General features: G+C 34.8%; 2 protein-coding genes and 2 long non-coding RNA genes across 15 annotated transcripts in view; 2 read left to right on the top strand and 2 right to left on the bottom strand.

The window, feature by feature from the left end:
• Positions 1-7,973: 7,973 nt before the first annotated feature.
• Positions 7,974-11,998, top strand: LOC123884860 (peptidyl-prolyl cis-trans isomerase FKBP62-like). 10 transcript variants are annotated; one of them, XR_006800969.1, is made up of 9 exons: positions 7,974-8,255; positions 8,875-9,042; positions 9,212-9,321; positions 9,428-9,497; positions 9,608-9,796; positions 10,235-10,356; positions 10,549-10,615; positions 11,399-11,455; positions 11,546-11,997. XR_006800969.1 is itself a non-coding variant. In XM_045934094.1 (2 exons), the coding sequence occupies exons 1-2, from the start codon at positions 11,440-11,442 to the stop codon at positions 11,827-11,829; spliced, it is 300 nt and encodes a 99-aa protein (XP_045790050.1). In that variant the 5' UTR covers positions 11,042-11,439; the 3' UTR covers positions 11,830-11,998. The 10 variants fall into 10 exon arrangements, 1 of the variants encoding a protein (XP_045790050.1); XR_006800967.1 differs by having other exon boundaries at positions 8,875-9,321; positions 9,608-9,630; positions 9,728-9,796; XR_006800971.1 differs by lacking the exon at positions 8,875-9,042 and having other exon boundaries at positions 11,546-11,998.
• Positions 11,999-16,980: 4,982 nt separating this feature from the next.
• LOC123885359 lies at positions 16,981-49,101 on the bottom strand. Its single transcript, XM_045934636.1, has 9 exons — positions 48,915-49,101; positions 47,412-47,475; positions 24,290-27,295; positions 23,294-23,842; positions 19,688-20,318; positions 19,495-19,559; positions 18,004-18,046; positions 17,820-17,912; positions 16,981-17,741 (listed from the first exon to the last, which is right to left on the bottom strand). Exons 3-9 carry the CDS (start codon positions 27,293-27,295, stop codon positions 17,191-17,193), a joined length of 4,938 nt encoding a protein of 1,645 aa, XP_045790592.1. The 5' UTR covers positions 47,412-47,475; positions 48,915-49,101; the 3' UTR covers positions 16,981-17,190.
• LOC123885360 lies at positions 33,341-35,560 on the top strand. 2 transcript variants are annotated; one of them, XR_006801140.1, is made up of 4 exons: positions 33,341-34,095; positions 34,179-34,233; positions 34,543-34,606; positions 35,510-35,560. It is a non-coding gene; the product is annotated as an uncharacterized LOC123885360 (long non-coding RNA). The 2 variants fall into 2 exon arrangements; XR_006801141.1 differs by having other exon boundaries at positions 34,179-34,291; positions 35,510-35,535.
• Positions 49,102-66,162: 17,061 nt separating the features above from the next.
• LOC123885065 overlaps positions 66,163-72,089 on the bottom strand; it is a 9,586-nt gene continuing 3,659 nt past the window's right edge. The window contains exons 2-4 of one of the 2 annotated variants that reach the window (XR_006801063.1): positions 70,720-70,811; positions 69,277-69,361; positions 66,163-66,285 (exon numbers count right to left, since the gene is read on the bottom strand). This is a non-coding gene — a long non-coding RNA (uncharacterized LOC123885065). The remainder of the gene's footprint in view (positions 66,286-69,276; positions 69,362-70,719; positions 70,812-72,089) is intronic. The other variant, XR_006801062.1, reaches the window with a different exon arrangement.

Raw genomic sequence — 72,089 nt, 5'->3', positions numbered from 1 at the left:
TTTCAAACACATCTAACTCTATCCCAGAGTTAGGTAGACCAAGAAGAGCATTGAAATGAATAGGCGAGATTGCCATGTTCATCCCACAGATATTTGACCTAATCTGTACACCTGTATAATCCAGCAAACCCATTTCCTTCCTAGTTTTACCCTTCAGACTAGGATTCCTCTCAATAGCAGCAAGCTCTTCCTTCTTAGCTTCATGCTTATCAAAAACCTTTGCTTTCATCCAAAATTTCTTCAACAAATCTGGATAAATGGGACCATTAAGCATGTCGAAGTACTTATCCCATCCCTGAGCGATAAAGTACTTTTTAACATCAAACCCATTAGCTTGTAGACCATCGAAATCAACCATCTTCTCTGAGAGAAAAGTAAGTTCAGATTCTGGGAATTCCATCTCGTTCCCAACGATCTGAAGATTCTTGAATATGAACGGTGGAATCCTTTTTGAAGAAGAAGACGAAGCACCAGCCATTGTTGGAGATTAGGGTAAGGTTTGGAAGACTAACGAGAGAGAAAGAAATTGTGTTGGAGGTTTAGAGAGAATATGAAAGTGTAGGTTGTGAAAGTGAATAGTGTGCAAGTGTATTGTGTAAGTTTATTTAAATGAGTACAGTTAACACGAAAATAGCAAATTTGGGAAGTTACGCTAATTGACAAAAAGTTGAATACCAAAAATCATCATTAACCACCCACTACCTGACACACGTAGACCACGTGCAGAAATTTACTCGGTAACTGCTATTTTAATGGACAACTGTTCAGCAGTGAATACTAAACGTTTCCCACTTAAATAGTTCAGAGCCTCTGAGTTATTTAAAATTCTCTATCAGAGTTAAGCACTTCAGAGCTTGTGTTTCAGATGTTCTGAATCATAAGTTCTGATATACATAACCTCTTACACTTTAATTGCCAAAAACAATTTTCATTCAGAGATTGAAAACATGTTCAGATGTTTCTTTATAAAATCAAATCTTTCAACAGATAAGGCTTTAGTAAATATGTCAGCCCATTGATTTTCAGTATCAACAAACTTAATATCTATAATGCCTCTCTGAACATAATCTCTGATAAAATGGTGTTTGATTTCAATATGTTTGGCTCTAGAGTGTAGGATAGGATTTTTAGATAAATGAATGGCTGCAGTATTATCACAATATAAAGGAATATTGTTACTGCTTACCTGATAATCTTCTAACTGATATTTTAGCCAGAGTAGTTGTGTGCAACACTTAGCTGCTGAAATGTATTCTGCTTCTGCTGTAGACAAAGCTATAGTAGTTTGTCTTTTACTAGCCCAGGAGATAAGGTTTTCACCAACAAATTGACAATTGCCACTTGTGGATTTTCTTTCAATTTTATCTCCAGCATAGTCAGCATCACAGAATCCATTTAGCACATAATCATTGGATTTCTTATAGAGAAGTCCAAGATTAGTTGTTCCTTTCAGATACCTAAAGATTCTCTTTACAGCAGTAAGATGAGATTCTCTGGGATCTGACTGGAATCTTGCACATAAGCAAACACTGAATAAAATATCTGGTCTAGAGGCTGTCAGATAGAGTAAGGAACCAATCATACCTCTGTAGATCTTCTGATCTACCTTTCCTTCATCATCTGACTTGCCCATGTTGGTAGTTGGATGCATAGGAGTATTCATAATCTTGCAGTCGTCTAGATTGAATTTCTTCAGAAGTTCTTTAGTGTATTTTGATTGATGAACATAAGTTCCTTCCTTCTTCTGATTGATTTGAATTCCAAGAAAGAACTTCAACTCTCCCATCATGCTCATTTCAAATTCATCCTGCATTATCTTAGAAAAACTCTTGCAGAAAGCAGCATTAGTTGAACCAAAAATAATATCATCAACATAAATTTGAATGATTAAGATGTCTTCTTTGGTTGTTTTTCTAAAGAGTGTGCAGTCAACCTTTCCTTTTTCAAAACCTTTTCCAAGAAGGAAATTACTGAGTCTATCATACCAAGCTCTTGGAGCTTGTTTCAGACCATACAGTGATTTCTTCAGTTTAAAAACATGTTCAGGGTTTGAGACATCTTCAAAACCAGGAGGTTGCTTAACATACACTTCTTCAGAAATGAAACCATTTAAGAAGGCACTTTTAACATCCATCTGATATAAGGTTATTCCATGATTAACAGCATAAGATAGAAGTAACCTGATTGCTTCAAGTCTAGCAACTGGTGCAAAGGTTTCAGTATAGTCAATCCCCTCTTGTTGACTATAACCTTGTGCAACCAATCTAGCCTTGTTCCTTACCACTTCACCTTGTTCATTCAGCTTGTTTCTGAATACCCATTTTGTTCCAATAATGTTCTTGTGTGAAGGTTTAGGCACTAGAGTCCATACATCATTCCTTTGGAATTGATTCAGCTCTTCTTGCATTGCTACAATCCAAGCATCATCCTTCAGAGCTTCATCAATCTTTGAAGGTTCCATCATTGAGATAAGACCAACTAATGATTCCTTATTTCTCAGTTGAGATCTTGTCTTTCTTGGACTATCCTTGTTGCCTAAGATCAGTTCCTCTGGATGTGATGACTTGTATTTGAAAGTATTTCTTGGGGGCTCATCATCTTCAGACTCATCAACATCAGGTTCAGCAGATGCCTCTGTTCTTGGTTGTTCAGAGTCTGTAGGAACTATTGTGTTCAGAGGTACTTCAGAGAATGGATGTTCTGAGTAGTTTGGAATATCTGAATATTGATCCTCTGATACCTGAAATCTAGACAAACCTTCCACAAGCTCTGACACTTGGTCAGGCTCTTTGTCATCAAATTTGACATGCATACTTTCTTCCACAGTGTGTGTTTCAGAAATATACAGTCTGTATGCTTTTGAGCGTTCAGAATATCCTATAAAGATACCCTTATAACCTCTAGCATCAAATTTCTTTAGATGGACTTTGTTGTTTAAGATGTAACACGTACATCCAAACTGATGAAAATAAGAAATATCAGGTTTTCTTCCTTTGAACAATTCATTAGCAGTTTTGTTCAACTTAGATCTGATATAGATTCTATTTTGAACATAACATGCTGTGTTTACAGCTTCTGCCCATAAAAACTTTGCTACATTTGTTTCATGCATCATGGTTCTGGCCATTTCTTGCAGAGTTCTATTCTTCCTTTCTACTACCCCATTTTGTTGAGGAGTTCTAGGAGAAGAGAATTCATGCAAAATGCCATATTTTTCACAAAAGTTTTCAAAAGGTTCATTTTCAAATTCTCCACCATGATCACTTCTAACTTTTAAAATAGTGTAGCCTTTTTCATTTTGAATTTGTTTGCAGAAGATGCTAAACTCATCATAAGCTTCATCTTTTGTTCTAAGGAATTTTACCCAAGTCCATCTACTGTAATCATCAACAATTACTAATCCATACTTCTTTCCATTGATTGAAGCAGTGTTAACTGGTCCAAAAAGATCAATGTGAAGGAGTTCCAATGGTCTTGAGGTAGAGACAATGTTCTTAGGTTTAAAAGATGATTTTGTAATCTTTCCTTTTTGACATGAGCCACAAAGTGTGTTTGAGTGATATTTAATTTTAGGTAAACCTCTGACAAGGTCAAGCTTACTAAGCTTAGAGATTAACCTCCAGTTAGCATGGCCTAACCTCTTATGCCAGATCCATTTTTCTTCACTCAAGGTCAAAAGACACATCACTTTTTGTTCATTCAAATCAGAAAGATTAACTTTATAAACATTGTTCTTTCTCAGACCTTTGAATATAATGGAGTTATCAGATTGTTTAGACACAGTACATGATTCCTTATTAAAGATGACTACATAACCATTGTCGCAAAATTGACTTATGCTCAATAGATTATGTTTAAGTCCATCAACTAACCAAACATCATTAATAGATAGGGAGGAATTACCTACTGTACCTGTACCTATTATCTTTCCTTTCTGATTACCTCCAAAGCCAACAGAACCTCCTTCTTTCATGGTTAGCTTGGAGAACAGTTGCTTGTCACCAGTCATGTGCCTTGAACACCCACTATCCAGATACCATGAATGATTCATGATACTTCTTTGAGTGATAGGCTGTATGAGAAACAACTTTAATCACTACGGTGGAACTCTTTATCACAGTTAATGATAAAGTCATCCCAATATTCTTCCTCTTCATTTATCAAGTTCTGATTGTTAACTTGAGAACTTGTCAGCCATTGGTCAAGGACATAAGCCCTTCTTCCTTTGCATAGAACTTGTTTCCAAACTCTAGGTAGGACATATCCTTTCCTAGTTGGTAAATCTGAATGATACATAATTTCAGCTTTTGGTACCCATCTTCTGGGTCCACGCTTGTTAGTCCACAAATGCTTACTGTGTTGTTGAGTGTGAGAGAAAGATTTTGGTTTGGAATAATAACTCTTTTGAAAATGTTTCTTAGTTTGAGTTCTGTTATTATTCCAGGACTTGGATTGTTTATGCTCCCAGAGTTTGTATTTATCACCAGTCCATTGATTTGACTGGTTATATTTACTGACTCTAGAATCATAAATAACCTTAGTCCTATGTTGCCTCTGAGGTTTGAGGTTTGACTTTCTTTTAAAAACCTCTGAGCTTTTAGGTTGACTTTTCTCATGAACTAGAATTCCTCTGGTTCCAGAAGTTGAAGCATCAGATTTTGAAACTTTCAGAACATCTGAACTAATACTGTCAAGTTCTGAACAGCTTTTATCTTCTGAGCTTTTCTTCCCAGATCCTGAGGAACTTGATTCCTCTGAGTTGTCATTTCCCAAATCTCTCAGATTATTATCCTCATCTTCCAGAGTACCAAATTTCTTTCCTTCTTCACTCTGAGGTACAACATAGTAAACCCAAGATTTTCCAACCTTTTTGGGATAGGTCTTTAGCTTTGAATATGTTCTACCATATTCATAGCCAAGTCCCTCTCCTCTATGTCTCATGACATTATAAACAAGATTAGCAGCTTTGCTCTTACCAAGGTTGAGATGCACAAACTGTTGAAGAGCCATTTCTTGCTCATCAGTAGGTTTGTGACACACAGCACAACCCTTTTCAAGATCATTTACTCTATTCAGAGTTTCTTGATATAGACCTTGAAAATGTTCTGCTTGTTCAGTCAGAGTGTTAAGGTTTTCTTGTAAAACTTTTTGTTTACTTAACACTCTGAGATGTTTCTCAATGACCTTGTTAAGTGCAGTTATGAGTTGAGATTTAGAGCAGTCAGAAAATACCTCATCAGTTACTTCTGAATCTGATTCTGATTCATCGTCTGAGTCTACATCTGAGTCAGTTGAAGCCATCAGGGCTAGATTTGCTTCTTCTTCTTCCTCAACTTCTTCCTCAGATGATAGCTCTTCAAAAGTAGCCATCAAACTCTTTCTCAGTTTACTCTTGAATTGTTGCTTCTTTGAGGTGTATCTTTTGCTTTTGTCTTTAGCAGACATTTCTGGACAATCAGCAATAAAGTGTCCTGGCTTCTTACAGTTGAAGCAATTCTTCTGATCATCCTTTTTGCTGACAAAATTTCTGGAGCTGTTACCTCCTCTGAAATTTCTTTTGTTAAATCTGTTCCATTGCTGAAACTTGGTGAATAAAGCAAACTCATCCTCATTCATCTCATCCTCTTGACCATCAGCAGAAGATTCTTCTTCAATATCAAGAAGCTGAGTCTTAAGAGCCTTAGAAGTAGTCTTAGTTGACTGTAAAGCCACTGACTTAGACTTCTTCTTAGTTTCTGAGTCAGCATCCAGAACCATCTCATGGCTTCTGAGATTGCTTATCAGAGCTTCAAGACTCAGAGTCTTGAGATTTTGAGCTTCCTCTATTGCAGTGACCTTAGGTCTCCAAGCAATAGGAAGACTTCTCAGAATCTTCTGAACATGGTCATAGGTTGAATAACTTCTCTTAAGAGCTTTAAGACCAGATACAAGGATTTGAAACCTTGTAAACATAGTCTCAATGTTTTCATCTTGTTGCATAGTGAAAAGTTCATATTGCCTTATCAAAAGACTAGCTTTAGCCTCTTGAACCTTTTCATTACCATCATAGGTAGCACACATAGAATCAAAGATAGATTTAGCAGTAGACTTGTTCTCTATTCTGACATAATCCTCATGTCTAATAGCACCAACAACAATGTCCTTTACTCTATGATGTTTTGTGTAGATTTTTAGGTTAGCTGGTGTGAGTAACTTTCTATTCTCCATGGACAACCTACCATGTTCATTCAAGTTTTCAAAAGTTACTCCCAACTCAACCAAATCCCACAACTCATGATCAATAGCAGTAATATTGCTGTACAGTCTCTCTTTCCACCACTCAAATAATGAAGCATCACCATTGAATATAGGGGCTTTTCTATTGCCACTATGTTCATGTGATTCATTACTTAAGTAGTCATAACCAAAAGCATTTCTAGGACCACCACCAGCACCACTGGCATTACCGGCTTCACCGGTTGTTCTAGTACTACTATCATCTCCTCCAGACATAGTGTTCTCACAAGATCTTTACTGTCTCACTGTTAAGTGAAAGTAACAAACCAGGCTCTGATACCAATTGAAGGTGTGAAAACACAAGAAGGGGGGGGTTGAATTGTGTTTTAGCTAAGTTAAAACTTTTTCAAGTTCTTAACTCAACTACGTTTGCAGCGGATAAATAACACAAATAATAACAAGAGAGAGAGAGAAAAACACACAAGCAATTTATACTGGTTCCTCTCACAAAACGAGAGTAGTCCAGTCCCCTTGCACTTCCAAGGGAGTTCACTATAATCACACAAGATTACACCTGCTCAAGCACACAAGCAAGAGACTTCACAACTATGCTCAAGCACACAAGCTTAAGACTTCACACTTAAACACACAAGTTTAAGTCTCACACTTAAGCACACAAGCTTAAGTTACACACGTAACAATAAAGTATATAAAAATATACAAGTGCTCTGAGATGAACCTAAAGAGAGCAAATACAAAAAGTACAGAGTATTTGGCTAAAGTGCAAAAACACTTGACAAAGGTTCAGAGCTTGTATATCAGAGAGTTCAGAGTTTGTTCAGCGCACGTTCAATTCTTGATAAATGTATATATGTTGCAGCTGATCCTTCTAGTATATATACCACTAGAAAAGAGTCGTTGCAAAAGGAGCCGTTGGAGTTGATAACCTTTTGTCTTCAAGCAGTCTGTCTTGATGCAGTTTGGTTGTATCCAAAACTAAGAAAGAGTTTCAGGTACTTTGACTACTGCAGAGTGGACTTTCCTTATTCAGCTAACAAAACTGAAGACCCACGTTCTCAAGATAGGACAGACAAAAAACAGAGGTAGCTGAGCTGATCAGACTAGAAAGGTCCTTTTCTTCATTGGTAGAAGAGTTGACTAACAAAGGGAATCTTCACAGCTTTCAAAGAGATCTTCAGAGTTTGATGAAGCTTGTAGACAGACAGGAAGTACTGAAGTCTTCATCCTCTGAACGTTGTAACCTCTGAAGTCCAACATCTTCTGAGCGCTTGTGAACTTCTGAATTCACATCCTCTGAACTCCACTCAGGACTTAAATGATGCTTATATCTGCGCACTTAAAGTAAATTTTTAGTCCTTCCAATTTGTTAATTAATACTTTGTTATCATCAAAACCTTTATAGATTTAGGGGCAAACATTTTTAAATCAATTTTGTTCCAACATACAAATCTGTACTGATTATAAGATACAAAATAAGATTAAAAATGAGAAAGCAAATAATAAAAGAGAAATGGGATCATTCTGCGAGCAGTATGGTGCTACCCCCATAAGAGCTCCTAGTAATCCTAAGAGTAAAAAGAAAGCTTTTAGTAACACTACAAGAAAAAACGCGATTTGCTACCATATATTTGCTACGAAACATGTTACTAGTTAATTTCAAGTATATTAACAACCATTTGACAGAAATTATGTTTATATTACTTTTTGTATTATTTTTTTATTTTTTGACTGCAAGTATTGTTATTACTACTATTTCCTTTTTCATTTCTTTGACGTAAGGAAATATCTCAAACACCACACATCGTTATCATCAATATCGCGTCACCGATTGCTCTCTCTCGCTTTCGCTCTCACTCCGATCTTGCTCTGTTCACGATTCTTCTCCGATCTCACTCTCCCTTCGATCTTGCTCCGATCTCAATCTCCTTCGATCCTCTTCGCCGCATTCCTCCTTCCTCGCGATTGTTATTCTTCGTTGAAATTTGATGTTGTAGTGCTCGATTCTTCTCCGATTTGGCGTAAGTTAAATTTCAACACTCTAATTTAGATTTCTGTGATTGTTATTCTTCGTTAGCATTTCAACACTGTAATTGAGTTCTGGACTTGATTTGAACGCTATGAATCACATAATCTCATTCGTCTAAATTAGAAATCAATACTGCATAATCGGAAAATTAGGGTTCCTACTTCATGTATTTTTAATTGCATAATCATCGACTCAATAAGCATTGATTATTTGCATGTTATTACATTACAGGAGACTTACTGAGAAAAATCCTTTTAAATCTATTTTCACATCAACAAAATCCTTCAATTGAACACATTTTACGGCAATTTTTGTTTCCATTTCTCTATTTATGTTTTGCACAAATTGAATTCAGGTTACTAAATTTGTTCACCAAATTCATTTTAATGTATAATATAGAATTAGATCATACTTATTGGATTGATTCTATAAGTGACATATCTAGTGGCATGTATTTAGATGATACATGATTCTTATTCTTACAAGAAACTTTGCTGTGATACAATAATTTCCTCTGTATATTAATTTGCTAGTGACTTGTGATTGGGCAGAGCAATGAGTCACCGATCCCTTTATACACGTTCATAATGATCGTCTTTTTTCTAATGTAGGTGATTTGTGATTTGATCATCTTTGCATATTGTATGCAACTATGTTGATGGAGCTATAGGCTATAGTATGCAACTATGTTGATGAAGCTATTGGAAGCAACTATTCTTATGTTCCGCTATTGGAAGCAACTCAAATGCATAGTTTAGGGAATATACAATTTAAAAATTGTATAGTCTCATTAGTAGCCTTATCATCATATTATGTGCTTAAAATTTTATTTATGCTTTAAGTAGTTTTCAATTGGACGAATATATCAAGACATGATCTATTAATTAATGTTTCCATTCAACTTAATCTTTAATACATTGAGCCTATTATCTATCCTCTTTTGATCAGGAACCGTATATGGAACCGTGGATTTCCCCAAACTAACTTTTAATGAAAGTGTGAAGCTTAGAGCTGGTGTTAACAAAATCTCCCTTCTGAGTGTTGCAGTTGGGCTTCCGGTTCGTTTTCTCCCTCTCTATTTGTGTCTTCCTGCACATGGACTTGTCTAAATATATTATCTTTGCACATCAAAACTAACTGATTTTTCGGAAACATAAACGGTAGTTGATGTCATGACTATGTCTGATTAGACGTGGTCGAGGGAGAAGTCGCAATCCACCTCAGTCTTCCTTAGGTATTTCAGTCAATTGGATCTCTTAGGGATTTAACAGTTTCAATCTCCATATTTTTGTTGATTTCAATTTAACACTTGATGCTTATTATTAGTTCCGAATCAATTTGCAGATCTTTTTACAATTGACATAACAGTAAGTATTGATGTATGAATATCATCCAATTTCTGTCACTATGGTCTATGAAGGAAATTAAAGATGTTGGTAATCCAACAATATTGGCATCCACTAGGCGACAAGCATTTAGAGATAGCCTAGAACAGAGAATCCTCAATGCTGAAACTTTCCCATATTATGTAAGGTGCAAAAGCTTCTTCATGTTGACTTATCTTTAATTCGATTTTCTAATACTACCTTTGGTCCTATATATATATATAATAGACAATTAGGTTATATTTTTTATCCTAAAAATAACAGACATTGTACACTTTTTCTAGTTTACTAAAAATTGAAATTTCTTTTACAAGACATCCATCTTCTCTATGTAAGTGGGTTTCATTTAATGAGGATTAAGGGTATTTGGTTCTTTATAAGTAGAACCAAAGGGTGTATATGCTACCTTAACTTATAGTACATCTAGCATGGTCAATGTTAGATGTAGTCTACTTTGTTACAATTACCTTAATATTTCTTGTTGCTCGTTTAGTGACTTATAGACACTATAGTTAGTAGTTATTGCTTTGGAATAGATAACAAATAACTTATGGCTAATTAGATCTGATGTGTGGCATTATTACAGCGATACAACAAAGAATGTGTTGATTATTTCTACATATATTCATTTGAAGTGCAATGGTTTTGAAAAATATGCTTCAGATCTCCCGTCGGTGTGCCCACGGATATTGTTATCTGGTCCTTCAGGTAATTTGATCATTCTCATTTATGCTTCTATTTCTCCCTTCTATAACATAGAAGTGATAGAGCCTCCCTTCAGGTATGTTGTTGTGTCCTAATAGATAAGTATCTATCTACGATTCCAAATGTCTTGTTCTAATATTGATGCCAGTTGACATTTTGAAGGCTTTAATTATATGATGTTTATGTAAAATTCAGGTGATCGAGTAAAATTTGTCGGTAACTTTCCACCTGCTGTCTCATCACTACAAAATTATTCTTCAAGGTAATTTATGGTATTGATGAATTATACATAGAAGTGTAATCTCATAGGTAATTTATGGTATTGATGATTTATTCGAAATTTATTTGAGCTTTAATTGTCTTACGCATGCAGTTGTCTAGTCTGCATTTGTCGTACAAATGTACTTAAAAGATCATATAGTCTACAATAATTGTTATACACATGAAATTGTCTGACCTTAGTCTTCATTTGTCGTACAAATGTGCTTATATCATCATAAAGTCTATAATAATTAGTCCTTGTTATGCCGATAATGTAGAGCGTATTCTAGCGTGAGAGAGCTACTTATATGTCTCACCCGTGAGAGACTGAATTTTAACCGCTGGATGAGTTAAACGGTTGTGATGTTGTACCTGGAGAAGGGAAAATTCCTGCAGTTATACCAGGTGAATATTTTATTACTGCAGTCAGGGATATATTTTGGTACTCATAATTGATCATAAGTGCATTATAGTTTCTTTGTTTGAATAGGTTCTCAATTTTGTAAATATAGACTTGACTCAAATAGTTTCCTCAAATTGATGACTGAGCTTTTTCTTGCATATGTGCTGCCATGTGGGACTGAACTTTTGTGAGTTTTGTAACCACATTAATGAATGACCAAAGTGAATACTTTTGAAACTTTTGGTGAGGGTCTTTACGAGGGTTTAGAAAGTGAGGCTTCTGCTTTTTTTTGTTTTCGAATCTTTGATGAAGCTATTCTATTTTTTATTTTTGATGATCCTACTAGTGCCTCACCAACTAGTACCTTTGAATTTTGTCCAGTATATAGCAGTTGTGTTCGGATATCGGATGATTAACTAATCATGTATATGCCAGAATGTAAGTCAAATTTTTATTGTTATTATTAGAATTATGTTGATACATGTTTTGCTTGTATAAGTAGTTTATTGAGTTTTTAAAATTCTGCAGATGCATTTGGTGAGAGTGGAAAACCTTCATCAGGAGATGATGTTGTTGTGCCTCCCAATGCTTCGCTCCAAATGGATCTTGGGTTAGTCTCGTGGAGGATTGTATCTGACATTACTAAGGATAGGAAGGTCCTTAAGAAGATCTTAAAGGAAGGAGAGGGAAATGAAAGACCAAATGATGGAGCTATGGTTCTAGGTACAGTTTTGCTAATAAAAACTTTTAAAGGTTTTTGTACTTTGATTTCATTTGTAAAGGTGAGAATATTATGTCTTCATTTTCTTTAGGTTTTTTAGTTTTGACAAAGTTGGAAGATATACTTGATTACTTATATAATGCTAACATGTGTTTAGTTACTTTGTTATGCGTAAAATTTAGTCTTGTAGTTGTAAATCATGTTGATTTAATTAGGCTTATTTCGATTTTTTAATAGATGATAAATAATTTATAATTAGCTTGAATTTTGGGCATGAATTCATAATCAGCATTTTATAATTATATATTTTTTTAAAAGCTTGGATTTGGCTGCGAAATCGCTAGGAATGTGTAGCTAGAGATTTATTGCGAAATTGTTGTGAAATATCCTAGCGATTTAGTTGGGAAATATAAAAGTTTGAACATTATTTAACTAGGCATTAATTGGGAACTTGCTAGGATATTCTATATATTAGTTGCAAATTAGCTAGGAAATTTTTTGATAGGTGATTTGCCACCCAATCCATGCTACGCCCTATACGATAGCTAATTCACAACAAATCTGTAGCTAACTCTGTTTTAATAGAGATTAGCTACGAATTAGCTACAAAGACCGTCGTAGCAAATCCCGTATTTTCTTGTAGTGTAAAAATAAGAAAAATCTTAAAAAATATTATAAGAAAGATAATTACCAAAAAGAAAATTATCAAGAAAATAGAAAGTTTTATAAGAATTCAAGAAAAAAGAAAGGTAGAAACTCTTATCAGAAAAATAACAAAATTAAAGACATTAAGTGTTATAAATGTGGTCGATTTGGTCATTACGCCAATGACTGCAAAGTTAAAGAAAAAATTCAACAAATTAGTGATTTAAATATATCAGAAGAATTAAAAAACAATTTAATTCGTACTTTAGAAAATATAATGCTATTATCAGATGACGATTTCTCTTCGTCTAGTGAATCTGAAATTGAAGAGATTAATAATTTAATTGAAAGTAGTGAATCTGGCAAAGAAGAAACAGAAGAATGCTTAGGTATAGATTTTTGTAACTGTAATAATTGCATTAAAAGTATTAATGTTTTAACTAATCACCAAGCTAATACCCTAATAGGAATTTTAGACAAAATGGAAGAATCTGAAAGTAAACAAGCTTTCATGAGATAGATTAAAGACATAATCGATGATAATGAGATAGAAAAGAAAGAATTACATAAGGTAGAATTTAGAGATGTTATGGAACTCTTTAAGAAACCCTCGCAGAATCCTATAACCTTAAGGGATTTACAAGAGGAAATTAAAATACTTAAAAAAGAAATTCAGTCATTAAAAAATAGAGATGATGAATTGGAAGTTAAAATTCTAGAATTACAAGGAACTTTAATCATTCAAGAACAGAATAGGCTACGAACTATTATTCCTCTTCCTTCTTCTAGTAAGAACGAAGAAGAAGAAATCTATATTAATAAAATAGAAAAAATGATTTCTCACAAATGGTATACAAAGATTAAATTAATAATCAAAGATATGACTTATGAATTTACTGCATTAGTAGATTCTGGAGCAGATTTAAACTGCATACAATGCACCTTTTCAGTTGGACCAAAATACCAATTCTTTTTAATTAATTAACCAAATTACCATCTATGGACGCGGATCCAGTGTCGCGCGCGTACCGCAGGACCATGGTTACAGGCCGTTGATTTCTATCAGACAGCCAAGATCTGATCTCATCAAGACTGTCTGATCAATCAGACAGCCGAGATCATCTGAATCCATCAGATTCCAGCGCGTGCACCACACTGGATTACACCCTGGAGAGAGAAGAATCTACTTTTTAAAAGCAGGACACGTGTCGCTGTCTGATTGGCTGGGCGTGATTTTTTTCCATTTAATACTTTGAACTCAATTATTTCGTTGTAAATTAATTTTTTATTTTTTTTTATACCAAAATTCATAATTTTTTTTTCTCTACAAATAGAGACTTGGTTCGTTTGATTTGGACACAGAAAAAAAAACCCAATTTTTCACTACCTTAATCTCATTTTTCACTACCTTACATCAACTCACTGAAACCATTCTACCAGGAAAATGGTTTCAGAGTACAAATCTCTGAAACCATTCTACCAGCTAAATGGTTTCAGAAGCAAACACAATTAATAAATTACTCACTGAAACCATTCTACCAGTAAAATAGTTTCAGAGTACAACTATGTGCAACCATTCTACAAGCTAAATTGTTTCAGAAGCAAATAACTAATAATCAACTTACTGAAACCATTCTACCAGCAAAATGGTTTCAGATTACAACTCTCTGAAACCATTGTACCAGATAAATGGTTTCAGAAGCAAACACAATTAATAAATTACTCATTGAAACCATTCTACCAGTAAAATGGTTTCAGAATATAACTATGTGCAACCATTCTACCAGTAAAATGGTTTCAGAAGCAAACATTAGTTTTTAATTACTGTTTTATCTCATTTAATTAACTAAAAATAGTTTCAGGTCTCCAAAAATTTCATAAAATATACCAAAAGTTCCAGAATATTATCTACTATTTTCCTGGTATAATGGTTTCAGTGAGTTGGTTGAGTGGTGCGTGTTAAATTACAACACACAAGTAACGTATTTATTAGACAAAAAATGAGATTAAGGTAGTGAAAAATTGCATTTTTTTTTCGGTGTCCAAATCAAACGAACCAAGTCTCTATTTGTAGAAAAAAAAAATTATGAATTTTGGTATAAAAAAAAAATAAAAAATTAATTTACAACGAAATAATTGAGTTCAAAGTATTAAATGAACAAAAATCACGTCCAGCCAACCATTGTGTGACACGTGTCCGACTTTTAAAAAGCAAATTTTTCTCTCTCCAGGGTGTAATCCAGTGTGGCGCACGCGCTGGAATCTGATGGATCAGGATGATCTGGGCTGTCGGATTGATCAGACAGTCTTGATGAGATCAGATCTTGGCTGTCTGATGGAAATCAACGGTCTGTAACCATGGTCCTTCGGTACGCGCGCGACACTGGATCCGCGTCTATTAATGGGTATTTTGGTTAATTAATTAAAAAGAATGGGTATTTTGGTCCAATTGAAAAGGTGCACCTTGCTAACTTAGATCTAACTAGGGTCTAAGTTAGAAAACCCCTATATATATATATATATATATATATATATATATATATATATATATATATATATATATATATATATATATATATATTTATTAGCGTATCAAATTTTATTTGATTTGTTTCGACGAATACTTTCAAAATATCAAATTTTTATAATTTTTTTAATCGACGAATAAGGATATTAGTGATAAAAATTGTGCATCGACATATGTGGTTGTCAACTAAGTCGTTTATTTTAGAATGGCGGAAATATCTATTATGGACAGAGCTGGTATAGAGGCAGGGCAAACAGGCCCACAACTCGGGCCTCAAATTATATAAAGTATTGGTCAAGTTGTTTTGAACAGACATTATTAGGGTTAGGCCTAGGTCAAGTTGTTTTGCCGAGACATTATTAGGGTTGTGCCTAACTCATCCTTACAAAATCGGCTTGTAGGTGAGAACTGCCTCTATTTTATAAACACATATTCAGGCATCTCGCAATTCTTAACAATCAACTGGTGTAGCGGTTAGTGTGTCTGTGTTAAGAAGACAATTAATTTTGTATTATTGTTGTTATGAAGATGTAACATAATGGAATAATGGCCCGACTCACTTTTAAACTTATATATGTTAATATTATGTTCAAAAAAATGTGAAAACGTGTCAAAATTATATTCCCTCCCATTTTAAATGATCTATTTTGACTAAGTGCATTATTCATATATCTTGTTTTGATCAGATTTTTCTAATAATATATAAATATAAATATTAGCGTTTCAAATTTTATTTGATTTGTTTCGACGAATACTTTCAAAATGTCAAATTTTTATAATTTTTTTAATCGACGAATAAAGATATTAGTGATAAAAATTGTGCATCGACATGTGTGGTGGTCAACTAAGTCATTTATTTTAGAATGGCTGGAATATCTATTATGGACAGAGCTAGCATAGTGGCAGGGCAAACAGGCCCACAACTCGGGCCTCAAATTATATAATGTATTGGTCAAGTTGTTTTGAACAGACATTATTAGGGTTAGGCCTAGGTCAAGTTGTTTTGCTGAGAGATTATTAGGGTTGTGCCTAACTCATCCTTACAAAACCGGCTTGTAGGTGAGGATTGCCTCTATTTTACAAACACATATTCAGGCATTTGGCAATTCTTAACAATCAACTGGTGTAGTGGTTAGTGTGTCTGTGTTAAGAAGACAATTAATTTTGTATTACACATGAAGTGGAGCTATGAATTAAACTTGATTCATCCATTTTGTCTATGGATTGAGGTGTTTCTGTATTTGGGTGTTTCATCGGAAATTGAAAGGTTGAAATTGCAAGCAGCTAATGGAAAAGTTCAAGCCTTAGAAAAAGAGATAGCTAATAATCCAAGACTTCAAGGTTTAGCAGAACAAATGACTGATTATGCAAAACTTTGACAGTGAATTTCAACATAGAATTAATCGAAGAGTAAGACTATGTAAAATACTTATCAATTATGTTCTGATTCTGATTTTTCTTATTATAGCTTTCTTGCATCACATGCTTCCTTTTGACTTTATGTACTCATTCTTCTTTCTTGCATCACATTCTGATTTTGATTATATCTATGTCTTTACATTTCATATAATCTGTGTCTGAATTGTGTGTTTAAGCTTATTCTTGCATCAGATGCTTCCTTTTGATTTTATGTACACATTCTGCTTTGTTTAAATATTCAGTTGTCTTTACATTTCATATAATTTGTGTCTGAATTGTGTGTTTAAGCTTTATTAGCATCACAATAAAATTCTGCTCTTTATGTACATATCTAAATGAAATCAAATTGGTTGTTCCATCATTATATGTATATTGTCTGCATAACATGTTTAAAATACTTTTAATTTTTATCAAAACATGTGCATCATAAGTTTTTACATCAAAATTATGCAGAGTTTAGTAGTTGCTAGAGTTTGAATCTGCTAGAGTTTTTAAGTAGTTGCTTTGAAACCTTGCAAAGGAGGATATCAATGATTCCAAAGTATAAAATGCTTATAGCTCTTAGAACCTGCTGTTATGGCTCCACCAAACAGTTCACTTCACAATAAACAAAGTAAGATATTTTCTTAACAAAGATAAAAGAAGTAGTGCTAGCAGTGTTGACTTTGTTAAACTTGAATTCTTAACAGGAGTGAACCCTCCCAACACAAACATAATAAGACGGTTCATAAGATCATTTCATGAGAAATGACGAAACCTTACACTCAAGGAATAAACAATATTGAAGTACAATAGCACACACAATGAAAAACATATATAGCAAATTCGCAATGAAAGAATATAAATGCAAGAAAATATAGTCTAATAGCCAATAGGGGCACTTAGAACCGCTTCTTGTTGAATGATACTCTCCAAAACAGCTTCAGAGGATATCAATTGATGCTTATGATCTTCCACATGTTGACTTAAAATGTGTATCTTGAAACGCAAATCTTCAACATCCTTGGTAACCTGTTTCTTGGAATGCAATAATTTTTCCAAAGCATCTGGAGATACTTGTATTTCTGGAAATAAAGCACGCCTCTCAACACCATCCAACCATTCCTTATCAAAAGCAAAGTAGCGCGCATCTTGTAATAGCTCCACAAATTCAGAGTGGCGTGAGCCCGATACTTCAACCAAACTATGGGTTTCGAGGAATTTCAATAGCTCGGCCAGTAAGTTGTAGGCACAACCCTTGTATCTATTAGGAAGTGAAGTGTCCTTTAAATGAACAGAAGGATTCTTAACAAGAAAATCAGTTAATAAAGGCAAGTTCTGATAATCCAAATGATTCTTGGAGACCAGTTCCTCAAGCTCCCTCTTGACAAGCAAAGATGAACTTAAATCTTCTACTTTTTGAGAAGGGCCCCCTGAAATTATAGGAAAGAATAATTATGCCAATTTGAGTAGAACAAGGTAATTAAAAATAAAACAAAGCAATAAGATACCTTTAGAATGTGTTGAAGGGAACCGAGACGGAATAGAAAATTGTTCCTCAACATTTGAGGTCACTTTCATGAAAGCAACATCATTTCGAGAAACTGAACAACATTTGGATAAGAAGAGAGTCAAAATTAAAAGGGTGATGAGGTAACATAAAAAGAAAATAAAATCGATCCAAAAAATGTTTACCTTGATCATTGTTAGTCTTAGAAGTTCCTTCTATCTCAATACCCTGCTTTAAATTTAAAAGGTTGTTTATAGTGTAATTCAATTCCGGCATTTGAAAATGAGTCAAAAGAATAAAATGAGGGAAATTACCTTTTGTATAGGTGGCTCATTCTTTGTTCCTGAAATGGTAGACACAGTTGCAACTGCTGTTTTTTCTGATGTTGATCCCTCCAACTAATTTTATAGCGCGTAAAATGTAAATTAGTTGCAGCATATAATATTTAAGTAGTATTTTAAATAAAATTGTTTTTTCAATAGTTATTCTTAGCTTTATATGCAAAATGAGGTGGTGGTACTATATTATATTATTTACTTGAGAAGATTGGACTGTAGTATCAGTTTCTCCAAGTGATTGTTCATTCTGCAACTTGTGTAATAAGATCAAAATTATTAAATACATGTATCCCTAAGTAAGGGCTTAGACTATAAATTTGACATGGCTCCTGCAAATTACTTACTCCTGATTTTGTTGGTAGTATTGCTAAATCTGTCTCTGGTGTTTGTTTCATTTGAATCTGTACAATAAATTATTAAAAGACATAGTCATGGTGATTATTATTAAAATTATTAATTTAATGTATTACTATTAGTATGGGTTTAGATTATAAATCTGACATGGCCTGCAAATTACTTACTTTTGAGTTTGTTGGTAGTATTGCTAAATCTTCTACTTTTTGAGAAGGATCCCCTGAAAGTATAAGAAAGAATAATTATGCCAATTTGAGCAGAGCAGGTTAATTAAATATAAAACAAAGCAATAAGATGCAATAAAATACCTTTGGAAGGCATTGAAGGGAACTGAGAAGCAGTAAGAGATGTGATGCTAGGATTAGGAGAGGGTTTAGAAGGCATTGAAGGGAACTGTTCCTTAACATTTGAGTTTACTGTCATGAAAGCAACATCATTTAGAGAAACTGAACAAGATGTGGAAAAGAAGAGAGGTTCAAAATTAAAAGCATGACGATGAAAATAAAATCGTTCCAAGAAATGTCTACCTTGATCATTATTAGTCTTAGTAGTTCCTTCTTTCTCAAGTGATTGTTCATTCAACAACTCCTATAATAAGATCAAAATTATTAATTTACATGTATTACTAAGTAAGATCTTAGAATATAAATTTGACATGGTCTTCAAATTACTTACATCTGCATTTTTTGGTAGTTGGGGACCGGTCGCCATGGAAATAAAATCATATAGAGAAACTGAACAACATTTGGAAAAGAAGAGAGTTTAAAATTAAAAGGGTGATGACATAACATATGAAAATAAAATCGATCGAAAAAATCTTTACCTTGATCATTATTATCCTTATAAATTCCTTCTATCTCAATACCCTGCTTAAAATTTAGAAAGATGTTTATGTTTATAGTGTAATTCAATTCCTGCATTTCAAAACGAGTCAAAAGAATAATAGGAAAATGAAGGGAGTAATTGCCATGGCCTGCATATTACTTTTGAATTTGTTGCCATCACTCGTAATTTCATCCACAAATCCATATACAAGTCATAGTCTTGATCTATAGAAAAATACATTATCAACATCATTAGATATAGAGATAAGAATTATTATAAAATCAAAATGCCCACTTTCAATTATAAATATTTGATAAATCAAACTGAAATATTGGATAGTGAGAGTGTGTACTTGAGAGCTTAAAACCAGGTATTAAACTCATAAATTTGTTGAAGCTAGTGACTGTTAATACTGAAGTCAGAGTGAGTTTTTTACACTCCCGCACAAAGCGAGTTTTCACAGCCTGAAATTGATTTCCTTGGGTATTACGGAGGCTTGGTAGCATATCAAATGCTACAATTTTTAGATTTGGAATATCAACTTTCTGATCATCTTCACTTTTGAATATTTCTTCCAACTCATTTGCTTCTGTTATCAACAGAACATTTAGCTTCGGAAGCTCTTTACATACAGAGAATGGAAGGACAAATTTCAACTTGTTGCACTTTATAACAGCAAGTACTTTTAGCTTTGGGAAGCATGTTGTTGAAGACAAGGAATTTGATTTTTTTTTATTCTCCAAATCATCTTCAATAATATATTCTAACTCTTTGCATTCTTCAATTCTTAAATAAAGCAACAGTGGTAGAAATCTTAAAATGGAAGTGGAGAATGCAATTTTCAATAAGTCACATCGCACAATTCTTATGTCTGTAAGGTTTTTGAGGGCAACTGAATTTTTGGGACCCACAAAAAGACAAGTCATCATAGGCAGGTCATACAACTTAATGTCTTGCAAAGTTATCTCCAGTTGCCGTGCATCCTACAAATTATAACAAAAAAAAAAGCTTGTACTTATTACTCGTTATTAGCACTAAATGGAAACTTGTACATGTTGAAAGTAAGCATAAAGAAGAGATTAGGCAAAAATGGTGGCAGCAAAACAAGTTTTATGGTTGTGGCTATCCAAAAGGACAAAAACACATTGCAGGGATGTAGAACTGTGGAAATAGCTTTTTGGGAGAGATGGGTTGTACTTACACCACATATTTTGGGCACCGCATCAAAATATAATAATTATTTAAAAATGATAAAAAGTAGTGAAAGTGTAGGAGGCTTTCGCAGAATTCGTAGGTTAATGTTTCGTAGTAAATAGCAGCGCTGAAAATTATAAAACCCATATATTCATTAGTATTGGAATTTTTAAGTTATAGAGTGATCGATTTATAGAAAAATTAAATTAAATTCAATAGTATTAGTTGTCTCAAATATCATTTATTGAGGAAAATAATTGTGTTGACTTTCTAGCCGAACTCGGAGCCTCCTCTGACATAGATCGCTCGGTTCATCAAAACAATATCGAATTTTTATCAAATAGCGATTTTTTTTATCAAAGAATAAGTTGCATAAAATATTTTCTAAAATTAAGTTGCATTTTTTAAAATTAAGTTGTCAAAAAAAAATTCTAAAATTAAGTTGCATTTTTTTTTTTATCAAAAATACTATCGATTTTTTAACGATATTAGCTCAAAGATGTATTTTATTCTTATTTATATTTTAAATAAAAGATTATCCTTTTTAAAAAATGCAATTTTTTTATTAAAAACATATTCATTTTATTAAATTTATTTTACCTTCAAAGAGTCTCAAAATGTAGTGGGCCAGCCCCGAGTAAATGAGATTCTAAAATAGTTTGGCCATGTTAACCAAAATATCAATATTTTCAAGCTCATTTTTATAGAGGTAATAATAATAATAATAATAATAATAATAATAATAATAATAATAATAATAATAATAATAATAATAATAATAATATTAATAATAATAATAATAATAATAATAATAATAATAATAATAATAATCTTTTATATTATAAGCTTGTATACACAAGCAATTTCTAAACCCTAATTTGGTTTTCCCGTTTCCCTCCATTTTGTCTTGCAATTTTTAATAAAAAATAATACAATTTTGTCTTGACTAAAATTCGAACCCGCAACCCTTCAGTGCAAGACAATATTCTCAACCACTATGCCAAGTATACAAATTGTGATTAAAATTATGTGCAATAATTGATAAACGCCATCAATAATTTCCTTTATATTTATTAACATTCCTTTTTTTTTTTACGTGTTTGCAAAGTATTTAGGATTCAAATATTGTTTAGTGATTAAATGTATTCTATATATATATTGGTTGTCCTTTTGTAGATCTAAATATTGTTTTTTTTTTTACGTGTTTGCAAAGTACTATTTAGGATTCAAATATTTTTTTCGGTGGTGCTTTTTTGAATGGGTTTTGGGTGTTGGTTATGGAGAAATTGGAGATGACAACGATGATGATTTAAAATTTGACATTCCATCAGATTTATTGATTCCAAGTTCAGGTGATCCTCTTGCTTCTATCGTTGAAAGCACATATCCCCAATTTTTACAAAACATGAACGATATAAAGTATTTCCAAAATAGAGTTATAGTAGCTCCTAAAAATTCAATAGTCGACACAATAAATGATTATATGTTGAATTTAATTCTTGGTGAAGAAAAAACATATTTGAGTTATGATACTCCATTCACATAAAATGTAGACGGTCAAACAGTGGATGATGTTCATACTCCCGAATTTTTGAACACGATTTCTACGTCAGGACTTCCAAATCACAAGTTGAGACTTAACGTTGGAGTTCCAGTTATGCTATTAAGGAATTTGAATCAAAAATTAGGATTATGCAATGGAACAAGACTTATTATTACGAGATTGGGAAAACGTGCTCTTGAAGGAAAAATTATTTCAGGAAGTAATATTGGTGATCAGGTTTTCAAACCTAGATTTTCTCTAACACCATATGACGTGAGAATTCCTTTTAAATTTCAACGGAGACAATTTCCTATAATGATTTCTTTTGCGATGACTATTAATAAGAGTCAGGGACAATCTTTAAAGCATGTTGGGATATATCTTCTGTCGCCAGTGTTTTCACATGGTCAGTTGTATGTTGCAATTTCAAGAGTTACTTCTAGAAAAGGATTAAAAATATTGATCAACGATGACAACGGTGAAGATACGACTAAGACTTCGAACGTGGTCTATAAGGAAGTCTTTCGTAAAATAACATAATTTTCTTTGTATGAATATTTATCCAAAATTATTGTTGAACTATCGTTTAATGTTACTCAACTTTTTTCATATACCATACATTATTAGAATTATCATGTCTTATTTAATCATTATATATCTTACCGCTAATCAGACCCGTGCACCGCACGGGTCGATGTTCTAGTAATAATAATAATAATAATAATAATAATAATAATAATAATAATAATAATAATAATAAGTGATTTTATATAAAAATACTCAGTTTTTTTTTTTGAAGAAGCTATAAATACTCAGTTTTAAAAATTAGCCAATGACACGGAGTACAAGGGTAACAAGTTTTTTATATTTTGTCATGTTAACCATCATGCATTATTAAGCCACTAAGGCTAGCCGGAGAATGGATTCTCTCCGTTTGAAAAACAAATTGAGGAGTGTGACCTTAGATCATTAGATCAAAATTTAAAATAATAAAGAAAAGTTGATCAATGATTAAGATGTAAAAATTGAGGAAAATTAAGGGGAAAAAATTGAGAAGATTCTTTCTCGGCTGGTTGTTAGTGACAGATTGAAGTATTTGATAGACAAACCTTTTTAATTTATTTTTTTATTTCTAAGAAATTATCAATTGCAATATAATGCCATTCTATGAATCAGTGATTAAATTCACAAACAACAAAGATATATGAAAAAAAGGCGTACCTTAATGATTGTATTATCCAGAGATTCTGAAATTGAATGAATAATGAAATCACCAATAGATTTGATATCAACCTGGGAACATTTCTTGAGTTCGAGATTTTCCAAAGAAGGAAATGTTGTTTGATATTGTTTGGGACACATGTCGATTAAACTTGGCAGATTCAGAAGTTCGAGCTGTGTCAATTCCGGAAAATGAAGTTCAACCTCCATGTGGTGGTGATGATCATTAGTCTCAGCCCCAGGTCCAAATATGTATTCCAATAGAGCGCAATCTTTAACACTGAGCTTTTTCAATTTTGGGAAAATATTGACCCAGTTGTTGCCACCAGTGTTATGATCTCCAACGTCAACTATTATGTGCCTTAGTTCATCACATTTCCTAATTCTCAGAGTTTCCAACAACATTATTGGAACAAAAGATAGGTTAATTACTGATTTCATCTTGGAGAAGTGAGTCAGTACAATCTCTTTAATATTGCAAAGCATGCTTGATTGTATTGGAATATATTGAGCATGTTCCCATTTATTAAGGCGATGTGAATTTGATTCCTGCAATGTATGTAATACCAATGTAAAGGAACTCAAAAGCAAACCAAACATATTATTGTGCACACAAATTAAAGAGAGAGAGCTTCTTTTGGCGCTCTCCGCCATTCTAATTTCTTCTTATTATTATTATTATTATTATTATTATTATTATTATTATTATTATTATTATTATTATTTGATTGTGTTTGCTCGATTAATTTGATCCACACATCAAATTTTTGATTGTTGTGATTTTAATCGAATTCACAACATAATAAAAGGGACCACTATAACAAACACTGATATGGACCAAGTAGAAACTCTTTTCTTTATGCGACCAATGTGAAACTAAAAATATCTTCAAGGAGCGACTTACTATGAGAGGCTTACCGATACCACCGAGTATTCATGCGGTTGTAAAAACAGAAAGTGTATCAAAAGATAATACAAAAAAGATGAGAGGCTTACCGATGCCACCAAGTATTCATGCGGTTGATCCCTATCAACATCAACCAATGGGATTGTGGTATGGCAACATATACGAGTCCACCAAGAAAAGGTATTGCTTTTGATAGGATCCAATTGTATTTCTGCTTTGGAAGTGGAAGATGATCCATTCACACATGAAGACATGGGATGTTTACATTCTTCAAAAATATCAATGAAGTTTGGTAATTCAGAGAGCTCCAATTGACTTAGTGAAATTAGGTCAACATGTTGAGATTTGCCAAACACATATTTCAATCCATCACATTTTCTTATTCTGATAGTTTCTAGTACTGGAAGGCCTTGAGCAGAGAGGAAAGGTAGTACAGATTCTAATAGGTGACATCTCCTAACATCAATAACTTTCAGTTTCGAAAACACTGAACCATGACTCTTATTATTACCACCGTCATCTATTTCTTCATCCTCTCTTCTTTCATTTGCTGTTATGGTTTTCAGTCCCTCACAGTTAGCTATTTTCAATGTCTCTAGTAGAACTAGGCTTAGAGAAGTTGACACTTCAAATAGGGAAACTAACATAGGGCAATTCTCAAGTTTGATGGTCTTCAGATAGCAGAGGTTTAGCTTACCTTTAAACAAGATTTGCAAATGTTCCATTCCTTTCAGTTCTAGTACAACCAAGTTGGACAAGACATTTGGTTTTTGAGAACCAATGGTGTCGATCAGGCACCGAAGTTGTGAAATGCTACGTAAACGAAGGTCAACAAGATCATTCATACCAAGATCTACAGGAACAATCTCAGGCATGAGATTTCTCCATTCCCCCTTAATTTCTTGTAGCCAAAGACAATCTGCTGTTTGCATGCAGTACTTGAGTGTTTCTTCTGAAAATTGACACTTTCCATTACCATAAAACACAACAGATTTGAGAAATCCTAAACTTCTCTCCGTAGAAAAGAGACTTCCAACACCATAATAGATTCGATAACTTTGCAACTCAGGTAAGGTTATTTCCTTACAAAAATCATTGGAACTATATTTGAAATACAACTCTTCAAGTGATGAGCATCTTTTAATAACTTCAAATGGATTATTCTTTCTAATTTTACAATATTTCAACTTCAACAATTTAAACTTCCTCAGTTCTGTAATTTGGTCTGGCAATTCATTGATTGTGCATTCAACCAAATCAAGAGTCTCCAGACATTGTAGGTTTCCCAAAATAGAGATGTCACCTAAATCCACATTATCAACCAACACAGATCGAATATTGGTCAATGGCTGAATTGAATCTGATAATGATAAAGGTTGTTGGTAATTGCTTGAAAAATGCAAAACACGAAGATTGGTAACATTTTTAAAGAAAGAATTTGGAACTTTTATGCATTCATCCTCTTCTTCTCCATCCACCTTGACAATTAAAGTCACAAGTTTGGAACCATCAAATTTCAAGTTAAAAAAATCCATGTACTTCCCTTCACATAATAAATGTTTGATATTTTTCTGATTTTCAACCAATGACTTTTGCTTTTTATCAAACAATTTTACACATTGAATCTCATTGTTCCCTATCCATTGGGCTGCACCACGAACCAAATCATGCATTTTTAGCCGTTTTTTATTGACCTCCAACAACAAACAAGAATCTACAAGCTTGGTTTTGGCTTGAACTACTTGGTTTCGAGCTTCATTATAAGTGTCACAATCTTCCCCAAAAAGACCCACTCCTATTGAAAGTCTGGTTAGAACTTTAATAGAATATTCTTCATCTTCTCTGAAAACCGAACATAAGAGGAACAACCCCTTGAATGTTTCTTTCTTCAAATTATCATAGCTAAACTTCAAACATTTATAAATTCCAACCATATCGTCATCAACACCATGCATGGATACAGGCTTCTTCAAGGAATTCAATGTCACATCCAACTCATGCTCTCGATTTTGTTGGAATTGGCCCTTTAAACTGCTGGCGATGACTGAAATTGCAATTGGTAACTGTTTGCATTCATTTGCAATTTTATGTCCCTTATCAATCAGTTTTTTTGGGCAGCTATCATCTATCCCGGCATACCTTTTGAACATGATCCAAGCTTCTTCTTTGGATAAAAGATACAATTCAATTATCTTAATCTTATCACAATCCATTTTGTTAAAAGTTTGTTTACTACGTGAGGTTACAAGAACTCTACAACCTTCGTGATTGCCCTGTTTTGGAATTCCTATTGCCTCAAAATCAAGTGGTGGGCCTTGATCCCACACATCATCCAGTATCACAAGAATTTTGTCACCATTTGTTAATCTGCTCCATAGTTTTTTGTGCCGGTCTGATTCATTACAATCCTCCCATTTCAATCCTAGAGGTCCAGCAATATCATCTTGAATCTTTTTTACATCAGGAGTAAACGACACGGTCGTATCAACGACATAAGCAAAATGTTTAGATTGCTCAAGGTCATTACCCACTTTTCTGGCCAATGTAGTCTTTCCGGTGCCCCCCATTCCATGCAATCCGGTGATATAGTTGTTGTCATCTTTTAGAGCATCCAACAGTTCTTTGTATTTTTCCTCTCTGGTTTTAAAAGAAATGTAATCTTTGAATGAATAACGTTCAACACCTGGAAGACGGTGAGAAAGTTCAATATTTTCAATTTCAAGTTTCTCTCCCTTTACTTTTAGTTCTTGGATTCTCTTCACTTTATTTGTCAACTCCTTTCCCTTTTTATATCGCCATATGCAATCAGGACAAAATCCAAAAAAACATGTTTGTTTTGTTTTTGTGTCCACTTGATTGAGCTTATCAATTTCCTCTGCCCAAGAAACAACATTAGCTTTAATATCTTTATTTCTTTCTCTTGCATCTTTGACAAGTTGCTCGATAGTTTTTCTTTCTGGTTCCAAGCTAGCTCTTTCTTCTTCAAATTCCTTAACAGTACATGTGAAGCATAATACATGACGTGCTTCTGCTATTGCCCCATTAATCAATTTCTCCACATATGGCTTCGCCAAATCACAGAGGAAACTTTCCATCTAAATCAATTTCAATAAAATAAAGTCAGACATATGGTATATGACTAGTTTAGTTAGAAATAGTTGCGTATGTCAGTTTTATTTTACAGTTTTGATAGTATTATGGTTAGTTAAATGGTTAGCTATGGTTAACTTAATCGCACACATACATCATAAATATATATATTGTCAGGATTGTTAAGAATATAGCATTGTTGGCCTACTTCTAAGATTCTATCAAGCACGAGGATTGTTAAGAATATAGCTTGTGAACTTAAGGACTTGGACATCATCATGATGTTTGCAGCAATGCAATTTTAGATTTTTTTTTTTTACACAACAAACTTTAGAGAATAATTGTAATTCAAACTCAAATTGGTAAATTTTCCAATGTTGAGTTTGAGGGAGCCTGTTAAGAATATAGATTCTTAGTTAATCAATTAGAGTTAGTTGACGGGTTACCAAGTTGGTTAGGAGATTAGAAAGTTAGTTAGGGAGTTAGTTACTCCAAATAGTCCTATAAATAAACCACTCCATTGTACATTTTACACACTCTTTTGTCAATCTATATTCATTCAATATGAATTTCTATAAGTACCTTCTTCATGAACACTCTTATGCTCTCTATCTTGCTTATGAGTATGATCTCCATATCTATGATTCCATGATTCTCAATAGGATCAAATGACACCAAGGTGTATTTTAGCAAGGAGTGTTTTAGCAACATTCACCTTAAGGTGTATTTAATCACTTTTTAGTTACAACTTGCTAAAATACATCTTCATAAATAATAATATGTGTATTCTAGCAAAACCCTGTGTAATCTAAATTAAAATGGTTGATAATAAATCTTTTCAGCACATTGTATGTCTATTCCAAAAGTACTAGCACATATTGTACTCATATAATCTTTCTTATATCTGATGGTTGTAATATGCAACTAGGTTAACTCTAATTTGCTTTGCAGTTTAGCGGGAACTTTTTCACGTAGCTTTATTAAAAAAATTAGAAATTTTTCAACCATGGGAATGGAACCCGGATCACTTGCTTAGAATAAAATAAATCATTTCAACCACTAAGACATATCAATCAATTATGATTTAAATTATGTCCTCAAAGTGGTAAGCATATAGCAATATTATAATTTGAAACAAATCTTTGGCTCACGTTAATGGTTATAATGTGTATCCAAATTTCTTGCATAATCAATTATCATCAATCAAATTAAGAAAGATTTCACAGGACAATTAAGTCTTTGGGCGAAATCAATTTCGTCATATTATCATCAATCAAATAAGATAGATTTCATGGGACAATTAAGTCTTTGGGTGAATCAATTTGGTAATAGTGGAATATCAATTTTCTAAGCGAATCATCGCTATATATATATATATATATATATATATATATATATATATATATATATATATATATATATATATATATATATATATATATGTGTGTGTGTGTATGTGTGTGTTTTTTCTTTCTTTCTCATCCACCACTCATACTAACACCTTTCACAATAATGAAAAACTATATAAAAAAAAAAAAACATCTTTCACATTTCAATGGCTCATATTAACAACTTCAGCACACTTAAAATTAATTTACTAAGAGATATGTATCAATTTTCATCTTGTTTTATGATTTATCATATTTATTGCTGAAATCGAAATTCTTTTAAAATTTTATGCTAACTTAATGTTTTAATATATATATATATATTTAAACATGTCCTTTGAATCCCAATGATTTATTTGATCGTGGGAAATTTGTTAAAGAATTGCAGATTAGATATCGGACCTACTGTGTCGAGTTTAGCGTAACCGAAGTTAGTATAGTTCTAAATATTTGAATAGATTTTTTTATACTGCGTCGAGTATGTGGAATAAATTTGTGATATTCTTATTTCTATTGTATGTTGTTTTTATAGAGTGCAGTAATGCTTCCGAAAATGTTTTCTGCAGATTTTCGAGATGAAATTTATCATTTCGCAAATTTTGATGATTTATTCGAGAATCAATTCGAAGTATTAGTCGAAAAAATTAACAAGAATATTTGTTTAACGCATGACTGGTATGCTTTAAAAGATTTTTACAATATCTCTATCGGGGCTTTGGCTAACTTGGTATACACCAGAGGAGGACAATTTGGTATAATTTTAAAAGTTAGGTTTCATGTAGTTATAGATCCACCAAAATTTGGAGCTCCTATGAAATTCATATTAGAAAAATCGCGTGTCGGGTCTGACTTTGTAGCTGGTCTCCCATAAGATATGAGTCTCATGTTCGAGCCTTCCAAACCACAAGTTAAAATTGAAAGTTGGAGTTCCGGTTATGTTATTGAGAAATACGGATCAAACTCATGGGTTGTGAAATGAAAGTTTTTATTCCCAGATTATCCTTAACACCATATGACGTCAGAATTCCTTTCAAATTTCAACGTCGGCAGTTTCCTATCGCTGTTTCATTTATCATGACTATTAACAAGAGTCAGGGTCAGTCACTGAAAAATGTTGGAGTGTATCTTCCGCAATCAGTATTTTTACATGGTCAGTTAAGAGTCAAGAGTCACATCGAGAAATTGTTTGAAGATTTTAGTCGTTGATGATAACGACAACCTTATAAATACCACTTCAAATGTAGTTTATAAAGAAATTTTTCGTAATTTGTAGGATTGTTTTGTAGGATTATCCTTAACACCATATGACGTCAGAATTCCTTTAAAATTTCAACGTCGGCAGTTTCCTATCGTTGTTTCATTTATCATGACTATTAACAAGAGTCGGGGTTAGTCACTGAAAAATGTTGGAGTGTATCTTCCGCAATCAGTATTTTTACATTGTCTGTTAAGAGTCAAGAGTCACATCGAGAAATTGTTTAAATATTTTAGTCGTTGATGATAACGACAAGCTTATAAATACCACTTCAAATGTAGTTTATAAAGAAATTTTTCGTAGATTGTAGGATTGTTTTATAGGATTATCCTTAACACCATATGACGTCCGAATTCCTTTCAAATTTCAACGTCGGTAGTTTCCTATCGTTTGTTTCATTTATCATGACTATTAACAAGAGTCAGGGTCAGTCACTGAAAAATGTTGGAGTGTATCTTCTACAATCAGTATTTTCACATGGTCAGTTAAGAGTCAAGAGTCACATCGAGAAATGGTTTCAAGATTTTAGTCGTTGATGATAACAACAACCTTATAAATACCACTTCAAATCAATGTTTTTAAAACCGGACCGGACCGGCCGGTCCGACCGGTTCGCCCATGAACCGGGCACCCCAGCGGTCCGGATGACTAGCCAGAACCGCTAGTCAGTGGAACCGGTAAAAAACCGGTGTGAACCGGTATGAACCGGCGAGAACCGGCAAAACTGGTGAACCGGGAACCCGGAAAAACCGGCCGGTTTTTAACTCCCTTAAAAAAAACGATTTTTTTTTTTAAAAAATCCATTTTTTATTTTTCTTTTTGCTGAAATTGAACACGCGTGAAAACACTGAAACATCATCTTTGTCCTTTCAAAGAAAGACTTTTCTTTGTTTCATTTTCTATTTTCCACTAAAATTCCAATATTTATTGTTTTTTTCTTTTTTTTAGATTTATTGATTTGAAATCTTTAATTCCCTTTTCACTCTCTCATAAGATCCAAGAATCCCAAAAGTATTTGATGGAAGTGAATGAAGAAATGAAATTGGAAGATGTTTTTGAATGAAATTGAAAGAAGTTTTTGATAGAAGTGAAGATGAAGAAACCATTTATTTGTGTTGTTGTTTTTTAATTCATGTTAATGGTTAGAGAGAGAAGAGAGAGAGGAAGAAGAAGAGATGAATTTGAGAAGAGATAGATAGTGGTGGTTGTGTTTTCACTGTGTTTTCATTCTTTTGGCATATGTATGTGAGTTTGCAACTTCCTTTTATATCTAGGGTTAGTGTAATAGGCTTGGACCATGTCTTCTTGAAATGTGGGTTAGTGAAATAGACATTTGTGTTTTTATTTTTCTTACTATTGAAATTTGAGTTTGATGTTGAAATATATATTTTATATTTTATTATATATTTATTTATTTATTATCCGGTTCAAACGGTTCTAAAACGGTCGAACCCATTGAACCGGTTGAACCATGAACCGGAGGCCACAACGGTTCGACATCTGGTCCGGTTTTTAAAACATTGCTTCAAATGTAGTTTATAAAAAAAAAATTCGTAATTTGTAGGATTGTTTGTACTTTCATGTTTATGTAAGTTGGTGGAAATAAATTAGACAATAAATACTTTTAGTTTCTACGCGTATAAATTACTTTGTTTATAGCCCAAAGAGATAAAATATAATTAATTTATAATTTTTGACTCGTGCGAACACACGGGCATGATGATTAGTTAAATCTATTAGTCTCTACATTTGAGCTTCATAAATTCACTTATATTCACCAAAAAGATAATCAAGAAAGTGAAAATATTGGAGTTCATAGTCAAACATCCTCTTGAAATTACCAAAATCATCAAATATCCACCTGTATTTTTTGAAATGTCAAATCTAAAATTTTGTATTGTGTCTCATCTATCAAATTACACTCTCACTACAAGAAAATATGCATTTTGCGACGGTTGAATTGTGACAGCCAAGTCAAAACCGTTGCAATGTCTTATTTTTTGGAATTTTGTGACACTGTATACGACGGTTTGATCAACCGTCGCAGGTTTTGGATCTAAAATCGTTAAACCATGTTTTAACTTGGCCCCATACAGTTCTTACTCTCAGTCATACTCAAATCCTTCTTCACTTTTTTTTTTGTTCAAACCCTTCTTCACTTTTTTGTTCTAAAAAACCCTAAAATCCCTAAATCATTCTCCAAATCTCTCCTGCGACAAATCCACTCCCCAAATCAGGTTCCCCATCATCGTTCCAATCCCTAAATCTCCATGTTTCAATTAACGAAGGTTCATCGTTCTGTTTCTGTTCTCTCTCTCTCTCTCGTGATGTCTCCGACAACTACGGCAGCTTCCGCCAACCTTCAGGCAACATCCGTCAGCACAACACACCATCCGTAGTTTACACGTTCAGGTTTGTTTTCCCTGATTTCTCCTTCCCTTTCTTTGTTCTGGTTAGTTTTCCATTAGGTTGCACGACTTAAGGGTAACCTAAGGGTTATCTATCTGTATTTCTTTTTATTTTTATATTATAAATCCTGAAAAGTTGAGCAATTGTTTAGGTTAATCTGCTCAACCATTGAAAACATGTAATCTGTTCTAATTCTTTTAAGTAGGTTTTAAATAAATGTTTCTCTTTCTCATTTGTTTGATAATGAAGTTTTGATTGTTCTGTTTTATAGATGTTTCCATTGATATATTTCTAAATGATGCTATAGAATGTTTTTCATCCTTGAACCTTAATTATATTTGTCCTATTTGACTTATGTTGTGTTTGTTTGAGTTTTGTTTCTTTGATTAGGTACATAGTGAAAGAAAATAGCATTTCTCGATTCTATTAGTGTAAGTCACTTTATTTGATTGTTCCTTTCGATTGATTATTATGTATACTTGCAGCTTTGTGACATGTCCCATATTATCTTATGGTTGAGACTAGCTAATTTCTTATAACATTTTAAAAAACCTAGTGGTTTTGTAGACTAACTAATGCCGGATAAGAAGTACAATACTTGGTGCATACAACTTTGTTTTACTTCCTCCCACACTGCACAATTTGAGTATGATAAATTGACTTCAAATAAAATCAATCTAGCTCCTATATATTACCCCTCTAATTGTAACTAGTTTTACCAAATAAAGTTTGTTAACTCTGAAACCTTTCAAGTAGTGAATTGACTACAAAATAATAATTACTTTCATGTTGTAAAGATAATAGAGTAGGTTTTGATTAAAGAACTCTACTAGTGCAGCTCCTAGTTCCCTTAATTAGTCTCTACTAGTACTGGTGATACAATAAGACTCCTAGTTCCTTATTATAAGAGTGCCTAATTGATATTCATAAGTCATAGTTCTGATTGATTCTTTGCTTCAATTTTCCACAAATTTATGGCACTGATGTCATACTACCTTTCTCAATTACCATATCAGGATCCCCTCCAAATACTTGAGGCTGATATACAACAAGCTGCTGCAATTCCAAGAGCTAGAGGAGAGACTCATAAAATGAAATTGGTTTGCAATGGATGAATTGTTCTTGTGTGAATAACGTACACTCTTATTTTGTGTGAATGATTATGATGACTCTTTGTATTGGAGGCATATATCCATGCCACTTATGTAGCCTTTTATTTGTTGGTAACCGAGGTATATATATGTTATCACCAAGGGTTAAACTTAGAATCTAATAAGGGAGTGTGGTGATTTTATAATTATTTGTCTCTGCGGCATGTTATATAACTTTGTATCAGACTAAACTCTTAATCTGATCCAAATATAAAATACATTTATCCTCAAAATACGAAAAATATGTAGATTCAATTTGATACAAAATATATAGATAGTTTTAAGTTTATGCTTTTGGAAGCTAATGGATTCAATCGTGTGTTTTTCGGTTTGGAATCTTACGAGTACAAGGAGATGACTCCAATACATGTTAGTGTCATTATGATGTAGTAATCAACGTACTCTATTTTTAGAGTCAAAAACTTGTGATGTATTGTTCTTGTTAGCCTGTTCATATTTCTCAACTTTTTGTATCTTCTGTTCTATTTTTGAGCAGGTTATCTGAAGAGCTATGGTTGAGTTAATGTTTGAGCCTCAGAAGCTTCCAGCAGAAGAATTAATCGAAAGAATTCACATATCCCTTGCTTAGCTATAAGTAATAGGTAACTTATTACAAGAGTGATTGTTTATACTTCAGTTACCATGGTATTATTCATCATGTTGTTTTATTTATCCTATGGGACAGATGCTATGGAATAACCATACATTTTGGGTGTTTAAAGATCCAAGTGGACGACATGGTGAGCTTTGTGGATTTGAGATTGATTTATGCAAGATTTATGGGACTAGCTTATGCAGGTTTCATTGGACTAGTTAAAATCTTGTTCTTTTTATTTTATTTTATTTTGTTTTGAATTTGGTTTATGCTAAAAAAGTTCTAGTAATAAAAGGTGGAAAGATGTCTTTAAGTTGTAGGTTTGAATTTTACTCTTCAAATCTAATTTCAAATGGTTTTATGTTCTGATATTTTGGGACTGGTTTATGCAGGTTTCATTGAACTCATTTATATTGTAGTTTTGAATTTGGTTTATTGATGTTGATGTTTGCAGCAAATTGAATTGAGTAATGGAGCAATTGAAAGCATTGAGATTGAGTTCATTAATTATAATACAGGTACCATTTTCTTGTATTGTTGTAGTTATTTGGATTTGTTTTTCTTAGATTGTTCCCTAGAAATTATGCTCACAATAGCACAATTTAAGATGTCATTATTTCATATATAATTGTTTGATAAAACTCCAATTCATACTTTAAAAAAAAAAAAAACTCCAATTCATTAGAATATTGGCATTGCTGTTTTGTTTGAACTTGAGGATTGAAGATGGTTATTCCGATCATGAAAACATTGGTCACCTTAATGTGTTAGACTTACAGATATGTATCGATTCATTCCGGATTACATGTGCAGTTTAATTTAGCATATGTTAATGAGTTCATTTATCATTTCTTTGATCTTCTTAGGGGGTGTTTGTTTCATGGATTCTAAATCTCTTCCCAGGAAAATTATTCCTTGGAATATGATGGCAGGAATTTTATTCCCAGGAATTAATAAAAAAATGTGTTTGGATAGTATTTTAAATTCCTAGGAACATTTCATTTTTAATTTAATAAATAATTAATATATTTTTTTCTAAGTAAAAGATGTATGAGATAAAACGTGCATGAGTAGTGGAAGGACGTGCAGTTACAAATAAAACTGATGGGAATGAAAGTTTCCCAAGCTAATAAGGGGGGAATTAAGTTCCTGGAAACATAGGAATAAAATGTTCCCGGTAATAATAATTTCCAAGGAATAAATATTTATTTCCTTAAAACAAACATGGGTACTTTTTATTTCCATCTTAGGTTCCCAGGAATAAGTTTTTAATCTCCGAAACAAACACCCCTTAGAAAAGAGATGCATTATGTTATGTTTGAAAATATCATTATCTTGTGGAATTATGCCATGAACTAAGTCAATTTGTACATCTCAGTTCGTTTTTTTAAGTATGCTAATATATACTTATGTTTTTCCAGGTAATCGAATAAGAAGAGTCTAGCGATGGTAGTCATTTTTGCGTCTAGTTAACACTAATTAAGGATTATGAAGCATACTAGGGATGAAGCAACACCACTCTACTAATATTTTTGTTTTAGTTTTTGAATATTTGAACTACATTAGTTTCTTTCGTTTGGAACTTCAAGTACTTGAATTAAATTTTTGATGTATGTATCTTGTCACTATTGAATGAATTATATAAATGAGATTTATTTATATTTATCTATTTGTGCATTTTAATTTATTTACTCTTGTATGGATATTGTAATTGTTCTTTAATAAGTCATCAAAATAAATAAAAAATGTTTTAAATTAATGTTTTTTTTTATATAAAAAAAAAATTTGCAACAGTTTTGAAACCGTTGCAACATTTGATACTAAATTTAGTAATATGTGGGGAGAAATGTAACGACCCATTTTTCGTATTCGTATATTTTATTAAATGTATTTTATTTATTAATTGGCTTTTATTATTTTAGTGAGCGACGAATAATTATTTAGCCGAACGTAAGTTATTAGACGCGAGAACCATTGTTTTGGGCTTATGGGCGTGAGAGGCATGGGCCTAAGCCAATTGGGCTTGGTTCATGACACTTGAGAAGTAGTATAAGTAGCAAGTCCAACTTATGAATAGTTTCACAATTCATTTTCTTTGAGTTTGAGTGAGTAGAAGATAGAGCAAGAGCTAGGGTTTTGGCTAAGAGAAAGCTTGAGCAAGAGAAGGCTTGGATCATCATCTTTGCTTAAGGTAAGAGATTAGAATTCATGATTCTTGAGTGACAAGGAGGGGGGAGATTGTCTATGTCTCCGTTCCCGAACTCTCCCACTCAATTTCTTTTAGACTTTGATTAAGCTTTTGTATGTGAGTATGATGTTTTCCATCATCACTTTGTATGTGTTAATCACTAGTTTGATTCCATGATGAATATGTATGTGTTTGGATCATTTTTGGAAAGTTTGAGAAAGTTACTTAAAACTCAAGTAATTGCCATGATTTTGATTATTAGAGGTATTCGGATGTTTGGAAGGGATGATTAATGTTCCTTGATACCATATATGTTTGGAATGGCTGTCTATATGAATTTATAACATGTTTGGATGAATTTTTGAGTTGATTTAGTGTTAAACCGCCTTAGATAACTCAAGAACAGATTTTCTTTCTGGTGTAGTTCGCTTAGCGAACAGGAGTTCGCTACAGCGAATAAGCTCGCTACAAGTTCGCTACCTGTTCGTCATGTACCTGTAATCCTCTGATGTAGTTCGCTACAGCGAATTGAGATTCGCTTAGCGAATAAGTTCGCTACCTGTTCGCTTTGGATTCGCTTAGCGAACAGTACTGAACCTGCAACTTTTGTTATGGGTTGTAAGTGTATTTTAGGCACTTGTAACATGGTTTAAGAGTATCCTTACATGATTGTTGATACATGTTGATGCTGTTAATGCTTATTGATTAATCGTTATATGATTGATAAACGTGTATGCAATAAGTTGTCGCTTAAGTGAGCAATGTGATGTTTTGGCATTAATTTGTAATGTTAAGTGAATGTGTTAGGACTGTGTTCCCGCATTCATAAAAGAGTAGCTTCGAGCTAGAGAAATATCATATCGATGATATGTGTAAACATACATGCATTCATGTATATATATGTTGAATTGGAAACTAGGGTTCCAATAGATTTAAATGGATTTTTGAGTCCATAAGGAAGCCGAGGATCGGATTAGATGAATCCATAAGATCTAGAGCTGCTATCCAGCAGGATATAAAACTGTTTAACTTATCCATGAGGGATATGAAGGTTTGGTAAGTTCCGAACAATCCGGCAAGATGTAAAACTGTTTAACTTATCCATGAGGGGTAAAAGGCAATTGGTACCACATGCATTAGTCGTGTCTAGGGATGACATGACATAGAATGATTGGCATTAGATACATTAGGGTAAATGCGCATATATTTGATAAATGGTATGTGACATTATCTGGTTGAACTGTGTTAAACTTTATTAATTGATAACTGTTTAATACAACGTTTTGACGTGAGTTAGAATATGAATGATGTAGTTCGAAAGTGCAAGACCTTTCTTATGCTCGTATGATATGCGATTATGTTTTCTAACTCTCTGCTTTGTGTTAATTGCTGGACCTTTGGGGGTTCAGATATTCAGGCTGAGGATTGTGCCGACGTTTAGACTGCTGTTCTAGCGTGGTGTTGAAGTACTTTTTGGTGAGGAGACTTAGCATAGATTACTCCTCTTAGTACTAGCTTTTGACTAGAGTTTGTAAATAGTGAATGCTCTGGTAATGTAACATCGAGTCGGGGTTTACGCTTGGATTTCATCGTATATCGGTGTTACCTTTTTGTTATGCTAGTCCTTGTATAAGTGACATCCTTAGGGATGAATATGGCTTATGTATATATATATGTATATATATATGCATGCTTGATATGATTGGAATCCGCTGTTGCTTTTCATGTTAAAATTCATGATGCTCTGTGTGTATGCTTGTGTTTTAATTACCGCGTGGCACTCTGCCTTTACACTTGTTGAAAAGTTTTTAAAATTACGTTTTTAAGGGTAGTATGGGTTAGGGTGTTACAATAGTGGTATCAGAGCAGGTCGGTTCATGTGAACCAATTAGGACTTTTCTTTTCCCCGTATGAGCATGTGTAGGGAACACTGTTAGTACTTTCTAACGTCTAGTTGTGATTCGTTCAGGAATCATGGCTGCTGCAAGAACGAATGCTCAGATTGTGGAAGCTTTGGCCGCACTCACCAACATTGTGGTTAGAGATCATCAACCTGGAAGAGAGGTAGAGATGAGGTTGGAAAGGTTCATGAAGCAGAAACCGCCAACATTTACCGGAGGTTACAACCCGGATGGAGCTCACAAGTGGCTGGAGGAACTTGAGATAATTTTTGAAGCAATGGATTGTTCCGAGGAAGGGAAGACAACCCTTGGGACATATGTGTTGCGCGAGGAAGCGAACGTGTGGTGGAAGAACGCCAAGTTGAGACTAGGACCCGGTGGTATGGCTATACCATGGGCAATGTTTAAAAGAGAATTTTTGGTTAAGTATTTTCCTGTGGATGTGAAGAATAAGAAGGTGGTGGAATTCATGGAGTTGAAACAGGGAAATATGACGGTAGCTGACTATGCCGTCAAGTTTGAGACCTTGTGTGCGTTTAGTCCGCATTACAACACTATGGAAGCGGAGAACGACAAGTGTGTGAAGTTTGAAAGTGGTCTACGTCCAGACATCAAGCATATGATTGGATTTTCGCAGATAAGGGATTTTGCGACCCTTGTGAATAAAAGTAGGATTTGTGATGAAGATGGTAGGGCCAAGGTGAACTACTACAAGGCTGCGAATGACCGAAAAGGGAAAGGACAAGAGCGCGGAAAACCTTATGATAACCGCGGTAGGGGTAATACCAGTGGTGGTAAGAGGCCGGTGAATGGGAATTGTTACAAATGTGGAGAGAGGGGTCATATGTCGTATGATTGCCTGAAGAAATTGGACAAGTGTTTGAATTGTGGGAAGTTAGGCCACAAGACTGAAGTGTGTAGGACAAGAGTCTTTTGTTTCAACTGTGGTGAGGAGGGCCACAAGAGTATAATCTGCAAGAAGCCCAAGAAGGTGATGGGCAAGGTGTTTGCTTTGAGTGGAGAGGATGCTAGCCTTGAGGACAATCTCATTAGAGGTACGTGTTTCATCTATGACACTCCTTTAATTGCGATTATAGATACGGGAGCGACGCATTCTTTTATTTCTTTGGATTGTGCGAAGCGTCTTAGTATTCCTTTAACGGATATGATGGGTAGGATGGAAATAGAAACTCCTGCTAATGGTTCAGTGATTACCCGACAAGTATGTCGTAACTGCCCCGTAACCATTTTTGGTAGGCATTTTGGTATGGATTTAGTGTGTATTCCACTTAGTGGTATGGATGTAATTTTTGGTATGAATTGGTTAATCTTCAACCGAATTCATATCAACTGTCGTGAGAAGGCCGTTGTTTTTCCGAAGCCGGAGGAGAACTTGCATTTGATGAGCGGGAAGGAAGTATCGGAAGCGTTGAAAGAACATGCCGAGATGTTCATGATGTTTGCATCATTGAAACTCGAAGGAGGAGTTAAGATAGAAGAGTTACCGATCGTTTGTGAATTCCCAGATGTGTTTCCGGATGATATATCTGACGTGCCTCCGAAGCGAGAGGTAGAGTTTTCTATCGACCTAGTACCTGGAACTAGCCCGATATCGATGGCGCCGTATCGAATGTCAGCGTCAGAGTTGAATGAGTTGAAGAAGCAACTTGAAGAGCTGCTTGAGAAGAGGTTTGTTCGACCGAGTGTTTCGCCATGGGGAGCGCCAGTATTGCTTGTGAAGAAGAAAGATGGAAGCATGAGATTATGTATAGACTATCGTCAGTTGAACAAAGTGACGATCAAGAATAAATATCCACTTCCGAGGATAGATGATTTGATGGATCAACTAGTTGGAGCTTGTGTGTTTAGTAAGATCGATTTGAGATCTGGATACCATCAAATTAGAGTGAAGACGGAAGACATACCTAAGACTGCATTTAGGACGAGGTATGGGCACTACGAGTATTCAGTTATGCCGTTTGGTGTGACCAATGCACCTGGAGTTTTCATGGAGTATATGAACCGAATTTTCCATTCATTTTTGGATAGATTCGTGGTGGTGTTCATCGACGACATTTTGATTTACTCAAAATCCGAGGAAGAGCACGAAGAGCACTTGAGGATTGTTTTGCAAGTCTTGAAGGAGAAGAAGTTGTATGCCAAGTTGTCGAAGTGTGAATTTTGGATGAAAGAGGTGAGTTTCCTAGGGCATATAATTTCAAGTGGAGGAATCGCGGTAGATCCTGCGAAGGTTGACGCTGTGTCACAGTGGGGAACGCCGGAATCTGTTTCAGAGATTAGAAGTTTTCTTGGTTTGGCCGGTTATTATAGAAGGTTCATCGAAGGTTTTTCGAAGTTGGCTTTACCGTTAACCAAGTTAACGAGGAAAGATCAAGCGTTTGTTTGGGATGGTAATTGTGAGGAGGGCTTCCAAGAGCTCAAGAGAAGATTGACTACTGCACCTGTGTTGATTTTACCTGATGCCAAAGAGTCGTTCGTCGTGTATTGCGATGCTTCGAAGTTAGGACTTGGCGGAGTGCTTATGCAAGGGGGTAACGTGGTAGCATATGCTTCAAGGCAACTGAAGGTTCACGAGAGGAACTATCCAACGCATGATTTGGAGTTAGCCGCCGTGGTGTTTGCTTTGAAAGTGTGGAGACACTACTTGTATGGATCGAGGTTTGAGGTGTTTAGTGATCACAAGAGTCTGAAGTACTTATTCGACCAGAAGGAGTTGAATATGAGGCAACGTAGATGGCTCGAATTCTTAAAGGACTACGATTTTGAATTGAGTTATCACCCCGGAAAAGCCAATGTAGTGGCCGATGCATTAAGTAGGAAAACTTTGCATATGTCATCATTGATGGTGAAAGAGTTAGAGTTGATTGAAGAATTCCGAGACTTGAGTCTTGTGTGCGAGGTTACTTCTTCAAGTGTGAAGCTTGGAATGTTAAGACTGACGAATCCTTTTCTTGAAGATATTAAAGAACGTCAGAAATCGGATAGGAGATTGATGGAGAAGATGGTACTCATCAATGAAGGCAAGGAGACCAATATCAAGATTGACGAGAGTGGAGTCATGAGATTTCAAGGAAGAGTTTGTGTACCGGATGTACCCGAATTGAAAAGAATGATCATGGAAGAAGGTCACAGAAGTGGTTTGAGTATACATCCTGGAGTAACCAAGATGTATCAGGATTTGAGGAAGTTATTTTGGTGGCCGGGAATGAAGAGGCAAATTTCTGAATTTGTTTATTCATGCTTAACTTGTCAGAAATCGAAGATTGAACATCAGAAGCCGTTTGGTTTGTTACAGCCAATGTTTATACCCGAATGGAAATGGGATAGCATTGCAATGGATTTTGTGGGAGGTTTACCGAAGACCAAGAAAAGTAACGAGGTGATTTGGGTAGTAGTAGATCGTTTGACGAAGTGTGCTCACTTTATTGCTATCAGGAAAGGTACTTTGGTGCCTAAGTTGGCCGAGATTTATGTGGAGCAGATTGTGAGGCTACATGGTATTCCAACAAGTATTATTTCGGATAGAGATCCGAGATTTACTTCTAGATTTTGGGAAAGCTTGCAAGAAGCTTTAGGAACGAAGTTGAGGTTGAGTTCAGCGTATCATCCTCAGACAGATGGTCAGTCGGAGAGGACGATACAATCCTTAGAGGATTTGTTGAGAGCTTGTGTTTTGGAGCAAAACGTGAATTGGGATTCTTGTTTGCCGTTGGTAGAGTTTACATACAACAACAGTTACCATTCTAGTATCGGAATGGCACCGTTTGAGGCTTTGTATGGGAGAAGGTGTAGGACACCTCTGTGTTGGTATGAAACAGGAGAAGGTGCAATTCTTGGACCTGAGATTGTACAAGAAACAACAGAGAAGATTCGGATGATTCGTGAGAAGATGAAAGCGTCTCAGGATCGACAGAAGAGTTATCATGATAAGAGGAGGAAGGACATTGAATTCCAAGAAGGGGATCATGTATTCCTACGAGTTACATCGACTACTGGAGTAGGACGTGCATTGAAGTCAAGGAAGTTGACATCGAGGTTTATTGGACCGTTTGAAATTTTGAAGCGAGTTGGGAAAGTTGCGTATAGGATTGCATTACCGCCATCATTGGCGAATTTGCACGATATTTTTCATGTATCACAGTTGCGCAAGTATGTGTCTGATCCGACACACGTGATTGAATCGGACGATGTTCAAGTAAGGGATGACTTGACCATCGAGACTGTGCCTTTGAGAATCGAAGGTAGAGAAGTGAAAAGGTTGAGAAACAAAGAGATTGCATCCGTGAAAGTCGTGTGGGGAGGACCGGCTGGTGAGAATGCAACGTGGGAGTTGGAAAGCAAGATGAGAGATTCTTATCCCGATCTGTTTCTAGGTAATTTCGAGGGCGAAATTCTTTTAAGGGGGGTAGGATTGTAACGACCCATTTTTCGTATTCGTATATTTTATTAAATGTATTTTATTTATTAATTGGCTTTTATTATTTTAGTGAGCGACGAATAATTATTTAGCCGAACGTAAGTTATTAGACGCGAGAACCATTGTTTTGGGCTTATGGGCGTGAGAGGCATGGGCCTAAGCCAATTGGGCTTGGTTCATGACACTTGAGAAGTAGTATAAGTAGCAAGTCCAACTTATGAATAGTTTCACAATTCATTTTCTTTGAGTTTGAGTGAGTAGAAGATAGAGCAAGAGCTAGGGTTTTGGCTAAGAGAAAGCTTGAGCAAGAGAAGGCTTGGATCATCATCTTTGCTTAAGGTAAGAGATTAGAATTCATGATTCTTGAGTGACAAGGAGGGGGGAGATTGTCTATGTCTCCGTTCCCGAACTCTCCCACTCAATTTCTTTTAGACTTTGATTAAGCTTTTGTATGTGAGTATGATGTTTTCCATCATCACTTTGTATGTGTTAATCACTAGTTTGATTCCATGATGAATATGTATGTGTTTGGATCATTTTTGGAAAGTTTGAGAAAGTTACTTAAAACTCAAGTAATTGCCATGATTTTGATTATTAGAGGTATTCGGATGTTTGGAAGGGATGATTAATGTTCCTTGATACCATATATGTTTGGAATGGCTGTCTATATGAATTTATAACATGTTTGGATGAATTTTTGAGTTGATTTAGTGTTAAACCGCCTTAGATAACTCAAGAACAGATTTTCTTTCTGGTGTAGTTCGCTTAGCGAACAGGAGTTCGCTACAGAGAATAAGCTCGCTACAAGTTCGCTACCTGTTCGTCATGTACCTGTAATCCTCTGATGTAGTTCGCTACAGCGAATTGAGATTCGCTTAGCGAATAAGTTCGCTACCTGTTCGCTTTGGATTCGCTTAGCGAACAGTACTGAACCTGCAACTTTTGTTATGGGTTGTAAGTGTATTTTAGGCACTTGTAACATGGTTTAAGAGTATCCTTACATGATTGTTGATACATGTTGATGCTGTTAATGCTTATTGATTAATCGTTATATGATTGATAAACGTGTATGCAATAAGTTGTCGCTTAAGTGAGCAATGTGATGTTTTGGCATTAATTTGTAATGTTAAGTGAATGTGTTAGGACTGTGTTCCCGCATTCATAAAAGAGTAGCTTCGAGCTAGAGAAATATCATATCGATGATATGTGTAAACATACATGCATTCATGTATATATATGTTGAATTGGAAACTAGGGTTCCAATAGATTTAAATGGATTTTTGAGTCCATAAGGAAGCCGAGGATCGGATTAGATGAATCCATAAGATCTAGAGCTGCTATCCAGCAGGATATAAAACTGTTTAACTTATCCATGAGGGATATGAAGGTTTGGTAAGTTCCGAACAATCCGGCAAGATGTAAAACTGTTTAACTTATCCATGAGGGGTAAAAGGCAATTGGTACCACATGCATTAGTCGTGTCTAGGGATGACATGACATAGAATGATTGGCATTAGATACATTAGGGTAAATGCGCATATATTTGATAAATGGTATGTGACATTATCTGGTTGAACTGTGTTAAACTTTATTAATTGATAACTGTTTAATACAACGTTTTGACGTGAGTTAGAATATGAATGATGTAGTTCGAAAGTGCAAGACCTTTCTTATGCTCGTATGATATGCGATTATGTTTTCTAACTCTCTGCTTTGTGTTAATTGCTGGACCTTTGGGGGTTCAGATATTCAGGCTGAGGATTGTGCCGACGTTTAGACTGCTGTTCTAGCGTGGTGTTGAAGTACTTTTTGGTGAGGAGACTTAGCATAGATTACTCCTCTTAGTACTAGCTTTTGACTAGAGTTTGTAAATAGTGAATGCTCTGGTAATGTAACATCGAGTCGGGGTTTACGCTTGGATTTCATCGTATATCGGTGTTACCTTTTTGTTATGCTAGTCCTTGTATAAGTGACATCCTTAGGGATGAATATGGCTTATGTATATATATATGTATATATATATGCATGCTTGATATGATTGGAATCCGCTGTTGCTTTTCATGTTAAAATTCATGATGCTCTGTGTGTATGCTTGTGTTTTAATTACCGCGTGGCACTCTGCCTTTACACTTGTTGAAAAGTTTTTAAAATTACGTTTTTAAGGGTAGTATGGGTTAGGGTGTTACAAGAAACATAGCAACGGTTTAAACTGTGGTAACGACGGTTTTCAAAACTGTCGCAATGTTCTCTTGCGACACACAAATCAGCAACGGTTTGCCAACCGTCGCAAATGTACAATTGCAACAGTTTCAACCGTTGCAAACTGCAATTTTAACTGTCGCAAAGTACTTATTTTCTTGTAGTGTCTATTGCCGTTTACTCCGTTAATGGTGATAATATGTAGCGTTAACCGCATATATGTCACTTATCAATGTGATGTCACATGAGAATAATTGACTGAAATTTATAAAAACATGAGGGTATTTGACTAAAATATGCATAAAAAAGAGAGAGTGTGTGTGTTAAAGAGAAAAATGTATGAATTTTCGTTGTCTTTTCAATATGTATAGAATAAGTGCATTTATGTTAATCGTAAAGACAAAAAAATACCTTAAATTGTGAGAAGATAGAAATAGGTGAGAGATAGAGTATAAGAAGAGAGAAAATGATGAGAAATAGAGTAGATTTGATATATTGATTGGTATAAAAGAAATAAGAGAGAGAGAGAGAGAGAGAGAGAATTTTATTTAATATTAAAAAGAAAATAACATCCTTATACTCCCTACGGTTATTTATATAAGAAACAAAAGTGAAAAAATTGGTCATTTTTATAAAAAAGTTTGATCAATTTTCAAATGTTTAATTTCACTCATGCCCTTATTTATTATGAGAAATAATATTAAAAATAACTAAGTTAGTTGAATTAAGAGTAATTAAATAAGGGTATACATGAAATACATTTAAATTTACAAAGTATTAAATGAAAATAACTATGTACAATGTGTTTCCTTGATCTATGTGATTTGTTCAAACTGTTCCTTATAACAACGACTTCAGAGAGTTTTTTTTATTTTTTTATTTTTAAGTAATTTAGTTATTTTAACGTAATAATATGGGACCCACCATATACTTTAATGACTTTTTACTATGAAAAGGTCCAACTTTCATATTTCCTCATAACCCTAGAAAATTGACTTGTAAGGTGAGAATTATTCTCAATTATAAACCTATATTCAGGGCAGAAACTTGATAGTAAACGGCTTGGATCGTGGAGATACTTTAATATCATCTTAGAATTGAGAGTTGGCCTAAATCAACCCTACAAACCGGCTTGTAAGGTGAGGATAGCCCTCGCAGCCGATGTGGGACTTCTTAACTATTCTTCCGTGTTCTCAATTTCTCTCCTTGCCAACAAGAGAAGTTTTCAAATTCTCTTCTTTTTCTGTCTTCTCTATCTATCTCGTCTCTATCGGTCTCAAACCAATCAAAGGCTAAATGTAAGAAATATATAGGATTTTAAGGAATCAAATGTTAGAATATTTTCTAATATTTTATGGGTTGCAATCATTTGTCGATTTTTTGTTTTAATAAAATTATGAGAAATGAAAGCAAGATTTGCGAGAATGAGTCTATGAATAATGTGGAGAGCACACCTGAATAGAAGGAATATTTGGGTAAGTGGGAGAGAATTGATTACAATTGATTATCGCATTGATCTTCTTAAAATTTATATTAGTTGATCCCCTAATTAGGAGACTGAGGTCTGTTGTTTTAAGGAGTAACATTGCAAGCACAAACATTAATTGTGAGTTCTTTTAATATGCTTGATTAGTGAGAGTTTGAAAAGAACATTTGAGTATGTGACAAATAATTAAGATTCTTTTTATATGCTTGATTAGTGGGAGTTTAAATTTTATATTAACTCCTTTGTAATGTTAAAATTATTTTAATCAAATAGAGCTTAGAATTTAATTGGCTTTAAGGCATTTGAGAGAAATTAAGGACCGAAGAAGAAAATGATAGTATGGTTGATGGATCACATACATATGATTTTCTCGCTACACTCTACACAAACGACTAGTCGATGGAGTTTGGTGGAAGGTGTTGTATCAAAATATTACCACCATGATTCGATATCATTTAACTTTGTTAGATGGAGTCTTAATTAGATGATGCATCTTGGGATCATTGTAGCCACATTAATAAATACGTCATCAACCAGTGAGTCATTTTTAAAATGTTTTCTTGAAATTAAATATACACAATTGATTTTGTCCAAGTGGGAGAATTTTAGAATATTTTCTAATATTTTGTGAGCTGCAATCAATTGTCGGTTTTTAGTTTTAATAAAAATTGTGATCCATTTGATGATGTTTAGGCCCGATGTGATCAGTAATAATGGGTTTTTGAACACTAATTCTGATTTGTGCAGAAACAAAGTGTAGGCCCAACCCTATGGTACATGATGGGTAGTACTAACTAGGGTTGTTATCTTATAAATAGATAGGTTAAGTCTCATTTGCCACCACGTTATCAGGCGAGCATCACGCCGAAATAAGTTTGTCTGAGGTTTGCCCCATTGATAACTTCAAATCATGTAACATGTGATCAGGCAAAGGAAGATTTGATTTAACATATCGATGATTTCTATATCAACTATTCTAATAAACATAATTGTTGCTTCAACAAATAAGTATATTCTAATTTCATATAATATATTTATCTCTAATTTTAATCTTACATCAAAATCCAACCAAAAAAGCTAAAAGAGTATAAGGCAATGAATATTTGTATACCTTAATTTGCGTACTTTCGGTGCATATGATCAAGTTTTATGAACAATATTCTTCTTTGTCCAATCTACACACAAAGAATCATGTAATGTTTAATGTAGTTGAAGTTATGCATTAAGCAAAAGCAATAGACACTATAACACGTGTAAGCTCAATTCAATCTATGCTTTGACCACACTTTAAATTTGTCACCATTTTACATACTCTAAATAGCAAAAAAAAAAATAATAAGTAACATATTCTTTTTTAGAATCAGCAAAATATATTGATTGAAAACATACAAAATTACAAAACACACAAGTAGAGTAATCTCATTATCTGCTTCAAAAAAAAAAAAGTAATCTCATTATCGGCCCCGTCAGCTTAGATTAGTTGGTAGGATCATCATAGGAGTCGCGGTTCGAACTTCAGACACTCCACTTATTCTTAATAGTGATTATGTTTGTTATAGTTAAGTAGCGGACATAAATATTTTAGTAATTTAGCAAGGCGTGTTAGAAAAATGGTAGGGTGCTAAAAGAAATTCTCAGGGATAATAGGTGTTTTTGCCCCGAGTTCAGACCTTTTGCCACCCCCCTCAGTTTTTAGTCCTCGAGGTTCCACTTCCCCCCCCCCCCCCCCCCCCCCCCCCCCACATAAGGCCACGTTATCATTGCCGAGGGGATAGGATGGAAGCTACGCCTTTTGGGAGAGTTTTGTTTTACCCCTTGTAAAAAAAATAATCTTTTATTCCCCTATAATTCAAAGATTCCATGTTTCTAACCCCTGACCACACATGTTGGCATATAGCTGTACATTTTAGTAATGTGACATGCGTATTTGTAATTTTTTTTATTTACTTTTAAATCCACCCAGATATTTATAAATTTTTAATAAAACACAAAAAACACAAATTAAAATCATTTTGTTTTTTTTTTAAAAAAAAAACCATTTTATTTTAATTAAAAATTTATAAATCCACCTATACATTTTGTTTTATTAAAAATTTATAAATATCGTGGTGGATTTAAATTTAAATAAAAAATAAATAAATGCAGGGGCCGGTGTTCGAACTCCGGACACCCCGCTTATCCACTTTAAGGGTGAAATTTCTAGCAGTTAGACTACCTGACAAAAAAAAATCATCTCGAGGCGTGCATTAATGAAAGAAATGTACTCAAACACAAATAAAAATACCAACAGTAATATAAATTAATGATAATCTATATATATATATATATATATATATATATATATATATATATATATATATATATATAAACTTTTGGTGTGGATTTTTCATAATACCAATAATCCTCTTAATATTTCTTCAAAAAAAAATAATACTCTTAACATTTTTTTTTTAGTAGCAAAATTTTTTTATTAACAAACTTACAATAACATAAGAGATTTTTTTTAGCAACAAAATTCTTTTATTAACAAACTCACCATAATATATGGCATATCATATTTTTTTTTTGACATATGTTTGTATAAAAAAATGTTTTGAATGAAATGCATGGTTACCTCTCATGACTCATTTCCGTTCAGTGAACAAACTATCTTCCTTCCGGACCCTTCCTTCCCCGTTTTTCAAATTGCAAGCAGAAACCTTAAACAAGAGAGAAACTATAGTATCTCTCTAACTCCAATAATCTATGCTTTACAACAACCAACCCTTTAAATAAAAATAAAACTATAGTATCTCTCCACAATAAGTGTTTAAGTATATACTTTACTCCGCCAACGGTTCTTTCTTTTATTCATTATTTATGTACATACTTTATACTTTACTTCCACAAGTATTCTTTAAAGTCGATTTGAACTATTCTGTTGATTTGATCTCAAATTTGAGGGAAAGAATCCTTGTTGAAAGATTTGAGGGAAAGAATCTTCGTTGAAAGGAATGACTTTGATTTTTATGTTGATTTTTTTTTTTTGACAATATTGATTTTTATGTTGATATTGAATATGAAAATCTTCCCCCATTTTGTCACTCTTGTTAGATTATTGGACATTCCTTTAAGAATTTCAAATACCAAATTCCACCAAAAAAACTCTAGGAGAATTGTATGTGATGCTGATAGGGAGCGTCTCTGAGTTTTAGGAGACTCTGTGCAAAATTTAAAAGTGGCCCCTTAATAAAAAAATATAATTTTTTTTAAAAACAAATTATCGATTTAAATTGTATATAATATAAAAAAAAATCATTTTTATTCTTGTAATCATATAAATTATCAATATTAAACCAATTGCATTAAATTAAATAGAACAAGAAATACAAAATAATTATCTTTGTATATAACGTCAAAAAAGAACATCTTAATCTAAGATTAAATTTTATGCAAAGATTAAAATGGACTAGAACTATATTTCCGAGTATAGATAACTAATCTATTGATACTCATATGATATTTTATGAACATTAATAATATATAACTATTATTTTAGGACCTAAAATTTAACCTATTATTATACATCTGATATTTTATGGGTATAAATAATATATAAGTAATATTATAGGACCTCAAAATTTTGAATTGAGGCCCTCAAAATTTTGAGGCCCGATGCCGTCACACTTCCCGCACATGTGTGCAGGCCGGCTCTGATAGGGAGGAGCCTATCATGCCTTTTACAGAGGAGTATTATGAGATGTGCATTTTTTTAATTTGTTTATAGTGGTCTTAGTTGTATTATTTTTTTTGTAAGGAAGAATTTAGGGTGAGGGGATGGTTCCACAGTGCAATGAAGAGAAGATCTTAGGGCTCAAAAAGAACTTACAAAAATAATTATATTTATCTTCTTCCAAAGACATTAGCAGAGCTCGAACTCGGGGTGTGTCTCTCGTGAACAATTTATTTAAAGAAAATTCTAATTTGTGTTATTGATTTAAATTTTTTCTCTTCGATGACAAATTGTTTTGGAAAATCCGAGTTCGATTTCTGAATTAATGTAACATAAAATAAGTATTAGGTTGTTAGTTTATTTTAAACATTAGTTTTATTATATGTCACTTTACTGTTTTAGCCTTTGAAGTTGTTGTATTTAAGAAGGGGATTTATAATATCCAGTATAATCAAAGAACTATATGAGAATAAAATACATAATTTTATAGAGAATATGATGTTTGTTAAAATGTTTGATTTTCAAATGAAGTCAAAGCCCCTTCTTAATTAAGTATAACATTAAAGGCTAAAAAGCAAAGTGACATAATAAAACTAATATTTTAAATAAAACAACAACCTAATACTTATTTCTTGTTATATTAAATTATTGGAATCCATTTCTCCCAAAAATCAAAAGGTTAAAACCAATTTATTTTTACCAGAATAAAGTTTTTGGTTAAAATATATAAATAAGGTTGTAATTATGATTTTTATGTGATTGGCTAGTGGACCAAAACGTATAAGTCAGGGTTGGTGGTTGGTTTATTGTCAAAAAAGAAGTCATGGTTGGCAGCAAGGGAGTCTAAACTCTCGCTTTAAGCTTCCAATTTTCGGCCCATAAAAAAAGTCTTACTAAAATACTTCTCCGATATTTTTTGTAAGGAACACTTTGAGAAAAAAATTGGTCATTTTTATAAGAAATTTTTTCCAATTTTCAAACATTTTAAATGTTTAATTTTATCTTGCTCTCAATTGTCGTTAGTATAAAGCACAATTCACCATTGTAAACTATTAAATTTTGCAACAATGAATTTCATGTTTTCTTATTTTCTCTCTTTTCCATTTTCTCAATATGGTATCATGAGCCTTTCGATATGAAAGAGCAGCTTCGTTTCCGCATTCATGGCTCCACAAACTTCCACCATATCGCAGGAACATTTGGTTCTGCCGATCCTTAAGTTGATCAATCAGATCCTCCACAAACTCAAATTCATTGATGGAACTCTAGCTCCTATTACAAATGTCTCTGATCCGTTGTATCCTGCGTGAAACCGGTGCAACATGCTTGTGCATTCATGGATTCTCAACATCGTTAAGCATACAAAAAAAATGAAAAAATATATAAATAAATTAATGTTAGAAACATAACTTTTATAAATAATTAGTGTCCGGATCACTGTTTAGCATATTGACATTAAAAGCATAACACAACCGAAGTTAATAGTGTGGACTGAGCATTTTATTACAAGATAAGGGTGACAATATTTAAGGGCTACTTCAATTTACCACAATTAAATTTAGACTTTTTTATCATCTGACCGGCTATTAATGGACCTAGAAATTTGTCTCTTATAAAAGTAACCAATTTTGAATTACCCTGTTGAACAAAACCAACAATATAAGATGTAGTAATAAGATCAATGCATCTCCATCTTCTTTCATTTGCATATTTCTTCAATCCTTCCTCAATTCTTTTGTATTGGTCATCTTCTTCTTCCTCTGGTTTTAGGTAGCATTTGCCGGACTTATTTTCTATTTTTTTACAATTTTAAATAAAAGTTAGACCAAACACAATTTAAAATAAGGTGATAAAACTTACTTTTTAAAAGGCTCACTCAACTTTTTTCCCTATCACCCCTTCGAATCTCATTGACCACACTTTTTTGTTTTATTTTATTTTTTCTGACTTTGTTTCTTGCAGTTACGGTGTGCCCTACAATAGTAGTTTATTTTTTGGTTAATGGCTATTATTTTTTTATTAAATTAATTAAAGTATTAACAATTTGGTTACTATTTACTATTATTATAAAAAGACAAAATGCCCTTTATTCACAATTGATGACAAATCGTCACACTCTCTAATCCATGCCTATTTTAGCAACATTAGATACATTTTAGTAGGTTTTTAGCAATAAATATGAGAGAAATCTAACCATTAGCTTTATTACTTGTTTTGCAAGAAAACAGGAAAAACTGCAGGAAATGAATGATTTTCACTACGCTGGGGGCGTAGCCCATCACGCGCCGCGTGATGGAGCTCACAGGGAGCCAAGATTTCCAATCTAATCACGCGCGGCGTGGTACCTTACCACGCGCGGCGTGAACCTTTGTTCAGGAACTGGATTGCTCTCTGACTTGCCCACGCGCGGCGTAGCTTTGGACCACGTGCGGCGTGAAGCTTTGCTGAAGAAGAAGAATGCTCTCTGACTTGATCACGCGCCGCGTGATTCTGTTACCACGCGCGGCGTAGTTGATGGATTTGCAACCACGCGCGGCGTGATGGATCTGGCGCGCGGCGTGGTTGCGTTCTTATATATATTTTCTGCATAATTCTGTTTTCGGGTTGGAAAATTCTGTGAAATTGGACTACATTCTGGTCTTGGAACTTGAAGATCGTGATTCAACACTCCATCGGAGAGCTCCAAGCACATCGAGAGCATGGATCCACAAGCCATGGCGATGAAGCGAGGAAGCGTACGAAGAACGATGAGGAACTAAACTCCTTGGAGGTAGGATCTAGGATAGTTTAGGATGTAGTTCATCTGAATGTAACCTGCAATTGTGTAAGATCATACTCTCTTTATAGTGTTCATTCAATTCAAGTCTGTTTCTAATGCTTTATAATCCTTCATTAGTGTTATAATGATTTTGAGTTAAGTCACGTGCGAGAGTATTGATTTAATGTCTGAACTGAATTGTATTGAGCGCTCGAGTGTCTCCGGTCGAGAGATTGAGGCATAGAGTGTAGCGAACGATTGACGCGCGTTAATATCATTCGTTGTAGGTAGCTTCCGCCCGAGAGATCGGGGGAGTATCGACAACGAATAGAGTGGATTTTGACAAGAGATTGCGATTCCCTATTTTGTTGATCTAGTTGTGAATACTTGAGTAGTTCTTATACATTGTAGGTTGCATGCGGTTAGCTATAGACTAGATGATTCCGATGATTCTACCTCGCTTTTCCATATTATTAAGCACATTTTCTAGCAATTCATTACTCAACATACCCCCAATTTATGTGTATTTTCTGTATAATGTCCATGAACACAATTCGACTAGTTTGATCACACAATCCCTGTGGATCGATATTTTATTACTACGTGATTTTCGTGCACTTGCGAAATTTATCATCAAGTTTTTGGCGCCGCTGCCGGGGATTGTGATTGATTCAATTAGGCAATAGTGTTCATATTTTCTGTGTTTTCTTTGTTATTTTCTGTTTTATATTTTTCTCCCGGAGCGTTCTACTTGTGTGTTTCATTGTGCATGCGGAGAACAGGTCCTCAAGAGCTGCAATTTGATCCGGAGATTGAAAAGACAGCTCGCGCAATTCGAAAGGCAACAAGGGAAGCTCAAGCTTCAAGGGGAACAGTTTTGCTAAGGGATACACCGGATTGTCAAGGAAGGACTGCAGAAACAATGGAAGAAGAACAGGTTCCACCGGTTCCTCAACCGCCAAGGCGTACCCTTGGTGATTATGGGAGGAGAGACAATGACGCGTTGGCAAATCAAGGCTTTCAGCCGGCGAATCCTGTCTCATTCGACATCAAGAACACGGTCCTTTCCGCCTTAAAAGAGAATCCGTATTCAGGTTCGGAAGCTCAATGCCCGAACTTACACTTGTCTCACTTCTATGAAGCCTGCGACTACACCGATCCACCGGGGGTGAGCGAATCGGACAAAAGACTGAGGTTATTCAAGCATTCTCTCACCGGCCGTGCTAAAGATTGGTTAGACACGATACCCGCCGGAACGATTGAAACTTGGAGACAGCTGGAGCGGAAGTTCTTAGATCGTTACTTCCCTATTCATAAGTTTCTAGAAAGAAGGGCTGAAATTAGCAACTTCGAACAAGCGGATGGTGAGACGTTGTATGATGCTTGGGAGAGGTTCAAAGTTTGTCTTAAAAGGTGTCCGAATCACGGTTTCGATGGCCACAATCAGATGCAAATGTTTACCCAAGGTTTGAGGGCTCAAACGCGAATGATACTTGACGCATCAGCCGGTGGTTCGTTGAAGAACCGTGACGAAACTGAAGCAAGAGAATTGGTTGAAAGCATGGCTCAAAACGAGTATAGAGCTACTAATGATAGGGGAGCCAAAAAGAAAGGCGGAGTGTTGGAATTGGATACTCAAACAGCTCTATTGGCACAGCAAAAGCTCATGACTAGCCAAATGGAAGCAATGATGAAGTTGCTGTCCAATCCACAAGTTCAATCTTCTCCAATAGGTAAAATTGACAATGTGCGCTGTGATTTTTGTTTGCAGGACCACCCTAATGGCGGATGCTTCCCGGAGGGTTCAGAGGAGGCTCGCTACTTGGCCAATTTTCGGAAGCCGTACAACAATAACAACAACGGTTCCGGGTGGGGGAATGGTATGCAAAGTCAAGGTGCACCGCAACAGCAGCAAAGGCCTCCATCAAGGATGGAAGAGACTCTAAATCAGTTCATGCTCATGACCCAAAGCAACTTTGAAGCGATGAAATCGAGTCAAGCAACCTCTAATAAGAATCATGAAGCTTCTATAAAGAATCTTGAGGTGCAAATGGGTCAGCTGTCAAGACAGTTTTCTATGTTGCAAAACCAAGGAGGTTTCGGTGGAAACACTCATGATAATCCGAAAAATGAAACTTGCAATGGAATCACGTTGAGGAGTAGAGAGATACCGGAAAGGCCTGTTGTGGAGAAACCCTTGAAAAAGAAGGTCATTGAGGGAGAAGTTGAAAATAAGCAAGAGGTCGTAGTCGAAAATGAGAGATATGAGGGAGAAGTAGAAAAGGAAACTATGCCTAAGGAAGTTGAGATTAGTGAGGATGAAGTAGAAGAAGTTGAAAAACAGAGGGAGATAAAAGAAAAAGAGAGTAAGAAGGTTGAGAAAGGTAAAGGAGTTGATGAATCACCATATGCTAGGATGCCTTTTCCTAGGAGAAAGAAAGTGAAGAGTCTTGAGCGGGAGAAGGAGTTCAAGAAGTTCATGAAGGTGTTGAACAAGCTTGAGATGGCTATACCGTTAGTTGAGGCATTGGAGCAAATGCCGAGTTATGCAAAGTTTTTGAAGGAGCTGCTCACAAAGAAAAGAAAACCATTAGATGATGAAATGGTAAGTATGACGGAAGAGTGCAGCGCCCTCATTCAACGGAAGCTACCTCAGAAAAAGAAAGATCCGGGGAGCTTTACAATTCCTTGTTCCATTGGGGATCTTACTATTGGAAAGGCTTTGTGTGATTTGGGTGCTAGTGTAAATTTGATGCCGTTATCAATGATGAAGAAGATACCGGGAGCTGTAGCAAAGCCGACAAAGATGAGTCTCTCTTTGGCGGATAGATCCATCGTGTATCCGGAAGGTATCTTACACGATGTTCTGGTGCGAGTTGGCGGATTTGTTTTTCCAGCTGACTTTGTCGTCTTAGACATGGAAGAAGACAAGAATTGGGAACCCTTGCTGTTAGGAAGACCATTCTTAGCTACCGGACGCGCCCTTATCGATGTGGAGTTGGGAGAACTAATGTTCCGGACTGACGGTGAACAAATCCTCTTTAATGTGTTTGAAGCTATGAAACAACACGACGATGACACTCAATGTTTCAGAATTGAATTGGTTGACGAGGTCATTGAAGATATCTTTAAGGTTCAACACTCCTCCTCCACTCTTGAAAAAGTGTTAGTTAACTCATTGGATAATGTGGAAGAGGAAGGGGAGCGAGAAATTGAGTTGTGTCTTAGCAATTTGAATGCTAGTCGGGTAGATGAAAGTCCTAAGTTTGAAAACCTCCTTGAAGTGAGGGATAAGGATCAAATGGAAGAAGAAAGGAAAGTTCCCGAACTGAAGCAACTCCCTTCACATCTGAAGTATGTGTTCTTAAGTGATGATGCTTCGTTTCCAGCCATCATTAGCAGCAAACTCACTCATTTGGAAGAGGAGAAACTGTTGAGAGTTTTGAAGTCCAACAAAGCCGCAATGGGATGGACTATCTCCGATCTGAAAGGAATAAGTCCCACTTTTTGCATGCATAAAATCAAGTTGGAAGCTGAGTTTAAACCAGTGGTGCAACCGCAACGAAGACTCAATCCTACCATGAAGGAAGTTGTGAAGAAAGAGGTGCTGAAACTATTGGAGGCCGGCATGATATACCCTATCTCCGATAGTGCTTGGGTATCTCCGGTGCATGTGGTACCGAAAAAGGGGGGAATGACGGTGGTGAAAAATGATAAGAATGAGTTTATTCCATCTCGGACTGTTATGGGATGGCGTATGTGCATCGACTATCGCCGACTCAACACCGCGACTAGGAAGGATCACTTTCCCTTGCCATTCATGGATCAGATGTTGGAACGGTTAGCGGGGCAAGAGTTCTACTGTTTCCTTGATGGTTACTCAGGTTACAATCAGATCACCGTCGATCCGGAAGATCAGGAGAAAACAGCATTTACTTGTCCCTTTGGGGTGTTTGCATATCGAAGAATGCCATTTGGATTATGTAATGCCCCAGCAACGTTTCAAAGATGTATGCTTGCCATCTTCTCCGATATGATGGAGGACACAATGGAGGTATTTATGGATGACTTTTCGGTTTTCGGTAAGTCTTTCGATTTTTGCCTTTCTAATTTGAATGATGTGCTGAAAAGGTGTATAGGTACCAATTTGGTTTTAAATTGGGAAAAATGTCACTTCATGGTAAGAGAAGGGATTGTTCTCGGTCACAAAATCTCCTCAAAGGGGATTGAAGTAGACCAAGCCAAAATTGAGGTAATCAAAGAGCTACCTCCACCGTTAAATGTAAAAGGAGTAAGGAGTTTTCTCGGACATGCCGGGTTCTACCGGCGGTTCATTAAGGATTTTTCAAAAATTGCAAAACCCTTATCATCCTTACTGGTCAAGGATACGGTGTTTCTTTTTGATGAGGCTTGTGTGACTGCGTTTAATTGTCTTAAAACTAAGTTGGTTACTGCTCCCGTGATCGTTGCACCACAATGGGACCTCCCTTTTGAATTGATGTGCGATGCAAGTGATTACGCGGTTGGTGCCGTCCTAGGCCAGCACCATAACAAACTTTTCCATGTGATTTACTACTCCAGCAAGGTCCTTAATGAGAATCAAATTAACTACACCACAACGGAGAAGGAATTGCTAGCGGTGGTATTCGCGTTGGAAAAGTTTCGTTCCTATCTAATTGGGTCAAAAGTGATTGTTTTTACAGATCATTCAGCTTTAAAGTATTTGTTGACAAAGGGCGATTCCAAGCCGCGGTTGTTGCGATGGATGTTGCTTTTACAGGAGTTTGATTTGGAAATTCGAGACAAGAAGGGGGTGGAGAATGTGGTGGCTGACCACCTCTCAAGGCTAAGCAATCCGGATATTACTAATAAGGAAGAAGCTATTAAGTGTGAATTCCCGGATGAAAAGTTGCTGGCCGTATCTGAGTTTCCATGGTTTGGTGACATTGCCAACCTCAAAGCTAGTGGATTCATTCCGGAAGAAATGACGGCACAACAAAAGAAGAAGCTCTTCGCGGATTCGCGACATTATTTCTGGGATGATCCATTTTTGTTCAAGATGAGTAATGATGGCATGATTCGTCGATGTGTGGCCGATAGTGAGATCCGAGGTATTATGTGGCATTGTCATAACTCACCTTGTGGCGGGCATCATAGTGGCCCAAGAACAGCTGCGAAGGTTTTACAGTGTGGGTTCTTTTGGCCTACGATATTTCAAGATTGTATGGAGTTTGTAAAAGCTTGCGATGCATGTCAACGATCGGGGGGTGTTTCTAAAAGAGATGAGATGCCGCAGCATGGCCTAACTGAAGTCGAACCATTTGATGTATGGGGGATCGATTTCATGGGACCATTTCCTTCGTCCCAATCTAATGTGCACATTTTGGTTTGTGTGGATTATGTTACAAAGTGGGTCGAAGCTACAGCCTGCCAAGCCAATGACTCAGCCACTGTGGTGCGGTTTCTCAAAAAGAACATATTTACAAGATTCGGGGTGCCCAGGATCTTAATCAGCGATGGAGGAAGGCACTTCATTAATCAGCATCTTGAAAACCTGTTGAGGAAGTATAACGTTAAGCACAAGGTTGCTACTCCTTATCATCCTCAAACCTCCGGACAAGTTGAAGTGTCCAATCGCCAGTTGAAACAGATTCTTGAGAAGACGGTTTCGTCATCAAGGAAGGATTGGTCACTCAAACTGGACGACGCGTTATGGGCATACCGCACCGCGTTTAAAACCCACCTCGGTTTTTCCCCGTATCAGTTGGTTTATGGAAAAGCATGTCATTTACCCGTGGAGCTTGAGCATAAGGCATACTGGGCTGTTAAGCAACTGAACATGGATGCCACACTCGCCGGTAGAGCTCGGTTGTTGAAGCTCAACGAGTTAGAGGAATGGCGCGAAAGGGCATATGAAAATGCAGTGCTGTACAAGGCAAGGACTAAACGCTATCATGATGCGTAATTAGTTCCGAAAAAGTTTCACGAAGGACAGTTGGTGCTTCTATTTAACTCTCGATTCAAGTTATTCCCCGGAAAACTCAAGTCCAAGTGGTCTGGTCCTTTTGTTGTTAAGGAGGTGTTTCCACATGGGGCTGTGGAAATCATCAAATCAGGGGAGGAGAATCAGAGTTTTAAGGTGAATGGTCAAAGGTTGAAAGTTTATCGTGGTGGAGAGCTCGTTCGGCACAACGTGGCTCTTTTCTTCCAAGACCCTTAGGGGCATGGAACGTCAAGCATCGGGACGTTAAACAAGCGCTGGTTGGGAGGCAACCCAACGGTTTCTAATGATTAGTTGTTTTGTTTTGCAAGATGTAGGTAGGTACGCAGCTTTTAGCAGCAAACAGAGCAGAAACAGAGCACTGATGAAGTGAACTACGCTGGGGGCGTGGTGTAGTCACGCGCGGCGTCGTAAAAGTGGAGGAAAGAAGTGCCACTGGAGTATAAGTCACGCGCGGCGTGAAGGCTTCCTACGCGCGGCGTGATGATGGAAGTAGGTAAGTGAGCTCTCTGACTAGTGAGTACGCGCAGCATGGTATCTTTCACGCGCCGCGTGAACAAGGCAGAGAGGAAAATGGTTTTGCTAAAGTGATCACGCGCCGCGTAAGGAGAGCTACGCGCGGCGTGAGCAAGTCAACTTGACTGTTTGAATTTGGTCAACATGACCGTTGGATTTGGGGCCAGAGAGAAATTTTGAAATAGATCACGCGCGGCGTGGAGTAAGTCACGCGCGGCGTGATCAGGTGACTCTGTTCTGATTATTTAAACTCTCAAGTTCTAGCTAAAGACTCACCATTCATCAAGGTTCAGATTCATCTGCTTGGTTTTAGGCTTCAGATCTATCAATTTCACTTAAGTCCTTAAGTGCGATGTGAAGCCTAAAATCAGTGCAAGTGAATCCAGTAACTTTCATTTCATTAATTCAATCTCATGAGGGTTCGTGCAGGTATTAAGGTATACAGTCTGGTGTTTGGTTTTAGGCCTCAGATCCACCCATCTATCTCGGTATTTCATGAGGGCTGCTGCTGCTGCTGCTGCTACTATTCTACTACTCTATCTCTATCTTTCCTTAATTGTCTTTTATTTGCTTGGTTTGTAATAATATTTGATGTTGCTTGGATATTGGCTGGATATTTTACTTGTGTACTTTGAATTTGAATCTTCTTTTGTTTAATTGTGGAATGGTTTTTACTTTTAGAGTTTGTTTCAATATTTTGGCATGTTCTTTCTAGTCACTTGAGTATCAATTACTTGATTTTCTCCGTGTGTGATATGTGAAACTTGCAGTGCAATAGCTTGTTGCACTCATGTGATCAAGAGGCAAAGGAAGGGAACGCACACTTTTTGACCGGTTCTTTGATTCGACCCAACCGAGAGGTATTGAGCCAAACACTCCTTTTTCTTCTATGTGTGATATCCACTCATGTATTGTCTCTCAATTTTGCGTGTCGTCTTTGTATTTGATTGGTACTTTTGTAGCACACACGAGGCATGTTCTTGGTACCTTTGAGCCTTTTTATCCACCCTTAATTATACTTATCCTTTGCTTAACCAATTTGAGCTGAAAAAGAAAATGTATGTTTGCAAAACCTTAAGAAATTTTTGATGAAAAAAAGGAATGACTTTCTTGGAGGTTAGGCACCTAATTAGTGGTTGATGCACATTGCTCACCACTAAGTTTGGGGTTGCTCTTTGGAATTAGCAACAAATAAAGTTTGGGGTGAGGGTACTAGAGAACTTACAAAAAGTTTTGATTTGAAAAATTGAGAAAAATTTCAAAAATTGCAAGGCAAGAAGAAAAAACAAAAAATGAAAAAAAAGAGATGAATGTGAAAGAAAAAAATAGAAAAGAAGTACAAAAAGAAGTGATAGCCTTGAATTCAAAGAATTGCAAAACTTTGTGTGATGATTGAAAGAGTTCTCTAGTCCACTATAGTTCAAAGAAAAAAAAAGGGGTTTGTTTTTTTGAAAATGTTTTTTGACCATAGGGGGATCTAACTCCAAGTTTTTCTACTACTTATCCCAAAATGTCACCATCTACCCTAGCCAAGCCACGTTATAACCCTAAAAGACCTCTAATGTGTGTGCACAAAGTGAACCGAATGAATTCTTAGATTACTTGCAAAATTATTGTTGACTTGCATTGATGTGTTGATTTGAGTGAAGTACCAAAAACTGAAGAGTGCATGTGAGTAGTGTGATGAAATCATAGAGCTTTGGTCGAAAAGTGTGAACTACTTGAAAATGTCTTGCGGGAACGGTTGTGCAATTGAGCATTGTTTGCAGGTGGATCATTGATCATCAGGTGAGTCTCACGTATGTATGATTCGAGTGAATTTAAGGAAAATGCCAAGGTCTTGACACAAAAGCTTGAGGTAAAAGTTGTTTCCTTGAGGACAAGGAAAGGTTTAAGTTTGGGGTTGTGATGACAAATCGTCACACTCTCTAATCCATGCCTATTTTAGCAACATTAGATACATTTTAGTAGGTTTTTAGCAATAAATATGAGAGAAATCTAACCATTAGCTTTATTACTTGTTTTGCAAGAAAACAGGAAAAACTGCAGGAAATGAATGATTTTCACTACGCTGGGGGCGTAGCCCATCACGCGCCGCGTGATGGAGCTCACAGGGAGCCAAGATTTCCACTCTAATCACGCGCGGCGTGGTACCTTACCACGCGCGGCGTGAACCTTTGTTCAGGAACTGGATTGCTCTCTGACTTGCCCACGCGCGGCGTAGCTTTGGACCACGTGCGGCGTGAAGCTTTGCTGAAGAAGAAGAATGCTCTCTGACTTGATCACGCGCCGCGTGATTCTGTTACCACGCGCGGCGTAGTTGATGGATTTGCAACCACGCGCGGCGTGATGGATCTGGCGCGCGGCGTGGTTGCGTTCTGTATATATATTTTCTGCATAATTCTGTTTTCGGGTTGGAAAATTCTGTGAAATTGGACTACATTCTGGTCTTGGAACTTGAAGATCGTGATTCAACACTCCATCGGAGAGCTCCAAGCACATCGAGAGCATGGATCCACAAGCCATGGCGATGAAGCGAGGAAGCGTACGAAGAACGATGAGGAGCTAAACTCCTTGGAGGTAGGATCTAGGATAGTTTAGGATGTAGTTCATCTGAATGTAACCTGCAATTGTGTAAGATCATACTCTCTTTATAGTGTTCATTCAATTCAAGTCTGTTTCTAATGCTTTATAATCCTTCATTAGTGTTATAATGATTTTGAGTTAAGTCACGTGCGAGAGTATTGATTTAATGTCTGAACTGAATTGTATTGAGCGCTCGAGTGTCTCCGGTCGAGAGATTGAGGCATAGAGTGTAGCGAACGATTGACGCGCGTTAATATCATTCGTTGTAGGTAGCTTCCGCCCGAGAGATCGGGGGAGTATCGACAACGAATAGAGTGGATTTTGACAAGAGATTGTGATTCACTATTTTGTCGATCTAGTTGTGAATACTTGAGTAGTTCTTATACATTGTAGGTTGCATGCGGTTAGCTATAGACTAGATGATTCCGATGATTCTACCTCGCTTTTCCATATTATTAAGCACATTTTCTAGCAATTCATTACTCAACATACCCCCAATTTATGTGTATTTTCTGTATAATGTCCATGAACACAATTCGACTAGTTTGATCACACAATCCCTGTAGATCGATATTTTATTACTACGTGATTTTCGTGCACTTGCGAAATTTATCATCAACAATTTTGTACACACTATATTTTTATTGATAAAAATGAAATACTATTTTCTTATGAGAATATTAACATTTGATTATGACGGCGTTTTTTTTCAAAAAATACGATTATACTTTTTTTTGACAAATAAAAATGCAATTATATATTCAGTACCATTATTTATATATTTACTAAGTCAAAAATAATAATAATATAATATATATTCAATAAAAATTAATTATTCAACTCTTTTAATATATTTTCTATTATCATTAATCAATATTAGATTTGTTCAAAAAATTATACGAATGATCTATATGATCCCCCTCGTGCCCGTTAAAACGTTATTGAGTTGTGCAACATTACTAACAAATTATATCAGTGTAATTTAATCTCTCCCGCTAAACAATTTTTTGTGAAAAAGTAGCTTGTAAAACAAAAAATAAAATGAAATCACCAAACAACTTTAACTTTATTTTTAAAGTTTCTTTTTTTGACTTTAAGTTCATTTGGTTGGTTGGCAGTCGATTACACAGATTAAAAAAGATGGAGGGCTTGAGGGCTTGGTGTGAGACTTGCTAGGGAAACTAATACCGCTATGTTGGGCAAGCTTGTTTGGGATATCCAACAGAATTCCAATAAACCTTGGGTTCTTATGATTCAAGATAAATATCTCAGCAACAAGATTTCTTTCAGCACTCCAAGAAGTTATGGTTCCCCCATTTGGAACTCTATCTCAAAAGCTAAACTCGCTCTTCAAGATGGGTATCAATATCGTATCGGTGATGGTAATTCTTCTCTTTGGTATTCTCCTTGGCTGTTGAAGGAACCTTTGTGTAGAAAAGTGAATTATGTGGCAATACAAGATAGCCATCTCCGAGTCAGAGATATTTTCATAAATGATGGCTGGAATTTAAATATTTTATACACAATTTTGCCGCCTGACATTATTGATCTAGTTATGAATAATCATCTTACTCTTAATAATGGCACAACAAATTGTTTTATTTGGAACCATGATTTGAATGGTGTTTATTCTGTGGCATCTGGTTATAACTGGCTGCGCCAACAACGAGGATCTGATCATAACAATGCTTCTTGGTCTTGGATTTGGAAACTTGCTGCTCCTGAGAAAATTAAGTTTTTCATCTGGTGTGTTTGCCATCATGCGATTCCCACCCTATCTTTGCTTCGTCGTCGGAATCTAGCACCTTACGATATCTGCCTGAGATGTTCTACTAGTGAGGAAACCATTCTACATTGCATGCGAGATTGTAATACTGCTAAAAGAATTTGGAATTCCTTGGGTTTTCAATCTGCTGCTTTCTTTCATTCTTCTGACCCAGAGGTTTGGATGCGTAATTATTCTAGTGGAAATGAAGCTCCCATTTTTCTCGCTGGTCTTTGGTGGAATTGGAGGGCTAGAAATATTGTTTGTGTTGGTAATGAAAATATTCAGTTGTTCCGCATTGTGGCTGAATCTCATAAACTTGCTAACCTTATTAGGGCGTGTTTGCATAAGACTCTTATTAATATCCCTCCTAAACTGACTTCATGGCACCCTTGTCGGACCAATTGCATGGTCCTAAATGTGGATGGTAGTTGTCTAGGTAGTCCGGGAAGGGTCGGCTTTGGTGGCCTTATCCGAAAAGGAAGTGGTGAATGGATAATTGGTTTTAGTGGTTTCTTGGGTATTGCGAATGTGATTTTAGCTGAGCTTATGGCTCTTTATCATGGGCTCAAGCTTGCGAGAGCATCCGGCTACAACCATCTTTTCTGCTATTCTGACTCACAAACTGTGTTGGATCTAGTTCTCAAAGGGTATAATAGCTACCATTGCTATGCTGCTGTTATAGCTAACATACAAGATCTTCTTAAATTACATTGGGAAGTCTCTTTATATCACACTTTGAGGGAAGGAAACGCTTGTGCTGACTTTTTCGCTAAGTTGGGCTCGACTAATGACTCGAAGCTTACCATGTGGGAAGCTCCGCCCAATGATTTGAAAGATCTACTCTTGTCTGATGCTCTAAGGGTGGCTTACCCTAGAGCCTAATTTTCTTGCTTTTTTTTTTTTCTTTTGTTCCCTTCTATTTTATCTATTGTACCAAAAAAAAAAAGTAACTTTTATGGCAAAAAATAATTGGGTGCAAGTGAGATGTTTTGTGGGATTGAGATTCATTGCACTAAATAAGTACGCACTTTTCAATCCTGGCCGATAATTATTCATCCGATGGTTTAAATTGATAAAGTTATCAAATCACATGAATTGATCTCAATCGTAGGTATTAGATCGAACGGTCTTAAATTAAAATTGTGGCAAATATGTACAGCAGCAAATATGTTTCACACTTGGTGTGTTGTATGAAATACAAATGAAAAGTAACATGATGCATGTTTGATGTGTTGCATAAAATGTAGAGTGGTAAAATTCATGTAAATGACTACATGCAAATGACCAGGGATGTAAATGGATATCAATGGCGGCGGATAGTATGATATTTGTGTCGTTCCATTGGATAAATATGACATCCGATCCGTCCCATATTCGTGCGGGTATCCACTAATTAACGGGTAATCCATGAGTTTAATTTGAAGTACCCGCCGATATTTACAGATACCCATGAATTACAATATTTAAATAAAATATTAATTTTTTTTTAAAGAATTTTTATAATCACACGAAGTTTGTTCAACTTTTTTTAAAGAAACAAAAAAGATATCAACAAATGAAAATATTCAAATACTTCGCTAGTTAACTCCCAATTTAACAACAAAAGTCTACACATTCATTTTTCTACTTTTTACCAAAATATAATAATATCCGAAGATTTCTAATCAAATAAAGTTTATCGTAAAGTTCTACTAAATTTAAGATATTATTTTATATATAATAACTAAGAATATTGTTTCAAAAAAAAAAAAAAGAATATTAAAATAATTTTCTTATTTAATTTTATTAACGGATATGGATATCCGCGGATACGGATATCATTATATCCGCATTTGTATTCATTAAATAACAGATAGTCGAAATATCGATTTATAGTCGTCCTACTACTGTTGCAATTACAGGGAGTATCTCTAGAAACATTCTACTAATTTACACATAAGTATTTCAAAATGTTAATTAAATAGTTAATTTTAGTCTTTGTTGAAAGAAATTAAAGCATATAAACAGACAGAGTATAACAATGTTACACAAACAATCAATCATGTTTTATGCTTCTGCCACATCACTCTCACTCATGTATGGTTATTTTGAAACTAATTATATGATATGGAAGAGTGGTGATTTCTAATTGGATGTCTATGTAAATTTTCATTATACGTACTGATTGTTTACCATCTTTAAACTCTTGTTGAAATGTATACATTTTTAAGCATTTTTATACAACATTTTTGTTACAACCAGCTAATTTTTAAGATTTCATTGAAAACATAATATTAAAATTTTCTATGCTAGAAGACATGTGCAATAGAACAGATCAAACATCTAGATCAAGATACATGAATGGAAAAAATAAACAACAAATTGTGCGGTTAATTTTTTTTAGATGGCATAATCAATATCCTTAAAATCTATATCTTAAGATTTATGAGCATATTATTATGATGACTCTTTGAACTCATAACAATTCAAATAATAATATATAATAATTATTAAGTGAATAGTAGCGAAAAGGTAGGTAGGTACCTGTGAAGTCCTAAGGCTGTAGTAAGGCCAGCAATTCCAGCTCCCACAATCACAACATCTTCTTCAACTATTTGGGTAGTTTCCATTACAATGTACTTTGTCTGTCCCTTATTATAAGTCTCTGTTGACATTTTTCATACATATTAAGAAAAGCTGATAATATAATTAATGAATACATTTTTTATATTATAGTTACTAAATTATCCTTAGTAAAAAGATGTCTAAGAATTTAAAACAAAAACAAAAAAACAAGAGAAAGAAAACAAATAGGACTATTCTCTAAGGAAGAAAGTTTCAGCCGCATTGATTCAAAGAATATCAAGGAATCCTACTGGGGAGAGGCATGAACCATGAGAGGAAAATCTGATGAAGGTTTCTAGTTTAGCTAAGATAAATCTGCTCGATTGTTTTTCTCTCTAGGAGAGTATATATGCATTGCAAATAGTCAATTTTTCTTTTGTTATTAGATATGTTATTAGTACAAAATTTTCACATTGTAATAGTGATTATTAAATTTGTCGGAGAATCGTGGGGCACACAAGGTGGATTATTCCCTCTTAACCGATTTTTTTCATATGCAGAAGTCAGGAAATGAAACTCTGATCAGCTACTTAAGGGCAGGCCCAGCCTTTCACATGTGCATCAAATTCTATGGAGTTGCACCTTTATTTTTTGGGCCTCGAAAAATTTATTATACATTTGTAGGCTTAAAAAATAAAAATGAAAAGGTAAAGGTAAAGAGCATTGAGAAAATGTCCTCCTCAACACAAAATTGAGAATACAGAAGCAGCTGCAAATGACATTGCCACAATCTCACTTTCTCAACATGCATATGAATATTTATTATGTTAGTAAGAATAAATATTTTTATGTTATTTTCAATTTAAATAAGAATTATTCTTTTTAAATTTTTTCCTTTTTTATTATAAATCAATTTTTAATATTTTAAAATTCAGGATCAAGCTTCCAAATACAAATAGTTAAGGTTGGCCCTACTCAAGGGGGGATAAGACTCTACCACTTCAATTTATTCGTTGGTATCTAGTCATAGCTTCTACCAACTAATAATACCAGTAGTATATTTTAAACAATTAGATTTGGTATTGTGAAAAATTTGGGTAGTATGTTAGAGGTCTCAAGTTTAATATTTAACTCAATTGTAAAAAATATGAAAATATTAGTATATATTTAAAAGTTGGCTTAAATGTAGTTTTACCACCCCCCCCCCTATTTTGAATAAATTGGAAATTTAACCCCTATTTTAAAATTCGGAATTTTATCCCTTCTATTTTATAATTCTTTGGATTTTGCCCTCTATACACTACAAGAAAATCTGGGATTAGCTACGACGGAGTTTGTAGCTAATTGGTAGCTATTTTTTCTAGTAAAACATTATTGTTGGTGTTTGAGTGAGTAGAAAAATAGTGCGGGACAATCTCTGAACGGGGAGTGGATTCTCTCCCGTGAACCAACAACTGGAGGAAATAATGTGTAATCTCATCCCTCCAGTGGCGGAACCAGAAAAAATATTGTGGGTGGGCCGAAAAATAGTCAATCTATTTTCAAATTGAATTTTTTGTCCTCTATTTTCATATGTTATAGTTTTTGTACCAACAATCTACTCCCTTCGGTCCTTTTTATAAGGAACACTTTGAAAAAATCACACAGACCAAGGAAACACATTTAACATAGTTATTTTCATTTAATACTCTTATAAATTTAAATTTATTCCATATTTACCCTTATTTAATTACTTTTTATTCAACTAACTTACTTATTTTTAAATTCTCTTTCATAATAAATAAGGGCATAAGTGAAATTGAACATTTAGAACATTTGAAAATTGGTCAAAGTTTCTTATAAAAAGGACCAAATTTTTTTCCCAAAGTGTTCCTTATAATAAGGACCGGAGGGAGTATATTTTTACTCTAAAAATTGTGATTTTTGCCATAAAGGTGATTTATTGTGTCCAACATTAAATCTAAAGATAAAATATCAAATTTCAGACCAAAAGTCACATTTTTTACGGGAAAAAAAAAGAAAAAAATTGAAATATGACTAAAATTGCAACAAATGTGAAAATGCGGGACTTAAAAAATTAAATATATGTCATTTCATATTTATATATGCTAGTTCAATTGCTAATTTTATCTAATACTATAAATGCAATTAATTATGAACTAATATTTACATGAATACTTGAACTAATATGTGTACCGAGTTACTTATAGTTATCGATAATAAACTTTAAATTAATATTTACATTAATATTTATACAAATATGTATACCGAGTGATTTAAAATTATTAATAATACATTTAAATTAATACTCTATATATAAAAAATAAATAAAAAATTTGGGGTTGGGGTTGGGTCATGGCCCATCTCAGCCCACCCCTAGGTGCATCCCTCTATTTCTTTTAATGTAATATTAATGGCTGTGATTAAAACATAAAGTCTAATGTCATACTATGTCATTTTTGGTCCCACTTGTATTCTCTTTCCTGACCTTTCTTCACTCTCATGGTGGCAATGGCAATTCCTCCCACTTTGTGCGATTGGATCTTGGTAACACCATGCCTACGATACATTTGCCACTGATGGTGGAGAGATTCTGCAATGGCAGATGCCAGGATAGAAGGGGTTGTGTCCATTCTTTCTTATTTCTTCTTCCTAGCTCTAACTAATTGATTTTTATTTCTATTATTGCCATTCTGATACATATGAACATTTAAAATCAAAATGTAATTTTCTTCCTTCAATTTTGTTACAAGTTCCATGAACATTTTCTGTTAAATTTTTACAAACATATAATGGAAAAACCCAAATTTTTGAAAACATTCTTGTGCAATTCTTCATGCAATTAATGAAAACCCAATTTTTACAAGTTCCATAACCTATCTCATTCTCTAATAAATTTATGTTTGGTTATGCAATTGTGAATTTTGGGGTGATTATGACCATGATTGAAGAACTGAAAATGGTGAAAATGGTTATTAATGTTTGTTGTCTTGAAGAAGATGAAGCCTAGGAAGAAGAGACAAAATATGTTATGTGCTTGTAATCCTGATCATTGATTTTTCATTGAAAGAAATGAAGGGTTGAGATTTACCAACATTATTTCCTCCAGTTTTTTGACCCACGGGAGAGAATCCATTCCCTCTCTGAACGCTTGTAACAACACACTGCATCATGAACTTGAAACAAAGACATCATTTTTTAAATTGGTGTTCAAAAAAGTGAAGGACTGTTATTAAAATAAATAAATTGGTGAATAGTGTTTGCTAAATTATAGGTGGGTGAATAGCTATAATAAATAACAAATCAAGGATCGAATTGTCAAAAAAAAATAAGAAGATTGAATTGCCATTAAATAAAAGAACTAAAATTAAAGAAAATCAAATGTTGTGACAGTGGCTGAGCGACCATCGAGCGACACTACAACAAAATTGCCTAGTAGCTTAAAAGATTTAGTGTCGGCCATGACACTTACGCTAATAAACAGACGCTAGCATTGCTATTCATTTAGTTTTCAACAAAGTCATAAAATTTAGCATCCGCTTAAGCAGACATTGTATCAAAACTAAATAATAAAGAAAAATACAATACTAAGAGCCACCATTGGTAGACTCAACGATTTTCTAAATTTTTAAATAATTACTAATTTACACTTTAGTTCATTTTAGCAAACAAAAAAAAATAAAAAAAAATTTAAAAAGTTTTCTGCGATTTTATCTTTAAAAATATTTTAAAGTTTTTAGCAGATTTATTTGTAGAAAATTTCACAAGAAACATTTTATTTTTTTTGATAAAATGGTTTCTGCAGATTTTTTTTAAGGTAAATCCGTTGTACCTTTTTCCCGTGGATTTACGAGACTAAAATCCTCAAGAAAATGTATACATGTTTTTTTTATTAAAACTTGTTTCCTGCAAATTTGTTTTCAGGAAAATCTACAGAAAATTAAATAATTCATATTAAAATGGTTTTACTAAATCCACAAAAAAAACCTACTATTCGACTTTCTTGAAATAATATTGTTAAAAATGATGAAATTCAAACAATTAACAAGTACCAAGAATAAAAGATCCAAATCTATAATCTGTGAGGGAGAGGACTTTTCTCTTCCGATCCAATTGATTGATGCATCTTAGTGACAAACATAATCTATGTAACGAGAATTTTTCATCAATCAAAGAAACCTGCGATTGTGTTTGGGATTTAAAGAGGTTTTTGTTTAGATTTTTTTTTTTTTGTATAGATAAAATTTGTATTTTGGTAAATAAAAAGTGAATGTATACTTGCTACCTCATTGAACCGAGCCATTTTATTGCATAACTAAGCCAATTCATATTTAATGTGAGCCAAATAGCTACTCTTTGGCCAACACAATTGAGCAGATTGGTTTTCAATGAGAAAGTACATGAGTGATAGATAATCATGGCTAAAGTCAAAATTTCATTTCCAATATCTGAACAAAGCACTTCAAATTAAAAAAAAAAATTCCCTCTCTTTATTTATTTTGAAAAATTTGTAGTTGAGATATAAGACTAGTACCGATAGTAACTGCACACCTCTGGTGATTTCAACGGCGGTCACGGCGGTGGACTGGTTAACAGTGGAGGTAGATATTGAACTAAGAGCAACTCCTACTCAAACACAAATAAAAACAATAACAATAACAATATAAATAAATGATAATAATAAATAAATTACAACTAAAAAATTATCCTGAGTCTTGCATTAATGCAAGAATTGTGGAGGCAAATGGAATCTCTGATGTTATTAGACTAGTCTTAGGCATTATATAGCCAAAGAACAAAGTGTACAAAACGGTTACAACAAACAAACAACAAGCTAACTAACTAACTTGGGCCTTAAGCAAGCCACGCGCGCGCCCATACTCAAGCCAGCCAAGCCCACAAGCTTAGGCCTGCTGCACACAACAATTGGTCTGCATATATACTAGCTCAAGCACACACACATATGTCTAACATTGCCTCTCCTAAACTGAACTTTACACAACACAAATACACAACCAAATTCAGTTTATATCTTCCAGCCTGCATAAACCAAGTAGCTCCCTAATTCTGCAGAAATTGTCAAGGCTTAATGCTTTGGTCATTATGTCTCCAATTTGCTCAAAGGATGAGCAATGTTGCAGCTGTATCTTACCATCTTTGGTTAGATCTCTGAGGAAATGAAACCTAACATCTATATGCTTGCTTCTTCCATGCATAACTGGATTTCTTGACAGCTTAATTGATGAGCTATTGTCACAGAAAATGGTGATGCATTCCTTCATATCTGAACTGATGTGAGCAATTAACCTTGACAACCAGATGGCCTGGCAAGCACAATTGGCTGCTGCTATGAACTCAGCTTCAGTTGTGGACAGAGTAACAATAGGCTGTTTTTTTGAGGACCATGACACAGCCTTTGATCCAATCATAAAGACATAACCTGATGTGCTCTTCCTGTCATCAAGATCTCCTGCATAGTCTGAATCTGACCAACCAATGAGTTCATCCTTGTCTTGTTTCTTGTACCACAAGCCATAACTGATAGTGCCTTTCAAGTATCTGAGAATCCTTTTGACTGCAGCAACATGTATTTCTGTAGGCCTCTCCATGAATCTAGCAACCAAGCATACTGAGAAGGCTAGATCAGGCCTAGTGGCAAGCAAATACATCAGACAACCAACCATCTGCTTATAGTTAGTTGCATCACAGGCCTCTCCATTTTCATCTTTCTTTAGTTTGTTGCCAGGTACAATTGGATTACACACACTATTGCAGTTTTCCATCTTGAATCTTTTCAGAATTTCACTAGCATACTTTTGCTGAAACATAAAAATTCCTTCCTTTGTCTGCTTAACCTCAACTCCAAGGAAGAATCTCATTTTGCCTAGATCAGTCATAGCAAAA

This window comes from Trifolium pratense, linkage group LG5 (genome assembly GCF_020283565.1).
Source record: "Trifolium pratense cultivar HEN17-A07 linkage group LG5, ARS_RC_1.1, whole genome shotgun sequence".
Taxonomy (NCBI): domain Eukaryota; kingdom Viridiplantae; phylum Streptophyta; class Magnoliopsida; order Fabales; family Fabaceae; genus Trifolium; species Trifolium pratense.
The sequence above is the reverse complement of the archived record's forward strand: the minus strand, read 5'-3'. Positions and strand labels throughout refer to the sequence as shown.

What these genes read in the sequence shown, in the direction of transcription:
- LOC123885359 (XM_045934636.1), bottom strand. Translation starts at nt 27,295, where the DNA reads ATGGAAAGTTTCCTCTGTGATTTGGCGAAGCCATATGTGGAGAAATTG. An exon ending in TGGATAATACAATCATTAAG is followed by an intron (nt 20,319 to 23,293) that starts GTACGCCTTTTT and finishes TATAATTTGTAG; the next exon opens with GATGCACGGCAACTGGAGAT. An exon ending in TGATGGCAACAAATTCAAAA is followed by an intron (nt 18,047 to 19,494) that starts GTAATATGCAGG and finishes AATTTAAAGCAG; the next exon opens with GGTATTGAGATAGAAGGAAC.